Raw genomic sequence first — 72089 nt, 5'->3', positions numbered from 1 at the left:
AATTATTTATTTGAAAGAAGTGCATCAACATTTGGACTTGAATAGTATTAAGGTATAAATAAAACCCACACTCGTGTGTTTTAGCAAGCCAGGTGCTGCCATTCATTTCACTTTTTTCAATAACAGATTTTGAACAGAAAATAACATGCAAAACAATACACATTTACTTGACAAGGCATACTAATGCAAAATCTAATAATAATAATACAGCTTTGTCAATGAAAACATTTCCTTCTTTTCCCTTCTCTTTCATTTGATCTAGTGAAATAATCTATTTTTTTAAGTAATGCCATTTTCTCCGAGGAATATCATTTGATATCTCAGTAGATTTTGAGGGCAGAAAATCCTCCTTACCTGGTCACAAATGCCACTGAGAGAAGGCAGTCAGGCATTGCAAGATTCTCTCCAGAATATGCGAAAAACTGGTACCAGCAGATCCAGTAAATATTTTATCATAATTTCAAGACTATAGTAAAGGAATGCAAATATTTCATTATTGTGTCCTTAAATGGTTCTCTCCTCTATAGGAAAAACCAAATACTTTTCTCATTGTATATTCAAATGTGGGTATCTTGAACAATTCCAGATGATATTTTGTTGTGCGTTTCCTGCACAAAACGACAATCCTTATACAGTAAACACATCTTTCACATATTCTTGATGATATAAAATTGGAACACTTGGGAATTTTTCAATACTGAGAGAAAATTGTGCAAAGGTGTTGCAGGTTTATTATTCTCCATACAGGGTTCTCTGGCTGTTGAAAAATCTGTTTTATGATCAGTAGTTATAGCAGTTTGACACAACTTTAACTGCCATGGCTCCATCCTATGAAGTCTTGAGATTTGTAGTTCAGTAATTTCAGTGCACTTTGACAGAGAAGGGTAAATAGTTCACAAAACTACAAATCCCAGAATTTGATAGCATTGATCCATGGCAGTTAATGTGATAACAAACTGTGATAGTTCTTTAGTGTGGATGCAAACTGGGAAACAAATGATAAATAACGTTTTTGCAATCCTACTTCAGTTGCCTATGGTGTAAAAATATGCCTCTCTATGGTATAAAAATATACTCCCAGTGCTGTTTTTCACTTATCATTGCTAGTTTGCTCTCAATATTTCCCTAGAATGCCATTCGAGCAGCTTAACATCTGGAATATGTTTTTAACATATTTTAGAAGGGAACTCCAACTATAAAGTTCTTTCTTTTGTTTCTCCAACCTGCTACTTTTGCTCCTTAATTAAGATTCCTGAGACAAATTTGCTACAATTCACATCATTACCCATCTGACAGCAAATTTTGTGGGCAGTAAAGCAGCCTTTCTGAAGCACCTCTGCTTTAAAATGCCTAGTAGAGTTTCTAAAGAGTTTCACAATGCATCTTGATTCAAAGCAGAAGCACTTTGGGAAAGCGTTATTTTGCCAAAATGTTATAATGTTTGTAGCAGTCCGTTGGTAAATTTAGAGCAAAGGACATGATTTCCATCTTTCTGGATCATATTACATTCTAACCCATTAACTTTGGCCACATAATGAGAAGATAGGAAAGCTTGGAAAAGATAATGATGTTGGGGAAAATGAAAGGAAAAAGGAAGAGGGGCCGACCAAGGGCAAGATGGATGGATGGTGTCCTTAAAAGTGACTGACTTGACCTTGAAGGAGCTGAGGGTGGCAACGGCCGACAGGGAGCTCTGGCATGGGCTGGTCCATGAGGTCACAAAGAGTCGGAAGTGACTGAATGAATAAACCACAAAAAAAATGGTGTGTGTGTGTGTGTGTGTGTGTGTGTGTATACATACTTGAGACTTCAATATCACTCTATGCCTCTCCATTCTTTCTGCTTTTCCTCTCTTTTCCCCTTTTTTATGCAGCACAATTTATGTTTCTGAAAGTTCTTACTTCAGAGAACTCAAACCTCCAAATACTGCCCGTGACACTAAAATTAATGGAAATGCAGGTTCTGGGTTTGGGTTTTTTTCCTGCAACCACAATGCTCCATTGAATTTTTGTGGTGCATCACCTGCAGAGATAAAGTGTAAAGTCTTGGGAACCTTAGAGGAACAAAAATAAGGAGGAAGATGCTTGCAACTAAAAACTTGGCTTTTTCGTTGCGCATTTGAATAATTCAGCCACATGAGCAAAATTTAAATTAATACACTTTCTTCTGCACTGGTCCCTTTCCCTATAATTAATTGGACATCTGTCTCCCACCCCAACAGTTGAGAAATGCTTACACTTTGTCCTTCTGTCCCAGAGGACTTTATAACTATACTTTAGCACTTTAGTACAAATGGCCCCTCCACACTATCCCCCTCCACCAACCTGGTGGTCCATCTTATTTTATTTCATTTTTACTCATTATATGTTTTAATTGAGTTTTTATGGTTAATGTACTGTTTTGCAAATTGTCGATTTTACTGTGTTTTTATTCATTGTAATATGGCTTAATTGTTGTACTTTGTCTATTGTTTTCGGGCCTTTGTCCCATGTTAGCCACCCCGAATCCCTGCTGGGAGATGGTGGCGGGATAGAAAAATAAAGTTACTTACTTACGTACTTACTTGCAACTAACATATTGGTCAGTGAGGTCTAACTAGAATGAAGTTTCCTTAGAATAGTCATATGACACACTTGCTATCTAGAGTGTTCTGAACATACTTAGCAAAAATGTTGATTACTAGTCTTGATGGTCATCGATGTCAAGCAAACCAGATCTCATTCCAGATGAGAGTGCATCTGAGGACTCTGTCCCACAATTGGGGTGGCGAGGGGCATGTCATATTACCTTGGTATTATGTCCCATAGTGTTATAAAGGACATCCTTCTGTTTCTCATCCCTCTGCACACGTTGTCTTTTCTTGCCAGTTTTATCTAAATTATCAGTTTTCAGGTTTATCCCACAAGCCAATGTAGTCCCCATTTGCTCCATCTTTAAAAGAAAAAAAAAACCTTGAGAAAAAAGCTTTTGGGATACTTGACTTTCCCCTTGTATCCTTCTACACTAGAGTACATCCAAGCACCTGATCTTCAATATGACACCACTTGAGGGAAAAGCTGACTTTCTTGTCGGATCCAGCAACTCTACAGTACACCCAGACAGCTGATCTTACACCAGAAACCACTTCAGCGGAAAACTGACTTTAAAAAATTACAATGCCAGGCTCATGAAGCAACATTTTGGGAGATAAATGTCAATGCTTGGTAGCAAACCGCCCAGAGGAATGCCTCTTACTCAACATCACTGAAGCAATTCAACCTATTCGGCCCAATGGCAGGGTGGTCCTGTTTTAACCTCAACTCCTTTTAGATAAACATTCAGCCCTGAAACCAACTTTTAGTAGAAAGAAAAAAGTCAACACTTTGCAGCTGTTTAATCACATATATGCTTTTATGTCCACTGCATAGAATTATTTATGACCTGCAAACAATCATGAATCATATAGCATAACTTTATTTTTATTGTCTCGAACTCTCCTGTTCCAGTGGGTAGCTTCCGCTGATGCTGGATGATCTCCAAGTTTCTGTCTGGAGAGAAAATATGTATACTAACCACCAATCGGCAGGGTTGTTAATCTGTAGGCAGGCACCAAGGCTCAGCTGCAGTTCAACATCGAGCCCTTTCTGCGGTGCAAGGCCTTCAAACATTGAAACAAAACCTTCATCTGGGAACGGCCACACCGCTGTGCTTCCTCCATGAATGCATACCTTTCTCTACCCTATTGTGTCTAAAACCATATGCACAAAAGGCAATTCAAATTGTCACATTGATAATGTTTGTTCCGATAATTACATGTTTCAAATGAAAAACAGTAGTTGTCATCTCAAAAACAGAAAGAATAACAAGAGATCACCAGGCCACATCTATATCCATACATCAAATAGCATGCTTATCATGTATGTCGATTGCATGTAAATCAGTTTGATAGAAAAGGAGCCATTAAAAGAGAAAGGTTTTGCTTCTCTCCAGGAATGTATTTATTACATTTATACATAATACACACACAGAGATGTGTCTCTATACCGCAACTGTACATTTTCCTTTTCCCTCCCTCATTTTACCCTCAGAGGAAGCTGGTGAAATGATTAAGTCTTTTCCACTACAATCCTGACCATGCATTTAAGTCAGATTCACTCCTGACATTCCAGTCACCTTCACCATTTGCAATGAGGTGGGTGGTTATGTAAGAAGGAAAAGCCCTTATCTAAACTGTTTTTCTGTGGGCAGTGTACCTGCTGTTTACTTTGATGCTTTTTGAATGCCTTCATTTTTTGTGATTTTTTTTTAATCTGGAATTTCTAGGTGGGACGGGAGTTAATCTGTCAGAACAGAAACAACACAGAGCATTGTTCTAGTTTTAAATTTAGGTTCTGAGTGATATAAATTAAATAAATAATAGTATAGACCCATTGACACTGAGATTTAGTGTTATAGATCATTGTTCCACAATTGGTTCAGTGGCTATATGTCAATAGGGAATAACAAGCAGGACTGAGGCCATAGTTTCATCTTGCACATTTGTGTAGGCTGGGCCAAGACATATTACTTCCTGAAAGAAAAGATAAGATAGTATCTCTTCCTTTTCAATGTACAGATACTGCTGGGATTGGAAGTGAAACATCAATTGGCACTGGTGATAGGGTCATCCATCACACCATAGGTCAGCAGGCAGGTTTAGGGAGTGTAGGACAGACTTTGAGATATAGACAGTTCTGTCCATCAAAAGTAGGGAGCTCAGAAGGAATTACTGGTGTCCGTCATCTATTGTGCCACCACCCACAGGGCTGAACTGATGCTTATGTGTTGAGCTGGTCTGGGGAGGCAGCGACATTAACTGTATTAACAATATTAATTATTTGTGTAAACTCTAAAGATTACATTAGTATAACAATACACAAACTCCAATTAGCACTGATCATATTTGCTCACATAGAAATATATATTTTTGGGGGAATTCCCAGTATTACTTTCTGAGTTGACTGCTTCTTCCTATGGCCTATTTACTTCATGACATTATCTCCACCCCACCTCCTTCATCCAAATTGTTAAGTCCAGACTTTCAGATAACTGACAGGTTTTGCAAGAAGTGTTTGAGCCACATGTTTGAGAACAGATGCTAACTGACATATCAGTGTGGGAATGTGCTTGGGCCACATATTTACACATTGCTTTAATGACCATCTCATGCATGTGGAAATCTTCCCTACTTCTGAATATACCATTTCAAGCCAGTAGCCAATTAAAAAAAACCCCACAAGTTATCTTAATAGCTCCCACACAGATCGGCATCCCCATGGGATATACCTGTTCCTCTTTGGTCTCTGTGTAAACATCCCAGGTGATTACATAATTAGTTTATGAGTCCTGAAAGCAATCTATATAAGCAAAGAAGGAATGCCTTTTCTTCATTGTGAAATGTCTAAAGTTCTTAACTTCTACTTGGCCTACATTGACATCTCACAGCACCTCATCATAGATAGTTAGATCATATTAGAAAAAAGTTTCTTTTATTTATTTACACTTGATTGAAAAGAAAGAGCATCTGTAGGACCATAACTAAGATGCAGTACAGACTCCAGAAATTATTCAGCTTCAGAGAGAAGCTCCTAAATCTTTGTCCTAATGTTATTTCTCCCACTCCCTTAAATCCCATGGCCAGTTTATTATGGCAATATGCTAAGACAATGTATTCTTTCTATAGTGTGTGTGCCCCTTTGGTAACTAGGGAATTTCTTATGCACAGAACTTTACAGTATATCCTAAATGGACATAAAGAGTTGTGCCACATTTATAACAGGCAAGATTGTAGTTAGGTTTCTGTTACATTTGCAGGCATTCTTTCTTGATGTCCCAATAAGTTATGGCAGCCTTGTTTTCCTGTTTCTAGGCAACCTTTCTTTACAATTTCAGCTTTTTGAAACAGGACACTCCAGATTGGATGACAACCAAAACACTCTGTCAGATTTTGAAGCATTTAGCACAATTCTCCTGACTACTGTTGCTGTCCAAGACAATGTCCTCACTGCGGTCAAGAATAGGTCTCTTCAGCCACCTACGGGCCCACCCCCAAGACCCCACAACTGGAAGACCATCGTCTTCGGCCTACGAGGGATTGCCTAAGTAAGTAAGTAAGTCCTGACTACTAGCTGGCCTCCCCTTTTCCTTCTAGTGAGTTCCTGTACATCTGAATATTTGGGGAAAAAATTGGAGGGACCCAATTATCACCATTGTTTTTGATGACTATAACATTGGGCTCATTTCCATATTACTTTCAAATCCAAGTAAACATCCTCATATTTTCATTTGCATTTTCCCAAATATGCACATTTTGGTACATACTTTTTATAAGCCACTTCTGCTTCATAGAATGCATATTTGTTCATACCTTCCTATAAGGTACACTTTTGTGAGGTTGTCTTAGACAAATGCATCACAGGGTATAATTCGGAACAGTGTAGCTTTAAATGCATTCTGACACCCAAGTCTATTCTGATTCATGCATATATTTAGGAGATGCTGATTGACAGATTGGGATGGAAATAATTTTATCTCCATCCCTTATCACAGGGATACTTTGCTTGTCCTTCCAGATCTAAGCATGTTGTCTAGCAAAGGATGAAAAGCTTTGTGTGTTTGCAAACTGAAGCCTTCTCATATTTATGATAATGTGACTTTGGCTGCTCAAGTGTCTCACATTAAATCTATTAGTATCCTTTATCCTTTGGACAGGCTTATGCATCAGGCTGGTGAATTTCTTGCTTCACTAAACCCCAGTGTTGAAAAATCAGGCAAGGTATTAATTACCCTTGGTTTTGTTTTTTTTTAAAGAATTTGTGTGTGTTGCCATAGATACAGCAGGTCCAGATTTTTGAAAGCAAATATACATTTCAAAAAATCAAGTAGTTCAGTGAAAGGGTTTGAGCCAGTTCTGTCATAAATCTCATTTTTCTATTAAACATATTGTAGAGGACCATCTGGAAATCTTTTATAATGATTCTCTTATAATGATTATTTTAATGCACCACAGAAAAGGTTAATGATCACAACAATCATAGGTGAAATACACACAATGGGTCACCTTGTGGCTTCCATGACAGTGGAGTGATTCTGTTTTCGGTTTTAGTCCAAACTTTAAAGAAGCTAGCCAAGTTGCTGAAAGTATCTTTAGGACAGGATTCAGCATTTCAGATAGGTAGATACATATGTAAAATAGTTATGCCTAAGTTACTGGTAACATGTATTAATTATAGATAATGAATTATTTGTGGCTAGTTACTTCCTGAATCTGATTATGGGCGCATCCACACAGCCCAAAAATCAGTGCAAAAGTGGGTTTTAAAAACCCACTTTGGCACAGATTTTTGTCCCTACTCCTGCAAAAAAAAAAAACTAGGTTGGGTGGTTACATGGCATCCCAATAACAATTGGGATGGAATGCAGCCACCCTGAAGCCCCCCAAATATACTCCTAAAAATAAATAAAACCTATCTGGCCACCATTTGTCCTCGTGCCAGGAGGGCAGCCTGACATACCAAATGACATACCAGGAGACCAGGTTTGTTCCAAATTAATTCGGTTTTACCAGAGGAGTCTAAACAATGCCTCCGGTAAAACCAAGACAGGTCCTGGTTTTTAGGCCTGCCTGGATGGGCCCTAGATCATCATACAGACTTATTTTCTGGAATATGTTTATAGTTTGTGGGAGGCCCAAAGGCTTCACATTTGGAGCATCTCTTATTATTAAGAAGCCTTTAAACATCAGTCTGGAATATAGTTGTCACTCAACTTTTGTAGAGGTTAGCGGTGTAGTATCTGTGCACAAATGGAAAAAATACAAATATAGACCAGCTTTCTTTTTTACCCTAGAGAACACTTCTATAGGCATTTCTAGGTCCTCCAGGGTGATTCTATACTCAACTTTGGTTGTGTATAGTGCAGCAGCTGAGTTGGCAAATACAGTAATCCACAAATAATCAAACATGCTGATGTTGAATCAAGGGATAGTTGTGCTTTCGGTGCCTTACACATAAATAAATCCCACTACAGAAATGAGCAAACAGTTTTGTCCAATGCACTTATTTAAATCTCATTTTTTTCATCCCATTCAGGTTTGCAGAAGCAGAGTTATACAAGTATTGCCACTGTCCTTAACATGCACATGACACACATAAGTTCACATGTGGAGATGTATGTTGTGCAGTCCTGATGCAGAAACTCTGACTAGAATCTAAAGGTGAATAGAAAGCCCTTGGGCTGTCTTTTATCACTGTAAATTTTCTCACTCCTTGTACTCATTCCAAAATCAAATGATGTTAAGCCATGGTTTTCCACATTCCTGCCCTTATTCTTCTCAATTGGAAAGAAAGGTTTAGCAAAGGAGAGACTTTCCTTAGCCCTAATAATAGTTAGTTATCTGTGTTGTCTTATTTATTCTCCTTATACCTTGTTGTCCCTATTGTCTTACTTTCTGTATGAAAATCTTTTCTTAAAAAGAATGGTTACCCCATTTAAAGCAGACATTGGAATCACATAGTCATCCAGACAATGTAGAACCAATTCTCATCAGCCCCATTGACTCCAGCCTACAGTGAGTAATGATCAGAGTTGTGATCCAACAACATCTGGAGGGCCACATATATTCCACTCATAGTCCAAAGGCTAGAAATAAGGACATTGGAATAAATTGAATTTGCATGAAACAGCTAATCGATAACCAACAAAGAGTCTTGTGATATCTTTAAGATTAACATATTCAGTATTTAGCACAAGCTTTCATGGAGTACAGCCAATTTCTTTAGATGTGAATTATCAGTTCTGACTGCTGGCAAAAGTGATCTGTAAAGAGAAAAGAGATGGAATGTTTGAGAGAGAATGAGGGAGGGAAGAGAAAGAAGAAAGTAATAGAAAGTGTGTACCAAAAAAGTTGTTTTTGTTGTGTAAGAACTGTATTTCTTCCTCTGAATCTAGTAGCAGCTCAACTACATCATAAGCTTCTTTTCCTGCAAATTTTAAGATCAAAGCTGTATTCCTAGTATCATCCCCAAGAGCCTAATATAAATTGTATAATCTCTGTGTCCACCTTCGCCCCCACTCCACATGGGTTCTGTGTGTGCTGGACCATGTGCGTGTGCTCCAAATTGTGACAAACACCCGCCAGTCTGTGACTGTGCTTTAAGAATTTGAAAAAAAACCCCTCACATTAAATAATATCCCTTCCCTCTATTGTAAAGCAAGGCAGCCTTTTTATTTAGAAATGTTTTTTCTCGCTTTTCTCCTCTGTTGCTGGAAAGCTTTCTCGCTTTGCATATCATCATTATATATACTGTTGTTTGTGAACAACAGCTCAAACACCTTGAACCACTTCAGAGACTGACACAACCTTGGTGAAATGAAGGCTTTACTCATCTATTTCATCTTCATTTCCTGTATGTGGGAGAACTTTCTTCTGTTAAAGTAATAGACACATTTCCTAGAACAATGCTTTCCTATACATGAAAGTATAACCTTTTAATGAACTTTTGGGGGCAAAAGCCCCAAATCTCTGCCCTGAATACTATCCATTACACTTCCTCAGAAAGTCCATGCTTTCCCCATAATGATATGTCATATTCTCTCCAATGTTTCATAGATGGAAATTGGAACATGCGTGGCCAAGCAACATATAAATGTGACCAACATAGCAAAAACTATTAATGATGAAGAACACATAAACTAGATGAGGCTGTAACTGTTTGTTTTGCCTGAACTTACAGGGAAAAGCAAGATTCCATCCTCTCTCCTTCCATTGCTGGATAACCTCCCCAATTTAGTTTGCAGTTATGCAAGTAAGCTGAGGACAAAGAGGGAGAGAAATAAACTAGGACATTTTAAAAGTAGGTGAAAAAGTTGAATAGCAGAGGATTAATTGGACTATCCCTGCCAAATGAGGAAAAATTGGGGAGGGCTTTTACCATACCAGATGAAGCTAAGACTAGAGATGCATCTACACTGCAGAATTAATGCAGTTTGACACCATTTAACGGTTATGGCCAATGCTATAGAATCATGGGAATTGCAGCTTGAAGAGGCACCAGCACTATTTGTCAGAGAAGGCTAAAAACCTTATAAAATTACAACTCGCATGATTCCACAGCATTGAGCCATGATAGTCAGTGCTCCAAACTGCAAATAGAGGACTGTATTCTGTAAAATGAGATGCTTGCATGCCTTAAAAGACCTATTGGCATTGTGTCCTGCTTTGGGGCTACACATAAGCATCGGGCTGACCATTGTAGGATACAAACTGCAGATTAGATAGGCTTTTGATATGATCCCAGAGAATTCTTATACACTGTATTACAAGCAAACTGACTTCTGGGGGCACCTTTGTAATGAAGCAGAGTATTCTAAAGACATTGTTATCCATTGAAAATATTCATAAGCTTCTCCACTATATACAATAATGACTTTTGGTTGTGTCTAAAGGGATTTTTTAAAAGGAGAAGGAAAAGGATGCCAATAACCAGCTGCAAATGCATCTCAATATTCCAGCAATATTTATTATTCCCTTTGCCACCAGAAATTACCCAGATTAAAAAAAGTTAAATCCCTAACATTTTTATCGATGTTGAGAAAAATCATTAAAAAACCCAACTGACTGGGGATTGCAAAAGCTATAAAATTTCAATTTATTTCTGGTTTTGATTTGAAGGGACTTGGAGAAGGTGTTAAAATAGAAATAGAAATCATGCAGTGAATTCAGTTGCATGTGTCCATTTACATCCACTCACTGACCAGAAGCCAGAATTGGAAGACCATTTGGAATTACAAGTGTTAAATGTAAAACAGTCTTCTGATAAAAGACATGCAAGAGTGGAATGGACAGCTGACCACATCCCATGCCAGGAAGTGAAACTTCAGCCAGGTCTGCTGGTTGATGTGTTCTTATAATTAACTAACTATTAACTTTATAAAATCCCATGAGAAATATTTACTGTTGCTGTGTAACTAAAGCTTTGGCATCTGCTTTGACCCAATAGGATTGCAAAAAGAAAACATTGACCAATCAGGTATCCCATGGAAGGGTCATCAAAAGCCAAAAAAGTGCCTCCTGCTTGGATGGAAAGCAAAATCTAAGGTAGGCGTGATCAAAATGTGACCAGTGAGCCATATACAGCCCTTCCTCCACAGTTCAAGGTAGTGAATAAAATCCCAAAACTAAAAGAAGCCACTGCATACAATGTACTTTAGAGGTAGTAGGGCTTAACCGTGAATTCCTGCTTGAATATGACTAGAGCAGGGCGTGGGTGAGGAGTTTATTTATATCCCATAAAAGCTTATTCATATCTCAAAAGGACTAACACATAGTTAAAGATCTTTGCAAAGAACGTATCAGTGTCTTCATCATTTGAAATAGAGGGGGTGGAACTAATGAGGACAAGTCTTTTCTTTCCTTGCATTTATCTCATACGCAAAAACCTTTTAAGAAATACATGTTCATTAATAAAGACATTTACACCTTACTTTTTTTGTTAAAAAGACACTTGAAACATACTCAAACGGCAGCCATTTCCTCATCATATACATACACAAAAAGAGGGACCACATTCTTTCCAAGCAGAGTTTGGAATTGCATGGTCCATGGACTAGATGTGGTGTTGACCGTACGAGCTGTTCAACAGCGGAACTCTCTGCCTTGGAGTGTGGTGGAAGCTCCTTCCTTGGAAACTTTTAAACACAGGCTGGATGGCCATCTGTTAGGCATACTTTTATTGTGCTTTTCCTGCATGGCAGGGGGTTGAGCTAAATGGCCCAACTCTATTATTTTATGATTCTATGAAATATGCTATTTTCTGCACAGAAAATCTCCCTTTCTCTACAAAACTACCACATATGAAATGTGAACAGTAGAAGTCCCCAAGTATATAATTTTAAGGCTTTCTTGCAGCAGGAATCAAAATGTTCAAGTTACTCATTGATTCTTGCAAGAAAAAAATCAGGAAGGAAATATATGTCCATTAAATGAGCATTCCTTGCCTATGAAAATGGTAAGAAATTCATGGGCTTGCCATAACTTGACTGGCATCTTGAATCCACATCCACATGTAAGGATTACCACAGACAGGGTACTTTTTACTTATTGCAAAAGCTATTGGAACAAATTACTTTTGAAAAGTAGCTTTGCAAGGTCTGTATCCTGGGAGTTCTATTTCAAAAAGCAGCTTTTCCTAGATGTGCCCTCAGCATGGTTTATATGGAAAATGGTACTCTGGGATATTCAGGGTCCAGACCACTTAGGACCTCGGGGAGTTAAACTGGCATTTTAGGTTCTCGAGAGAAGAAAACTCCAAAATATGTAGTTAAAATAAAACCAGATCAATAAGAAATACATGCCTTCCCAGCTTGGCTTCTTCATTCTGCACTTGGAAACTTTGAACAGTGAACACCCCTCAAAATGCACTGTGCTTTGAGCATAATATAGTGGCCCAAGAATATCACAAGAACATAGATTTTCATGGGCATGAGGAAGTGGAACTGTCTTAGATTGTATCTTTATTGTAGTATTAATGTAGTTTAACAATACATTGATTGCCATGACTCAAGGTTATGGAGTTATGGAGTTGTAGTTTGTACTATTTGGCAGAGAAGAGTATAGACTTTGCAGAACTATAACCCCCATTATTTTATAGCATTGAACCATAGTGTCAAACTGCATTAATTCCACAGCGCAAATGAAGCTACAGTTAATGAGGAATCTATAAGGAGTGACTGGATAGATATCTCATTGGGGAAGTTAGTTGTTCTCCTGTGTTGCTGCATTATAGCAGTAGACCACTATAGTTTTTACTCAGAATGTTCTGACAGTTCTTTAATTTGTGAGGATTGAGTTTCTGGTTATGTCACTTCTACTCCCCCCCCCTTTGTTATTTATCTTCCATTTTGTTAGTTTCTGATTGAAAATGTGTGCATTCCTGATTAATGAAGCAATATTTATTTATTTGTCATATTTATTCAGTACCACATCACAAGTAAAGTGGAAGCTGTTTTCAAAGCACTTGGAAGAAATAAATCACCAGGAACAGATGGCATACCAATAGAGCTGTTTCAAGTTCAAGGGATGGAATCCATCCAATTCCTAACAAAAATCTGTCCAGCAATATGGAAAGCAAAACAATGGACTACAAATTTGAAATACTCCATATACATTCCAGTTCCCAAGAAAGGGGACATCAGGGACTGTAGAGACCATCAGACCTTTGCATTAATCTCCCACACAAGCAAATGATGCTCAAGATTTCACAACAAAGAATTTGGAACAAGAAATGACTGACGCCTGAGTTGGATCCATATAAAGTAGAGGGATATAATCATATTGCAAACATACAGTGTCCAGAGTGCGCAAAATAATTTCAGGAAAAATGCTTTATAGAATAAAACAAAGATTTTGACTGCATAGATCCTGAAAAACAATGGATTGCTCTAAAAAGAGATGGGAGTGCCACAGCATTTGATTGTCTTGATGTGTAATCTATACTCTAGACAAGAGCCAACTGTCAGGAAAGAATAAGAAGAAATGGAATTGTTTCCAGTTGGCAAAGAGTACAAGAGAAGAGTGCATGTCATCATCCAATCTCTTTTGTTTATGCACACAATATTTTATACATAAAGTGGGATGACTTGAAGGGAAATGGGCAAGAAAATGGAAAAAAAGAAAGACCAGTAATGCATATGACATTGTTTTATTAGCAAAAAATAGGAAACATTTAAAATGATGTCTGATGAAAGTAAAGGAAGAAAATACAAAAGCAGTGCTACAGCTTTTTTTCTCGTTTCAGGAGCGACTTGAGAAATTGCAAGTCACTTCTGGTGTGAATTGGCTGTCTGTAAGGACGGACATTTCATAGAAGATGCCTGGATGTTTGCTGCTTTACCATCCTGTGGGAGACTTCTCTCATGTGCCCGCATGGGAAGCTGGAGCTGACAGACAGGAGCTCACCCCACTCCCCATATTCGAACTGCCAACCTTTTGATCAGCAGGCCTGTCGGCAAAAGGGTTTAATCCATTGCCCCACTGGGGGTCCAGCATTACAACTGACTATTAAGAAAACAAAAACCATGATCACAAACAACACATGTAACTTTAAAGCAGATGTTAATAAAAAAATTCAATATTTTGGGGTTGTTGTATGTCTTTCGGGCTGTGTGGCCATGTTCCAGAAGTATTCTCTCCTGATGTTTCGCCCACATCTATGGCAGGCATCCTCAGAGGTTGTGAGGTATGGATATTTTCAATATTTTGGTTTAGTCAGAAATCAAAATGGAGACTATACTCAAGAAATCAGAAAAAGATTAAGACTTGCAAGGGCAGCTAGCTATGAAAAAACTATATAACATCCACAAGTTTAAAATGATGTCCTTAAATAGTCACTCATTCATGCCATTGTATTTCCAATTTCTGTGGAAGCTGGATGATAAAGATGACAAGGGGAAAAAATCAACTAATATGAAATATGGTTCTGGCGTGGGGTTCTATGGATACTGTGATACCAAAAAACCCCAAAAAACCCCAAGTAAATGCATTTAAGATCAAATCAAGCTTGAATTTTCCCTAGAAGGCAAAATGACTAAACTAAAGCCATTGTACTTTGAATGTAAAATGAGGTGACAGGAGTCCCTATAAAAGACAATAATGTTTAGTCAAGTTGAGCATGTTCTGAAAAGAGGAAGACTGCCTTACAGGTGCATCAAAATGTTATGATCCTGAGTTTTTAAGTCCTGAGCAGGACTGTCTGGAAACAAAATGTTATATTCCAGGACCTAGAGTAATGTTTTAACCCCACTAACACTAGGAAAACACTGTCTAAAACCTCAAAGTCACCACCAATATTGAACAAGGTGGGTCAGTGGTCTGACTCTGTAGAAAGAAACATCCTTGGGGTCCTCCTAAAGTCCTGCTTGTGTTCACACATAATTATCATATGAAATTATTCTCTGTATGATCATTTCACTATTCAATGAAACCTTATTCAAGAATCACATAAAACTTAGATTCAGGATTTCAAAATTGCCAACAGAGAAAATTATCTTCCCAAAAGCATAGAAGATGATGGGAACATGTAAGTCATGTCCAACACATTTTGCTGTGCAGCAGCAAATTGCTTCCCCTACACACATGAAGGAACATAGTAGCCAAAATCCAGCAAATTATTTTGGCACAGGAGACACTTCTTCCCATCCCTGATAGTAAAAATGCAGTAATAATACATATAATAACCAGGAATTTTCTCCTCTTTGATGATGCCTGAACAATACATAGGCTGCTTGGCAGGTCTGCCTGCAAATCCTGGAAGTGGAAATGTTTGAGAAGGTGGGTGGGACTAACTTGCTTCTTTAATTTGTGCTTTTATAATGTTCAGTTATAGGAATCCGAATAGGGTTGTTATTTTGCCTTGCAGAGCTGATTTTTCTCTCTGCAAGGCTTTCCCTCCCACATCTTTGCACTGTAATCTCTAAAGCAAAAGCAAGTGCAGAGCTGTTTAATATAGTTTCTTTTTAGTTGTGGCTAAGATAATTATTTTTGTCCAAATCCTGTGTCATCTCTTGGATGTGGCAGATACTAATCCCCATTCCCATTTCATCTTTGAGACTTTGATATTCAGGCCCTGGAGATACAGACCCATTTTCTAGTTCTACTATTTTTTACTTTCTGCTATTTTCTTTTTTGCTGTATGTGGCAAGGCAGGGAGATCATCCACAGTTTCCTTTTTGCCTGCTAGTCAGCCAAGGCAAAACTGAAGCTTAATAACATTAAATGTCATTAAGATATTGTTTTAAGAATGGGATTCAAGAAGTCTGGATGAAGAAGAGTAGAAAGGAAGATATCATGGGATGAAAGAAAGTAGGAACTGTCATGGATTTTAAGGGTTTAAAGAGAAGTAATGTGGTGCTTAGGATCAGTTTTAGTGATAGCCTATGAGTATCCTGGTGCTTAGATGTGTACCAATCTGATGTGACTACCCTTTGCCCAGTGGTGCTAGAGATGTGGCATTCAATACAGACAAAGTTTGCATATATGTATACAAAGAATATTGATGCAGCAAAGTCATATTCAGATGTTTCTGAAGTGTATATTTTAAACATGTAGGACAACGAGTGGTTTCTGCACTCCACCTCAGTCATCCCTTGCTCATGCAAAAGTGAGCCTCTTGAAAAGGATTCCTCTTTCTATTCATGGAGGCTCCCCATGGATACAACAAAGATTTTCCCATGTTTGTTCTTCCATGGAGAGACTTCACTTGGTAGAAGAAGTTCTCCATTTCAGACAAATTGCTTTCGTGTAAACAAAGCAGTAATGGAGATGCCAGGGCTAGCACAGTCCCCACCATATGTGTTTAAACCACTCACTGCAAAGAGGTCTCAATATGGTTTCATCATTCAGAAATGTTCAATATGTACACATTTCACAGGGTTGCTGATTTATACATTCTTACAGTCAACAGATTTTACTCATATTTTTTGGACATTCATTTAGATGTTTGTGAAAATCTCCCATCAGCATCCTGGATTCTATTTGCTTTGTGACAAATGGAAAGCGTTTTCTGAAAGAGGTCCTCTCACAAAATGCCTATTTAGATTACCTCCAAACTCTTAGTGGGGGGGTTAAAACATGACCTTAAGACATGATGTTTTGCTATTAGACACGGAGAAGAAAATGATGCCACATACACAATAAAGTTAGTCTGGCACCCGAAGCAGAAATTACACAAGCAGATTTCCCCTTCTCCAGTAGAAAAATGCAGCCACAACAAAATAAATTTATTTGTTGTCTTTTCACAGAACTTATATGTTGCTAGATAGCCTGATCATTCTAACTAATGCTAGTGTAGATCTTGCTCTATGACCTTATTTTTTGGATTAACAATTATTTTCCTTTTATCTTGTGATCCTCCAGAAGGCTATAAGAACACACGGAGCCACCTTTTTTGTTAAGCTATTCAAGGCTGGAACTGTCTGTCTGCCTGTTGTGTTGCATCTCTCTAGTGTCTGAGACAGAGGCCTTTCCAAACTCTTCTAGCCATCATTCTTTTTATTTGTAATACCAGGGTTGAGCATAGAATTCTAAACATGCAATGCATCAGTTCAAATCCTGGCTCCATACCCATCATCCACAGATCCTAAATGCTCAGAGTCACTCTGAATGACCAGTCCATGACTCACATAGAACATGGAGTATTTGAGAAATATCTATGTTTACCAGTGGATCTCAGCATGCTGCTATAGTTTAGCCCTGAGAAAGACAGAAAAACTGTAATAAACTCTTTGAAAACAGCAGTTTTGAAGGCTCTTTGCAGTTTGGTTGTTTTGTGCAGAAAATAGCATTTCCTACAGAGGAAACATCACAAAAAAAATCCTTCCTGCACAAAAAAATGCTGAATTTTACTCACATGCACACACACACACATGCACAAAAGGGAGAGATACAGTTTTTTCACAGAATAAGTCTGAAACTCTAACAATTTGTATCAGTTCAGAATTATCCTTGTTAGAGTTTCCCAGTACATGTTGATAATGCCTTATCTGAAATGCTTGGAACCAGAACTGTTCCATATTTTGGATTTCCATATTTTGGATATATCTAATGAGAGGTTTTGGAGACATGACCCAAGTCTAAACATGAAATTCCTGTTTTTTGTTTTGTTTATATATATATATATATATATATATATATATATATATATATATATATATATATATATACACACACACACACACACACACACATACACACACACACACACACACACACATACACATACACACACACACACACACACATACATATAGCCTGAAAGAAATGTAATACATAATATTTCAAATTCCAGATAAGTGATCTTCAGTCTATGTTCCAGCAACATGTTTTTGAACCATTTAAAACATATTTTCAAATATTTGTTCCACCCTTACTAAAAAAATCTTGCCATTATTGCTGTACCTCTTCAGATCTGATACTGGGTCAGTGGATTTTGTCTGGCTATTGGAATATTTATCTCTGTTCCACCTGTACATTTGTAAATATACATGAGAACATGCAATGATCTTTTGCTTTGCGCTCTAGAAACCAACTGATCAACCAATAAATTAAAGAATTTGACTACTTTTTCCAAAGTTCAGCAAATATTATGCTGAATATATAGCAGTAATATCCAGGCTGATGTGAGAAGGGATTTTTTTTATATTAAAATTGTCTGGAATGGAAACTGCAGTTCACATCTTTTCAGTATACAGGCAAAGTTAAAAGTACAGTAATGCAATGGCACTGCAAGGTTCCACTTATCAGAAATAACCCACCCTCCTGCCTCCTTTGAATAAAAATAAATAAGATCTAAAACAGGAGGGGGGCAACTTTGCAGCCTGAATTCTTGTAACACATCTGCGTGGGTTTCCATAGCAATGGGGCTATTTGAGACACACTAAAGCACACATACCACATCAAGAGACAACGGAGGAAGGAAGGCAGAAAAAAGAAGAGTGAGAAATTAGTAACAGGCAGCAAGTAGAGAAAATTCACTGCTTTGTTTAAGTAGAGTTCAGTGTGAAAAAAATCTGATAAATTCAGTGCTTTTTCACTCAATGGCATGGCATGACAGAATATTCTGGAATGATAAGTATTTGTGGGTTTTTTTTTTTTTTGCTGTGTATGGGTTGGGATTTGACTAAAAAACATTCAAGGTTCCTTAGTGACAGCAGTATTTTGCCTCTTACATTATTTGCAATGAGGACATTGGCCAAAATCCTATTGGTTATATCAGCATAAGCCATAAGGTACCGTTTACCTGGGAGAAAACTGGGATATACATTGAATTAAATTGAATTGAGTTAGGAGAAATGCATAGCATTTAGAATGAGATAGGCAGAAAAAGCCATCTGTTATCCAGAAACAGCTGTCATACTTCAACAGCTGTGGCTTGATAGCAGACGGTTTCTTCTGCCCATCTCACTCCAAATGCTATGCACCCAAATGCTCAAAACAGGACCTGGAAACTTTTACTGCCATTTTTTCACTGTTGCCGCATCTGCATGCGTTTTACCCCTGGCATAATTGGGTGAGTTTTGTGCACCCCCAGTGATGAACTGCAGACCCGGTGAGGAAGGAAATCAACAAAACAGTCATCATACCTCTTTAGGAATTTTCTAGGTCTTCCAGGGCAACTTTATGATAACTTCCGGTGGAATTCATTTGTTTCAAATAGCATTTACTATTTTCCATGGTTTCAAAGGATTGTCAAAGTGCATTAATTCTCTGTGTTGATTTGCATCTTGTTTGCAGCTGTTTAGTTTAGGGGGGGGGCAGGTAATGGAGAAACATGATACGGGTATATAAAATTATACACAGTGTGGAGAAAGTAAATAAGCTTTTCTTTTCTCACTAAAACTACGTGAGGCAGATTCAGGAGAGATAAAAAGAAATACTTCATACAGTGTACAGGCAATGCTCGAGTTACAAACACCCGACTTACAAATGACTCCTAGTTAAGAACAAGGGTGAGACAATAGTAGGTAAGAGAAATCTACTCCTAGGATGGGAAATTAACTCCTGAAAGAGATAAGGTGTCTCCACTGAAGCTTGATCACCAAGCCAAATTTTTCAAATTCATTATCACAGGGACAGAAAGTGAGGCGAAATTTTTTGAACACAGACAGCAAAACAAATATCACAGGAGTGTTAACCCTTCTCTCTGCTACCCAAAATTAAAGTTAAATACATATATGGCTGAGTTACACTTAAAATGTACATGTTCTGACTTACAAACAAATTCAACTATGTAATATGTAATTATGGCTGCAAACTCAGATGGCCATAAAAGAGAACTTTATAAATTCATGAATGTTGGGTGAATCATTGGCTATTCAAGATGTATCAGTATCAAAGGCATTGTACATTTATATATCAGTTGCCAGGAAGCACCAAAATAAGCTGATGTCTTTTTTGTCTTCGAGGTGGGCTTCCCATAAACCACTATGTGGACAGAACATTGAATTAAATTGCATTTGATATGACCCTGTGTGGTATTTCATGTAATCTTATGCAGGACCAATAACCTCTTTTCGTGTGGCAGAACACAAAACAACCTCAAAAAGAGAGTCCTACCAGTAGTATCATAGCATGGCTTTGGCTGCCCTTTGCCCAGTGGTTTGTTAAACAACTCCACCAAGCTTCCTCTGCGTCATGCTTGAAGTCTGTTTCCTGATCACTGTGGCCTCTCTGTTGTAATTTGGCAAAGTTCTCATTTGTGGCATTTGCTCAGGTCTCACAAGCACTTCCTCTCATCATCCGCACTCGTACTTTCACTTAAATGTGCTTCTGTGACCTCTGTTTTACCCCCTTGACGAAAGAATAGTGTTCTAGTATATCTCCCACCCCACCCCTTACCTAGATGGATATGTTCTTAACTCCACTTAATCCTTTGGTATTCTGTAGTAAAATATATTCTATGTACATCTACAATTTATCAGTTTTCTGCAGAAGCACAAATGGTACAGCTATCTCACCAATGGTACAGTTTTCTCACCAATTCTTGTTTCCACAAGAAATCATTTATTTCAAAATCCTATTATCACAGGGACAAAAAGTGATGTGAAATTTTCAGAACAGGGAACTCTAATATGTACAATGTATTTCAACAAGGAAATGGGCTGGATTGTTGATCTAATGAAATATGTGGAACACATCAAAGGATTCAGTATAATGAGTGAGTTAGAATTTTATGATGAAGAAATGCTGCACAACATATTGAAACGAGAGCCTCTTTTTCATTGGATCAGCAAATGGTACCCTAAAGCAGCAATAGTAATCCTATGTACACATTTCTGACTTATGAGAACCAATCAAAAGGTTTTCTAGGGATGAGAATATTTCAGTTATTTAAGTTTACTCAGTGGGTTTCAATGCACGAGCAGGGAATCGAATAAGGTTTCCAGAGTCATAGTCCATTGCTCAAACCACTATATGACACTGGAGTAAAGCACAGTGGAACTTCTTTCTCAGTGAGCAAGCATATAATTGCACTGATTTTTTCCTCCTTATTGTAGGTAAAAAAAATCTAGTTTGTAAGTATCTATACCATATTTCTTAATACAAATTTATTAGTTTTAAGTACCTTCATTGGACATTAGCTGGTTTGCAGTGCAATAGATCATTAATGTAGTCTATGCCATTTTTAGAATGGATTTATTATTTATTGTATCAGAAGTGAAACCGAGAGTACAGTTGTAATGTATTTAGAAACACGAACAAAATTATACTAAATGCCCTTTGACCAAAACCTGACCACTTGAAGTGCCTCTGGTGTTGCTTTAGAATGGATGAAAGATATTTAATTTTCACTCCACATAGGCAAAGCAGTGACAACCCAAGATATTTTGCTGTTGGAGATAAAAAACAAAAGTTTGATTCAAGTATAGAAGAGAATATCTATTCATTGAAAGCTATTTTATCAGTGCCATAGGCAGTGTTGTACACTATACCAGAAAAGAGCAGGATTTAAAGACAAACCTGTACTTAATGATTTAGATAGTAATGTTTTGAGTGTAGGGCAAGGACTCTGGAACATGGATCTGGCGGATTACCAAGTGCGCACTTGAGAACTGAAATTATAACAGAGTTTTTTCTGACTCTCTCAGAAGGTAATGCATTATGAGCTACTATTTATGTAAATTTTTTTTTTATCAGACTGATATTCCTTCAAACAGCTCAGGACTGTCAATACTGTTCTCTTTGCATATAATCCTCTCAATCCCATGACATAGTGACATACTGATGTTTTTGCTGATGTGGACAAATGTGACTTATCCCTCTTCCTTGGAAATGATCTTACATGATTTTTGTGAAAATAATGTCATGGACATGGCAGTGTCAGAGGAACAAAATGCATAAATCAATATGTTTGTAAATACTGAGAGACCTGGGCAGGTAGAATGAATATTCAACAGCAGTCAGCCACATTATTAGGAAATGTTTGAACTAGTTCATTTTGTTTGAAAAATTTGAATCAATGATTTCTGTACCTTAGAACTCAGCAAGCTGAATGTTGCCCACTGAACAAGTGTGGCTGCAGAGGGAAATGTCTCAGAAAATGCAGGCTTTTTGTTTGTTCTAAAAGGTGACAACGGCAGCTGTCAAACGCTTGTAGTGGGCAGGAATATGCAACCTGTCCTGTGGGCTGCATTTGGCTATTGAGTCACGTGCAATGCACACCTGATCCAGGCCCTGTTTGAAGAGAAACCGATTTGATGGGCTCATTGGAATTGGGATCCTATTAAGATCAGGGCACTGTATAAGCTGTTTATATTTTATTTATCTTATGAGGGATGCTCTGTGCCAATTTTATCTTTTCCAGGAAAGCGGTTGTGGTGCTGTTAATTGAAATCACATTTAAACAACCACATCCAAGTCCAAATCCTCTGCAAAGGAACCAGATGGACGATCTGTTTTGGCTTCAGTCTGGGAAGCTACTGGTTCCAGCAGAAAGGAGAAATGTGTTAGAAATAGTTCTTCAAATTCTATTAGGATCTAAAGAGTGAGTGTGAGGGAGTGAGAAGGGAAAGAGTCATGCTGTTAAGAGCCTGAGAACACATTTGTTTAGTGCATGTGTGAAAGTACATTCTAGGCATGAAATTCTTCCTGTACAGAGAAAGGAGGGGGAGGAAATTAAATATATGTAAATGGAGTAATAAACCTGCTACTGAGCATCATCCTATTTAATGCACATCCTGGAACAGGGTAGTGCAGCTTTCAATGTAGAACATTTGTAGTCAAAGCATTAAATCTCCAAAGAGATAATTTCTGTAAATGCAAGAAATCAACCAAGAAACTAGCAAAGGCAACATGGTTAATGAGTCTAAATAAACAAATTAATTCATAGATATAATTCCTGGTGAATGTTCATCTGAGATTCATATGTTTTCAGAGCTTTAGACAGGATAGGGAACCAAGCTTGGAAATCAAACTGGAGAGTGATTTCATATGTTATGACCATATTGAAAAGGTATTGCTCTGTTAGCTTAAATGGAACCTTCCATGGAATAGCATCTCACTGACGTGCTAATGTTCTGTAATTACACAGGCAATTGGAAACATAGGCAGAAATGCACATTTGGTCCTACGCACACTGAATCAACTATCAAATGCAGCAAAAGATTAGCTTTCTCTTTAGTTTTTGAAATATTTCTATCTCACCATTTATCACAAAATCTGAGGTGGTACTAATATGACCAATTTTAACAGTTTAGAGAACTACAACATTAAGACAAAAACTAACTTGAACAGACTGAAAACATATTAGATGTTGTTAACAATATGAAACCTATCAGAATAGTTGAAAATAGTGAACATGCACATTTGGAAAAAATCAGTTAGGCTCAAAGGCTTTAATGAAAAGTCATGCTTATACCCAGTAACATAGTTAACCCCATGTTGGCATTTACTGGATCTTTGTGGAGAGGGTATTCTAGAAACATGGTGACACAGCAGAGGAGGCTTTCTTCCTCATGTCCTCACAGTGTATTGCTCTTACAGGTGGCAGACAAAGGATGGTCCGTCCTTCCAGCAGACCTCAGTCCTCAAAGAGACATGCATCGGTTCTCCTTCAAGTAGTGACGGTTCAGACAGATCTAGCATCCATTATTTTGTTCTGAATACCAAATGCTGGGGATAAAAACAGAAAGACTTGTAGGCTTACTACTTTGATGTTCTATGAAGTATTTGGCTTGATATATTTGGCTCTTTTCGTTCTTTGGGTGTGTCATTTCCCTGTTTGGGATGAAGAGGTGAGTAAACTCGTTTCTAGGTTTTGCATCACTTCATCCCACTTGCGCCCTTTAATATCCTCACAGAAGGCTAGAGTTTAACTAAAGTAATTTTGTTTATGGGCAGTAACCACATTGAATGCACAGTAGAAACAATGTATCTGGAAGTGGTGCATCTAATGTATTGCAGGCCTTAGAAGACTGTCCAGAATTATATATGTAATAACTATTGGAATTAGTTAAAAAAATTAAATTTGCTGAAATATATATCTGATATATAAGAACGCTCATGGAGAAATAGCTCCACAAAGATAAAAAGTAGGGTTCTGACTTACATAGATGCATTTTATCCAGTTTAGGAACTGGTATCATGAAGAGGAATGGGATATATGGCTAGCATTATGCATTGCAATTACAGATTCAGAACCTCCAAAATGGCTGCATTCAATAGGGACCTCATCATATGGAGGCCCTTAAGCCAGGGAACAGTGGGGGCATTCATGGGGCAGTGGGGCAAATAGTTGGGCAGTGCCCTGCATCACTCTCTTGCCATCCCATGCTGTTATCCATCTGGCCCTGGCTTGGTCCTACACCATCCCTGGCTTGTCCTATGAGAGCACGAGTAGTCACCTGTTTTCTTGGGATTGGTATTTAGCAAGGGGCCAAGATGCAGCATGTACAGAGCCAGCACAGAGCCCCACTCGAAGTAGTCCTGCATTTTGTGATGGGTTCTGGCAGGCTCCGTCCTGGCTGCGTTTTTGACAATGTCCTAGGAAGGGGCTGAAAGTTCATGTGATGAGGTTGTACGACTATGTAATCTCACTGTATAACTATGTAAATATCCCTACAAGTCTACTTTAACAGCCAGCTGCGACAGTGTGTGGTCTGTTCAATTGTTACTTGGGGCATAAAGTGGGAGTAGGACCCTGGTGGGAGGAGGTTGGAAAAATCCTCCTTGCACCCTAATTGGCAGCTGAGCAGAATTCCTTTGTCTGATATGACGGCTGGCTGTTAAGATGGGGTCAGGCCAGGAGACATTACTTAATTATACTACAAATATATTAAATATTTTTGAATACATCATCATCCCAAAACATGTTGCATCCCTTAAATATTGCCCCTCAGAAATCATACTCCATAAACACTAAAACATAGTCCCCTGCAATTTTGTCATATTTAGCATGACCTACATAGATTAAAAGTAACGTATTAATCAATTGATATATGTATAAATTTATAGATACCGGAAAAAAGCAAAAAAGCAAAACTACTTCACAATACTTTATTTTCAATATGTTTCAATTATGGCTGCAATGCTATATATATATTTACTTTTGCATAAGCCTCATTAAACTCAATGGAACATACTGAGTCAAGCAGTTTCACTTTACTGAATATTATACTATAATGCAGCCAGGCAATTGGTACAGAAAAAAATGGATTTCGCTAACCAGGAATCTGGAAGTGAAACCAGTAGAGATAAGCATCTTAAAAAGCATTTTTATGGTTTCGTCACACCCGATAAGCCTTTGGCTGTCTGTAATATTCTGTCCTGACTGCTAGAGAACAGCACAAAAATAAACTAAGCACTTTCTCAGTGAATATCATTTCTGCATATTGAAGAAGTCATCAATCCTAATTCCTAAGCAATATGCAAACCAGTAAGATAAATAGTTCATGAAATTCTTGGCTGAATTATTGCAGTTTCCTTCAATAGAAGTTCGGAGATTATAAAGAACAGGAAGGACTAAATATATGCATCTTGATTTGATATCTTTACACTGGATTCTAGTGAGCCATTTGGCTCAATTCAATATGCAACTGTTAGTGTATGGAGACCTCAGTCATTCAGGACACAGGTACCTAAAAGACCACTGCTCCAGTATCAATTCACTGGGGATGTAAGATTAGCCAGGAAAGTTCTGCTTATGATACTTTGGAGCAGAGTGGCCTCAAGGCTTACTATATGTGGCAGAGTTTTCTCAGCAGTGGCACTCCAGATTCTCTCCTACCACAGTTCCCTATACTTGTTTCATTTAATTACAATTTAAAATACATATATTTGTACAAATTTGGGGAGAATAAACATGTGTAAATTTGTCCTTTACCGCTGTTTGTTAGTATTGCATTTCTTGTATTTTATCAGCTATTTGTAATTTATAGTTTAAATTACCATCTGAAATATATCTGTGGGGGAATACATTCCTGGCTGAACCATAGTTATGTGAAAGTGCGGATAAGATCAAACACTGTCGAATTACCTCACTTCTGCTACCACCATACTATAGAGCTGTGTTGGAGGATCTAGAGATCCTTGGAAATGTATCCTCTAGGGATTTACTAGGTCCTCCAATGCAATTTAATGGTAACATATGGGGAAAGTATACTATAGAATAGCCTGGAGGACCTAGCGCATTCCTAGAGAGACCATTTCCCCCTGGGGTAAGAAAGTGAAACATGAGTTTTGCAGTTACGAGTCTCTTACTATATTAAAATTCTAACTGTGATTTTTAGGTATTTGTAATCTGTAGTTTTAGCTATGTATTTTTATGTAAGATTGGGAGCCAATATGAGTTCTTTTGGGGAAAGGTGGTGTGTAAATTAATTCAGCAATTAAATTAAAAATAATTCAGTTGAAACTGGAAATATAGTAATGACATAAAAAATCTGCTACATCTACTGTCAAAAAAGTCAATCTTAACTGTCAATCATGTTTCTATTTCCATCACTCTTGTCTTGCTGCCAGTTAACAGAAATTTAGTATTTTGATTTCAAATTTTCAGTATGGGAGACATCAAATCAGTAAGCAAGCTCTATAAGGAATTAATTCTTGGATCTTTTTAAAACTGGTCAGGGTTCAGAAATAAATGTTACTGGTCTTCAATCACAAATATAACAATGTAGAATGTATGGAGATCCCAGATGCTGTTGGGACTGCAAGTTCCATTGGTTCTAGTGAGCTTAGGTAAATGTGAGATATGATAGGAGTTGCAGTCAACAACACTCAAAGAGCCACATGTCTCCCATTCTTGGTATTAGGTTTTCCCTGCATTGTGTCTGTCATTGTGATCTGAAGTTTGCATCTGTAGAATTTGCAACAACATCAAGGGATATTTGGAAAGAAGAGAGAGAGAGATAATTTTAATCATCCAGTCCTACAAACTATGTCTGATTTATGATACCACAAAGCCACCATCATTTGTATATTTTATATTGCATTTTGGATAGTGTACATATTTTATATGTATTTTTGAACTGTGGTGTTGGAGGAAAATTCTGAGAGTGCCTTAGACCACAAGAAGATCCAACCAATCCATACAAGCCTGACTGCTCACTGGGGGGAAGGAGATTGGAGGCAAAGCTGAAGTAGTTTGGCCACATAATGAGAAGACAGAAAAGCTTGGATAAGATAATGTTGCTGGGGAAAATGGAAGGAAAAAGGAAGAGGGACCAACCAGGGGCAAGATGAATAGATGGTATCCTTGAAGTGAGTGGCTTGACCCTGAAGGACCTGGGGGTGGCGACGGTTGACAGGGAGCTCTTACGTGGGCTGGTCCATGAGGTCACGAAGAGTCGGAAGCTACTGAACGAATAAACAAAAATATGTGTTTTATTCTGTGCTTGGATTCAGTTTTTGCTACCACGGAATCAGTGCATTCACTATACAGGCGTGAGCCTGTGGGAGGTATATAACTGCCACAATTACTAACTCTGTCGTCACAGCAACCTATGTAGGCAGAAGTCTTCTCTTACTGATGTAGGCGCAGGAACTGGAGAAACAGAAACCAAACTAATAACAGGATCACTGACAGCAGGGGGTCCAGAGACCTAAGCCAGAGATAGAATCAAGAGGGGGTGGGGATGGAAAAGGAATACCCAAACTAGGAGAGGCTCTAGCAGTTCTTTTTACTGAACATACTGGAAATAATAAGACACTGCCACCTTCTATTTTCTCCTTGCTGCAGAGTTAATTGAGCACAATCTACTTTTGCACTTTGAACTCAGCAGTGGAGAAAGGTGGAAAATGTAGGAGAAGAGACAAACTAGGACATTTTACAAGCTGTTGAAAAAATGAGACAACAGAAGATTAAGCAGGACTGTTCCAGCCAAATCAGGAAAATGGAGGGTATGCATTCCAACACTGTAAAGATAACCACAGACTGAGTAAAAAGCTGGACTTCACTGTTGACAGTTTAATAGAATATAAAACACAGTTAGTATACTGTTGTGGTTTGAGTATTTGACTATGGCTCTGGAGACCAGGATTCAGTTCTGCATTGAAAACCCATTGGGTGACTTTAGATGAGTCACATAAAAGGTACATATGTGTATGTAATACATATGTGTATGTGAAAGTTTGGGTCTTGTGGCTCGTCATAGGGTCATGGGGACTCTTTGGATGGTGGGGAATGAATGTGTGTACTTGGTGTACTTGATGTGCTATAAATCCCAATGGGGGGTGTCATGTTCAACAACAGGTTAGGTTTATATGCTATATGCTTAAGAGGTTTCTTAAGGATCCTACTAATACTGAAAGAGTTGTTATGGGGAAAAGTGTCTCCACTGAAGCTTTCTCACCAATAATTGTTTCCATAATAAGCCATATTTTTCAAAATCCAAATATCATACGGATTGAAAGTGCAATGAAATCTTCTGAACAGGAGCATAGGCACCAAAACGAATACCACAGGGGTGTTACCGTTCCTTATGCTATCCAAAGCTCTCCCCCCCTCTATATATATATGGCTGGAGGTACACTTAAAAATGTACCTGTTCCAACTTACATACAAATTTAATGTAAGAACAGACATACAGAACCTATCTTGTTCATAACTTGGGGACTACCTGTATATGAAGAATCTGAAAAGACAAGGCAGAGTACAGTATCCTGCAGTTGTTCCAAACAATCAGGTTCTCCTGAAGCTCTTTTTTACAGCATTTCATTCCATTTTCCCCACCACTTTATTCCTTCCAACTGACCCGATTTAGCAAGGACAGTCCTAAGTAATCCTCTGCACCTCATTTTTTTTCAGTTTCTTTTAAATGTCCACTTTCTATCACTTTACTCCTTTGCTCCTGGTTTACTTCTGTTCTTGAAAACTTTGCATGCAATTAATTCAGAATGGGTGACAGGAGAAAAGGAAGGGCCCTTTCTAGTCTACTCAGGCACATGCATCCTGCTTCAGCCTCTCCTAGCTTGTGTCTTCCTGCCCATTAATACCTTCTGCCATCTTCTTGACCACACTCTGATGTTGCCTGGCCACATATGTCCCAGTTTTCCTCTTTGAAATATTGGATCTTATGCAATCTCTTTCTTCACATCCATTTCTATTTCCTCCAGCTCCCACCTCACCATATTTAGGAGTTGTGACAAACACCAGAAGAAACTATAAATAGCCTGGTTCAACAAGAATTTAGAGTCAAAAACAGATACTCAACTGAAAGAGGTCCAAGTAAAAAGAGCTCAGGGAATATGAAACATGTTCAACAATGACATGGAAAAAATTCCTCACATATGGATGACCTCCCTGCCCCCCTCCCCCAAACACACAGCATAGGGAGAGTGGGTGACATGCATCCTTCATCAGCCAAAGAATGCTTGGCTCAGGTATCTTCAGGCCTACTCTCAGCCTGCCTACATCTTGTATGACAAGCTGGTCCCTATTTTTATATGAGCATTTGCCTAAAATATCTATTTTGTATGTATATTTAGTTTGTAGAATGGCATCACATAATCCTTAGTGTGGATATGAGAAGAAATCCACAATTGGCAAGTTCTTGTTAAAATCTAGAGAAATTCTTGCCAACCCCAATGCTGTTTTTGAGCTCATTAGAGAAAGAGGAAGGAATAACCAGCCACTCTTTCTTATTCCAAGAATGGCTCAGCAAAGAGGTACCATGTACACTCACATACAAGTCAACATGTATAAGTTGAGGACACAATTTGGTGCCCAAATTATGGGTTTTTTTACAATTCTGTTTTTATTTTCAATTTACATATTCATAAAAACAATGAAGCAGATATATACGTATATACATGAACCAATACAATACTAACCAACATATATACAATATTCCTATTCGGTTATACCTTCCCCTTCTCCCACCCCTCCCAATTTGGTGACTTCCCATCCCTTGGGTTGGCGACATTCATATCTCATTCCATTCTTTCTTCCTATTACATTATTTTCCTATTCTTCCTTCTGGCCTGATAGTTATTATTTATAAATTCCCTACACAGATTCTAACAGATTAAATTATGAAGCTTTCTATAAAAGCCTTTCCCTCTTTCTACAAAGTTTAGAAATGGCTCCCAGTCCCTACTAAAGTTTTTTTGTGTGTTTTTTCTTTGTTCATCATTGCTAATTTGTCTATTTCTGCTATTTTAAAAACTTAAACCATCCATTCTTCTATTGTTGGGAGGCAAACCAAAAATATGGATTTCCTCTCTCTTTTTTACAATATTTTTTATTTTTTCAACTTTACAATATCTTGCTTACACTTAGTTTCTATTGGTGCTCATATTTACACACATCCTATATTAATGTAATGTTGATTTTATCTGCACTCTCTCTTTTTATACAGCCTTCTCTTTAAAAGGGGGGGGGAGAAAAAATAAAAATTGGGGGGGGTAAAAAAAAAGGGGGGACAGGTGACCTCTGGTCTATCCCAATCTAGTCACAAAGAAAGCTAATATCATATGCTTCACCCTCTAGACCTCTCTATACTAACCCTTTTCTCATGTTATAACATCAACAAAAAAGCTTTAATTTATTCTTCAAAACTCAGAAATGGCAAGCCTTTCTCTTTATCATGCAAAAAGTAAATGAAAGGATTCCAGTCTTTTAAAAAAGTTTTCAATGCCCCTTCTTTTAATAGACATGTTAATTTGTCCACTTTGGACAAGTCCATCTTTTTTTATCCCTTCCTTCATTGTCGTTATTGTTGTATTCCATTTCTGCACATATAGTAGTCTGGCTGCTGTGGTCATATATTGCCATAGTCTGTCCTGGTTGTTTTTATCAATCAGATTTTTTCAACTGATAAACGTATGGATTTTGATATGACTCATGAATAAGTTGCTGGTTATTCTTCAGAGAGGGAATAGCACCAATGCTGCCACAGGGTTCAGCCAGCCCTGACCACTGCTGTCATTTCTTAACACAGGCTTTTAAAAAGGCCAGAAGTGGTGCTTCAACAGAAAGAGTAGAGGGGATTGGTGCTTCTTTAAGGTTCTCCTGGGAGGCATTAGGCTCTTGCCTTTTGCCTTTCTACTCAGAGAAGAGGATGAGTCCTAAGTGTTTAAGTACAGTACTCACATTGACTCGTGGATAAGTTGACTCTTTTTAACTAAAATTTCTAGACTTATACATGAGCAAGGTAAAGTTAAAGGTTTCCCCCTGACATTAGTCATGTCCGACTCGGGGTGTTGGTGCTCATCTCAATTTCTAAGCTGAAGAGCCAGTGTTGTTCGTAGATACCTCCTAGGTCATGTGGCCAGCATTACTGCATGGAAAGCCATTACCTTACCACAGAAGCAGTACCTATTGATCTACTCACATTTGCATATTTTTGAACTCCTAGGTTGGCAGAAGCTGGGGCTAATAGTGGTAGCTCACTCCACCTCCCGGATTCGAACCACCAACCTTTTGGTCAGCAAATTCGGCAGCTTAGCGGTTTAACATACATGAGCATGTAGGGTAAATTCCATTACTTAAAGTAAGTTTGGAAGTGTTACATTTAGAAATACTAATCCCATAATCTCTCGGTGTACATGGTCACTAGCTATGCTGCCTGGTGGATTCTTGGAATCTTTTCTGAGGTCTGTCACTGCTGAGGACATCAGAAGGAAGCTACAGCTCTACTGCAGTGCTCAGATTCAGCTCTATGGAGGCAAAATTCTGTAACTAAAATTAGTTTGCATGATTCTCTTTCCCCTCCTCACTCCTAATCCCATTTCCCTTTGTGCTGTGTTTTTAAAATTGTAAATCTGAAGATGGGAACTGTCTTATTTTTTATCTTTGTAGAAAACAGGAGGTCTATTTTCATCAGAAGAGCAGGATAAAAAGCTTTGAATAAAATAAACTTAAACCTCTGCACAGTTTATACTTGAGATGCAAAACTAAACAACAGCATCCCACACACTCTTCCCCAAACATACTGAGTGAGATCTTTGTAAATGCTATGTGCAGAGCATTTTAGTGTGTATATTTGCATGTAGAGAGGGCTTTTCCAGCTTAATTCCAGGAAACCAGTGCAAGAATTCTGCACATTCTGTTGTTGCAAGATCCTGTTTTTTCATGGCTGAACATGATAAGTTGATTTGTACTTGGCACACACAGAACTTTTGTATGCAAGGATTCTCATTATTATTTTTATTATTTAAGGCAGGACAGTGCTGGAAATGCAAACCAAAATAAATGTAAACTTAATTTCTGGCAGCCTTGCAAGATTTGAAAGAAGCCCTTTAGCAGTTTTCTGCCATGAACATCTGTCCAGAGCTAGTGCTGAGATGGCTAAGATTATTGTCACCCTTCCTAGCGGAATTCCTGTTTCCCTTCCTTTCACACACAAATACAAGGCTACTTATCAGGCCAATCTAGAAGAAGACAGAGCGCTGTGCTGTTGTTGGGAGGGGAGCGGGGAAGCCTTGTCATTCAGCACATCCTTCGGCCCAAGCAGAGAGGAAATTCATTTCCATGTGCTTTGAAAAAGCATTGAAACTGAACAATGGCTGCTACACAGCTGGCTTTTAGAAATCTGATGTCAACAAGACCCTGGGAGAGCATTTTATCTTGGGCAGAATTTAACCAAATAGGTCATGCTCAGTTAAAAATGCTTGATGAAGTCAGAAACAGCCACTAATGTGAAGAACAGGAGGCAACAGATATCACAGCTTATATGGTCTGTTTAAACAGGAGACTAACAAAATCTCCACCTTCAACCATTCTCCAAAAAACAACTTTACCTTCAGCAGTGCCCCCAACATGGGGGCATTTACTGGCTTGTGGAGACTGGCATGGCAGCAGCAGAGCATCCAGCTATGTTCCTATAGCTGGAAATACATCTTTTGGAGCCCACTCTCCAAAGCTCCTGGAGAAAGATATAATTTTTGTACATTCAAAATAAAAATAGCACTTTTCCACTGCCCTGATGCTTCTCATTGACTGTGTTGCTGGGAGACTATAGATGTTAAAAGGTGTGTTGGGATGAATGTTTGGACACTGGAATTATTTAGTAAAGAATTCTGACTTTTGTGACCACCAAAAATAGGACTTACACAAACATAGGTTGGACTTACACCTTCCTATATCGTTAACAATATGCCATTCACTGTTGTAAAGGAAGAGAACTAAAATCCATTAAAAGTGAAAACAAAAAATAGACATCTGAATCTTTCAGCATATTAGGTCATCTATTTCACTATTCTCCACTCTGTCTGGCAAAATGTCTGAAAAAAGCCTTTCCACGGCTTTTGCCTCAGTGGGCAATGTATGGTCTGTGGACTGTATAAACTTCTCAAGGTTTTCAAGAGTTCCTTCTTACTATTGCCACTGCTGCCCATTTTTCTGACAAAATTAGTATGCTTACAACACAAAAGGCATTATTTCCCCTTTCAAAATATCATTTGGCCTACCAGCAAAGATGTACAAACCCCGTCCACCTAATGTATCAATAGATTTTTGTTTCTGAAAGTTTTCCAGAAGCCTATGGTCATTAGTAAACATCCATCCCTACCAAGAGAAAAATGCTCCGAAGGTAACCCTAGCTAATTTAATGTACCATTCTTATTCTGTGCAGCACATATTAAGACACAATGAATGGCTCAAATTTTAATTTGCCCAGAGCAGCCTGGGGCTGGTCTAGTCCTCGTTTAGTCTTCCATCTACATTTGTGCTCTTGTATTATTCAGCAACATCTGCTCATGAACAAATAACTGATACCTTATATACACTGTTGATGGTGTCTGCCTTTGTGCCCTTCAACAAGAATTATGAGCATAATGGATTTCTCAAAAGCCTCTTTTATCTTGTTCTCCCAGTGTACGTTTCCATTTATAGCTTAACTACCTCAAAACTTTACTTCCTTTAGCAACATAAACAATTGTTGATCTTGATGTTTTTCTCCAGACTAATACATCAAGCTATATGTCTTCCTTATGCTACTCTAATGTTCTTTCCGGAAATCAATTGCCTTTCAAATACTTTAGAGTTGCTCTGTGATATGTGTGAGTATCAATCAAGGGACAAAAAGCCAGGGTTGTGGATGGGTGGAGGGAAGATATGCTTTGTAGCAGTCAATATGATCAAAAATCAGGATTTCCATGAGATTGAGATGGGACCTTCCTGTTTTCTTTAGCTCCCTCCTTGCATTTCCTCGTCTTGCGTCAGTTGTCCAGATGGTTGGAGGTAAGCACCGCCCATGTCGCTCATGTTCAAAAATAGAAAATGTCACACTCTTGAAGGAGAATGAGGAGGTTATAGGCAATTAGGGTTTACTTCAGATAAATGACATTAAGAAGTGAGAACTCCACTGGCAATGTGGATGGGTTTCTTCTTCCTTTGGATGACAGAGAACACAGATGGCATTTTCATAGCAAGGTATTTTACTGCTGAGGAACAGCAGTAAATGGTGTTTCTCCACCCACAACTCAAAGTGCCTAGTATCCAATATCACCCAAGTCATTCTGGCATATGAGGCAGAAAATTCCACAAACATTTCTCTCCACCTTGGCAGTTAAAATAATGAAGACGTAAGTACTGATATGGCTCTTCCACAAAGGGCAAATATTTCAGGAGGTTGGGTATTTGCTGTGGTGGTTCTTTCTTCTTTAAAATATCCAAATACTCAGGTACCAAATGCCAATGCTGCATTCCAAGACTATCTGTGCATCATGGCCAAAGAAAGAGAGGAATTCAAAACACAGTTCTCCTTTTCCAAACCTAATCCTGAAGCATGAGGTTAACTTACTTTTCTTTTGTATAAGCTAATCATTCATGGTGAGGGTTTTTTTTTTATAAGAAACAAGATTCCCACATGAATTGATAAGTTCAGAGGTTGACGTGTGGGTTTCTCTATATGTCCATTATAGACAAACCAGCTTTTCAGAATCTTCTTGCAAGAAATGCAGAACAAATACAAAACCTCTATTTATCTTTTTTCATGCGTGTACACACATAAGTTATTATCAGGGTGTAAAACAAAATGATAAAACAGTAGATCAGATTATGCTCTCAGGTCAACCTCCTCTCCCAAAAATAATAAGATGATGAAAAAGAGAGAAATGTAATGATGCATTCTTAGAAAGCCCAATTAGAAGAAAAAGCAAGCAAGTTCAATGTTGGATTAATGGGGTGGGGAACTTAAAGGCTACTGTGATATTTCTTCCCCAATATTGGTATCTCCAGATATTTTAGACAACCATCTCTATTGGTTCTCACCATTGCATATGTTTGGCTTTGTGTGTATCTCCATTGTAAAATTAATGCAGTTGGACCTTACCTTAACTGCCATGGCTCCATGCTATGGAAATATGGGAGTTGTAGTTTGGTGAGACACCAGCACTCTCCAGCAGAGGAAGCTAAAGCTAAAACTACAACTGCTATAATTCCATAGCCTTTAACCATGGTAGTTAAAATAAAGTGAGATTCTATAATATTAATGCAGCCTGTATCTAATGAAACATTCAGTATAAAACAGGGGTCCCCAAACTACAGCCCGGGGGCCACATGCGGCCAATCGAAGCCATTTATCCGGCCCCCACAGAGGAAGCTCCCTCCTCCACCAAGGAAGGCGTGTGCGGCATGAGGGAGGAGGGAAAGGTGCATGCCTTTTCTGTCTCCTCCCTCACCTGGTGCGTGCCTTCCAAAGCTTTGCTTGTTTATAATGCTATTTTAATTATTATTTAATTAATTATTAATTCTTAAGGGGTGCTTTGCTAGTTCTTTTGGTGCACAAAGGCAGAAGGGGGTTGGACTAAATAGCACAAGGGGTCTGTTCCAACCCTCTTTGTTATTATTATATCATTATTATTTTTGACACAAGACACAGTATAACACAGCAAATGAGATATATGTTATGGATTTCGAATCACAAAATCACAAGTCAAACACTTCTCAAGCATTTAGGACTGTGTGATGTATTATTATTATTATTATTATTATTATTATTATTATTTACAGTATTTATATTCTGCCCTTGTCCACCCGAAGGGGACTCAGGACGGATCACATTATATACATATAGGGCAAACATTCAATGCCCACATACACATAGAACCGAGACAGAGACAGACGCAGAGGCAATTTAACCTTCTCCTGAGGGGATGTTCGATTCTGGCCACAAGGGGGAGCAGCTACTTCATCATCCACTCTGATGGCACTTCCTCATTCCAATGTCGTAAATTGGTTATATTTGCCTCCCCACTTTATAAGTGGTACCTTATTTCCTACTTGATAGATGCAACTATCTTTCAGGTTGCTAGGTCAGCAACGAGCAGGGGCTATTTTTTATTTTTTAATTGATGGGTGCTCACCCCGCCACGGGCTGGCCTCGAACTCATGACCTCATGGTCAGAGTGATTCATTGCAGCAGGCTGCTCACCAGCCTGCGCCACAGCCCGGCCCCTATTATTATTATTTATTATTATTAAAAACATTGTGGCTGAGTGGCTGTCAGGGTGCTTTGTTTGTGCTTTTGGTGCATAAAGGCAGAAGGGGGTTGAACTAAATGGCCCAAGGGGTCTCTTCCCACCCCCTTTATTATTTTTATGACGATGATGATGATGATGGTTATTATTATTATTAACATTGAGGCTGTATTTGTTCCCATTTTGTTTTTTTACTTCAAAATAAGATATGTGAAGTGTGCATAGGAATTTGTTCATAGTTTTTTTTTTAATTATAGTCCGGCCATCCAATGGTCTGAGGGACAGTGAACAGGCCCCCTGTTTAAAAAGTTTGGGGACCCCTGGTCTAAAACATATGACAGGCTATAGAAGAGTGCAATAGTGTAATTTTTCCTTTTTAAAGTTGAGTTGGAAACCTTGCTGTGATTTCCTCATCTCCCCATCATTGTACTAGTACAACAGGATGAAGTTATATTAAACATACCAGTATTTAATTTAAAGGATAAAGTATAAGTGAAAGAAAATTGATAGCAGTGTCTGCTAATCACTTTCCCTCTATGGGAGTTAATAAGAGTCTCTCCATTGGGGTCTTGTTGAAATTTTATTCTCTAGTGATAAGCTTTTAACATGTTCTTCATGGAAGTTTAATTCTAGCTGAAGACAAAATGTTTCCAAACAAGCCCATGCACACTTCAGAAGCTGCCCACAGTGTTTTAGTTCTGTACTTTAGCAGATTAATTAGTTTATACTTAAAATACAGCAAATTCTGTTCCTCCACCTTTACTGCCATCCACCATTGTGATCTGATTTTGCAAGTTGCTTTCTTTTTCAAGGATTATCTACTTTCTGCATCTTGCTATCCCATTGGATTTACTGTTGAGAAATCTAATTTTAGAATTAAACACATCCTTGCAAAGTGAGACAGAAAGTGAATGAGACCTTTCCACCATTGGCCAATTATTTCCAAGCTAATGATGGGATGGATTGCAATGCCTCTGAATGTGAATCAGTAACCAAACAAGCATTTGAAAGGTACAAAGGAAACACATTTATAGATGGAATGCATCCAGATAGCCTATCAACCCATAGAACATCAACAAATAATATCGATTCAACAGAGAGCTCCCAAGAGCTGCTGCATTCCTGAGAAAACTGTGATGTTGTGGAAGGATTACCTCATCATGACGAAGCACATTCCTGCCTCCAAGCACTCAGGTGTCTTCTGCCTGGATTGGTCTAGCTTGACGCTCAAAGATGTCAAACCCAGACTATGTGGAATGCAAAACCTCCCACCTAGTAAAAGCCCAGGGCCTCTCAGCATTTCCAGTTAATCGCACCTGAATTTGAAACCAGCATTTCCACTTCACTGCAGTAAGGTACTAACTTTTTTGAAAGTTAGTACCTTGCTGCACAAATTGCCTATTTTTTGACATTTCTGGTGTCCAGGGCTGGCCCTGCTATTAGTTAGGGTGTGACAGCCATCTCAGGTGGCTGATACTGGTATGTTTGGTATAGCAGTTTCAATGCCCTCTGGCATAACTCCTTTGTTGGAAGACAGAACTATGTGTACTATACAAATTGCTTTGATTCCAAAGATAGTCTACTGTCTTCAAATACAGTAACAGATTTTACCCTAGAATCGTAGAATCATATAGTTGGAAGAGACCCCCAGTCCAACCCCCTGCCATCCAGCAACACAGAATCAAAGCCCACCCCCATCAGGTATCCATCCAGCCTCTGCTTGAAAACCTCAAGAGAAGGAGACTCCTATTATCTGTGTGATGGATTCAAACACAGATTCAACCAGGGCTATTAAGATAGCGAGGGTCAGCTCAGGAAATCAGATCTTGGAGGTAGTGATGGCACCTGTGCACACCACACAACCTGTCCTTATTCCCTACTCTAGCCTGCTATTTTAGGAATTATAAGGGATATTGTCCTATCCGCTGGAATGAGGAGGGAACAAAGTATTTTCAGGCAAGATTGGATTCAACTCATAGCACAGTTGGCTTATAGATATGCAATACAGGTGGGGGCAACACTTTAATTATTCCCTTCATTCTGTAGAATGTCTTAGAACAGAGTTGCTGGCATGAAGAGTAGGCCTTATTTAACATGAAATCTGGAGTGTGATTTTGGAATTCACCAAAACTCCACTGTCCTAGTACTCTTCCATGTACTACTCCTTCCATAGCAATGTATGCTAAACATTGTATGCTAAATGAACATCTCAACACTGACTTCAAAAAGAACAGTTGCCACATCCTGACCATGGATCCCTGTGATATTTGGGATGGCCTGTTCTCATGCCAGATTTGGAGTCCTCTTCCATGATTCAGTAACAGCCTAGGAATTGGAAAGTGGGCTAGTGATCTTGAGTAAGATCATATAAAATCTAAAACTTACTTAAGCCCTGGTATATTCTGCTTTGGGTTTGCTATTACTGAAACCTCACAGGGAAATCTGATGAGACAGGACACAACATTAAAGGCAGCAGAGTTTTCTACTGAGATTAAAGCAGAAAGTATTCTTCAGACTTATACTTTTCTCAGTCATGATATTTTTACAGAGATAAAATAACGTGTATTGTAATTTTCAAGGCTTACTGAAAGACAGCAAAGTCCAGAAATGAGGAAAACCGCATTAAATCAGTTTCGTTAAAATCTGAGAGTTTCATAAAACCATTATCCACACTTGAGTATTACCTTTATTAGGAGCAAATGAGATGCAACAAAAGTATGTGAGCTTTTGAGTTGCCAAGAATTTAGGACAAGTGATTTAAAAAATAAGGAATGAAGGACTGAAAAAAAACTGATGAAGAGTTTTGTCAAACTCAGTTTTTTTCCTGCTTTTGTTGCATTTTAGTAAAAGTATTACCCAACTGTGTGGCCCCGCTGCCACACACAAACACATTAGAATCTAGAGTGTCTTTCTGCTTCTTGATCACATTAACTTGCCAAAGAAGGCTTAAATCTGGAAAACTAGACTTTGATCTTTATTATCACAGTTGGATTTTTCTGCCTGCAGCCTAAGTAGACATAGGAATCTCAAGGGCTCCCTGTTTATTGCTATTCTGTGATAGCATGCATTATTTCAAAATGTACTAACAAATGCTTCAACAATCAACACATAAAAAACTCCTGCTGTATATATAAAAGCTTTCTCTGCGTCTTCTGCCATTCATTCCAAATAATTGGTTTCCAGATGAAAGAAAAGGAATATTGAAGAATTGTGACACATCTGTACCTTATAGGTAAAATGGCTTTTTAAAAACATGCCTTAAAGGTAAAATGGCTTTTTTTTAAAAAGAGAGAGAGAGAGAAAATCCAAAGTAGATCGGATTCATCTAGCAATATGAGGAATCAGAATAGCATTTTTAGATTGAACAAGGCAATTCTGGGTGGTTTAATCTGCATATATTTCCTGGAGCAGAGGTGCACATCCTTTTTCCACTTCCATGCCACAACCAGTGACATCCTTCTGGGGATTAGGAGCCACAAATGAACATACAGTGTTCCCTCACTTATTGTGGGCGTTACGTTCCAGGACTACCCGCAATAAGTGAAAATCGGCGAAGTAGGGATACTATATTTAGTTTAATATTTATACATTATTTTAGTAGTTATACACTATTTTAAGTCTTTATCAACCAATTGTGTGTTGATAAATTGCCTCCTTCTCTTCCTGTTGCTGCATGGGCTCCTTTTCTTTCCCTTCGACTTCTCTTTCCTCCCTTCCTTAGGCGAAAATTGTAATTTTTTAATGGTTTATAATATTATTTTAGAGTTTATTGAAAAAACGCGAAATAGCGAATCCGCAAAAAGTGAACCGTGAAGTAATGAGGGAACACTGTATTTGTGTCTACACACACACAAATGTTGGAAATGGCCAAGGAAGCATTAAAGCCTCTTCTTGTTGTGCCCAATGGTGTCAATAGTGGGGTCTGAATTCCATTGAGTGACACTGTCAGAGGGGGTGATACTGAAATGGCTGCCTGTTAAAAAATTGTGCAACATTTCAGATGATTTTTTTTAATTTTAAAAAAATGCCTGTAGTGATATATAACCACAAACATTTTCTTGTAAGCCCAGCTCACATGTACTGTATCAATATATCTTAGAGATAAAAGCTCTATGCTAACTTATTTTTGAACTTTCTAATGCACACATACTCCTGTCAGGGGAATTACCCAATTACAACACTTAGGATGACACTATAATGACATCTGCACACACTACAAGCAGGTGCTGTTGGTTTTGTTATTACTGCTTTTTAAAAGAATGGCTTATTTTGTTACATTTTCTGGAATTTTAGTGAATGTATTGTTGTATGTTCTAGTATGGGAGGAGGCCCATGGGGGTAATACCATGCGTTACTGCACATCAGTGTTAGTTCTGATTTTTGAGTTTCATAAAAATGAACAAAATCTGGCTACCAGTATTAAAAAACTCAAAAATCAGAACAGTAAATAAGAAGCAACACTCTGAGACATGGGAACTAGGGTCAGTTAACAAAGAATGCCCCCAGGCAGAAAGTAGCTAGTAGATGTAGCCATTCAATGCAAATTAGGGTGATTAACTGGAACATTTACACTGGCCTCCAACTGACAAGAGATCTTCCATCACTCTGGACTTCCCACAGATATATATAAACATTCCTTGCTTAGTTTCTCCATACCTCACAACCTCTGAGGATGCCTGTCATAGATGTGGGCAAAACGTCAGGAGAGAATACTTCTAGAACATGGCCATACAGCCTGGAAAACATACAACAACCCTAGCAAGAGTCTTTATTAGTAGGATTCGAGAGATCTATATAGCTGGTGGCAAATCTCCCATTTTAGGACAAGTAGGCCACATTGTCTTGTAAAACAAAGAAATAACATTATATGTGTGAGAGAAAGTACATGTCTTTTCACTTCAGCCCTCCAGGGCAAGATGGAGGAAACATATTGATTTTTTAACTTTTCATTTTCTCCTTTGCTGTCCTTTTGTCCTTATTGATTTTGTCTTATATTGATTCAGCCCTTCCACTTCATACTTCCCTTGCTTACAACTAGAGTTGTTGAATCCTGTCATTATAGCTGAAGTACACTTGTAACTACAATAAACTCTATATTTAATAAATTTTTGGAGTTGTATAATGATTATTTCTTCCAATAATAATAATAATAATTGTATATTTTTGCCGCTTCTGTGACTGTTCATTTGGGTTTTGATGATTCCGTAGCCCACTTGTCGATGGATGTCCAGAATCAGCAGCATCCACCGCGGTCCTTTTTATCTTGGGCGATGACCGAGCCAGTATAGACTTCGTTTTGGTTTGATTTTCCATAATGCTAATGGGTTAGGTGCTCTTAGTTCCACTCCTCAGCTGAGGCCTCTCTGGCTTGGTTAGACCTGCCGGTAGTTACACTACCACCAGCACAGCCCTCAGCGTCCTCGGAATGGTTAAGCCCCCCCACCACGTCAAGGTGGCACCGAATCCAGACTGACAAAGTTCTGGAACACAACACACCAGACATCACAGTTGTGGAAAAGAAAAAGGTTTGGATCATTGATGTTGCCATCCCAGGTGACAGTCGCATTGACGAAAAACAACAGGAAAAACTCAGCCGCTATCAGGACCTCAAGATTGAACTTCAAAGACTCTGGCAGAAACCAGTGCAGGTGGTCCTGGTGGTGATGGGCACACTGGGTGCCATGCCAAAAGATCTCAGCCGGCATTTGGCAACAATAGACATTGACAAAATTACGATCTGCCAACTGCAAAAGGCTACCCTACTGGGATCTGCACGCATCATCCGAAAATACATCACACAGTCTTAGACACTTGGGAAGTGTTCGACTTGTGATTTTGTGATATGAAATCCAGCATATCTATCTTGTTTGCTGTGTCATAATAAAATAATAATAATTTATTTATATTCCACCCTATCTCCCCAGAGGGACTCAGGATGGATTCCAAATATAAAAGGCAAACATTCAATGCCCAAACACAACAATAATACACCTATAATAACAAAAATTGACAACCCAACATATAAAAACAAATTATGACTTCACAACTAAAATTAAATTAAAAACACATATTATATCAGACAAAAAACAAAACATCATTATAGAACATTCCTGCTTCCTGGTCATTAAATTAAGTCTAAATATAAACTACTGAGTCTGTATTATCAATTATATCTTTTCAGTACACTGGTGCAATGCCATGTTAGTACCAACATGTTAGGTTTACTAGCTTTCACTGGCATGGCATGCTCCATAACTATATGCTAAAAGAAACTCAAGATACATGTCTTTTCTCTCCTGACATCTCAAGCTACCAGGAACTTGCAGCAAACTTTTTGGGAATCTCAGGCAGACTATCATCCAGAAGTTCTCAGTAAGGCCAAGATCTTGTAATTTCAGTGTTCGTTTGATTGTTATTGCTTATGTTAAAGTTTACTGTGTCATTTTTAATTTATGTTATGTCTTGTTTATTGGTTGGCTGTAATATACAACATTGAATATTGCCATTATATTTTGTTAACCGTCCTGAGTCTCCATTGGGGAGACAGGGCAGGATACAAATAAAGTTTATTATTATTTATTGTTATTATCTGTTTAATTTCAACGGCTGTGAAGTGCCAAAGAAGGCTGCAACAGATTGAAAAGCCATCATCGTTGTGTTAACCACGCCAATGGTTGGGACCCTCACTATTTGAAGACCGTGTGTTGATTGGCTGTGCACATTAAAAAAACTCACGCACAGGTGCCTTCTAAGAACTTGGAAGGCCATCATACTTGGACAACCTACATAAGTTATCTGTTTGGAGTTAACAGAAAAAGCCATAGTAGATAACATAATATAATTTCTTCAGCTTTTCATTTGTTGCCACTCATTTAACTTCCTTGTCCATATGACATCTATTGCTCCATGCTTCAGTCGGCTGAAAGATCATCTAATCGGACTTTACTGACAGAGCTAGAACAAAATTCTAGATGACAAGGAACATATGCAGATAACAAAAGCAAGTTCTATCTAGTCCAGAATTTAGTCCAAACTTTAAAGAAGTGATTCAAGGCGTTGAATCTATTTTGGGATGAGGACTCAACACTCTGCTAGTAGGTTGAACTTCAGACTAAATCTTGGAGTGGATTCATCATTGACATTGAAGTCCTAAGTTGCTACTGCACAGAACATGAATGCAAGAGTAATGCCACATCTTTAGGTACCCAACAGATTGCCTACTGGGTATAAAGATCAGGGAGATAATAGCATCCTCATCTTAAGTTTTGCCCTTGTATAAAAGGTAAAGGTTTCCCCTGATGTTAAGTCCAGTCATGTCTGACTCTGGGGGTTGGTGCTCATCTCCATTTCTAAGCCCTTGTATGCCACCACTTAAAAATAGAACATGCAATGACATTCCTTATGATCAGAGTGCTTTGACTTCCCAAGTTCCAGAGAGGACCTCCTAAAAATGCAACTGGAGAAGAAGGATCCAGATAGAACGTCAGAGCAACCAACAAGTCTCGCTGGACTGTCCTTGTACTACATGCTTGCTGTAAATACAATGATTCTAGAAACAATCCTAGAGAGTCATTCCAGCCCATCTTCTTGAGCCCCAAAGCACATGTCCTATTTGACCAACACATACTCTTCACTATTAGTGATATTTTATTTCCTGGAACTGATACCAAAGCTCTACAGATACAAATAAGGCATGAAATTGGATTCTTTGTCTTCTTAGACATTTCTAAGTGAATATTGAAAGCACTGTTTCAGATGGGAACAGATCCCATTAGCACTATGATCACTGACCCGAGGGGCCTCAAAAAGAAAAATGCAGGTCAGCAGTCTGATGCACTGAGACAGCAGTCAAATGAAGTTGTATCTCAAATATTCTAAAATCAATAGTATATAGCTGATCAGAGAATATAATATTGAATTGTCCTGTCTGTTTATTGCAAATCATGGAGCCAGACAACTTTGTAGAGCAGTGAGATTTACACTTAGAATTCATGATTAATTCTGGGTGTGTATGCGGGAAGTGAGTTAAAATGTAATTACCATTAATTTTGCTTTGATTTTGGCATAGGGTTAAACAGAGCAGAACGGCTGGTAGATGCAACTAATTGATGCAGATTTATAGTTGATGGGTATAGAAGAGTTGTACTCAGTAAATAGATTTTTTAAAGTACATGCTAAAGAATATATTACTACTGATTTTAGTCTGGACTTATTGGCATCTGAGCTTTATAGTGGTTTATAGTAGCAATTTTTCTCTTTGCCTTTCCACCCACCCTCCTGTTCAAATAGATTTGTTTTTAAAGGCCAGAGGAAGATGAAAGAACAGGAAAGTTAGCAATATGCAGAGTCTGGAAATGGGAGATATAATGGCAAATGCATTCCACTAACTCAGGGGTGTCAAACTCATTTTCACCAACGGCCACATCAGCCTTATAATTGCCCTCAAAGGGCTCTTTGTAAGATTCTAGAAATGTAACAATGTTGCTTTGTCACTGAAAGCCTCGCAGGCCACATAAAATGATGTGGTGAGCTGGATTCGGCCTATGAGCCCTGTATTGGTCACAAGATTAACCCTATTCTAAAAGCAAATGATAAAGAGAAATCTCAGTAACAATGAAGTTCAGGTTTACCTTCCAGTTGAGGCTGCTGATATTTGAGGAAGATTCAACTGTTCTTTCAAGGAGTACACAAGTGAGGGATTTACTTTTATTTGACTATTGGTCCTTTTAAAACACATCCCTTCCTGTGATGTCTTCCTAAATGGCAGGGATTCTGTCATTGCTGCACCTGTATGCCTCAGTTCTGATCCCCACCACTCCTCTGGCTCCTTTCACCCCTGACTTTATGGGCTGCTCTCCCTTTATTGCCACAATGCTCTCCATACGATCTTCCTCCTTGTTGCCTTTGGCTGGAGGCAGTGTCAAAATAGGGACCTAGCAGAACAGCCGTTGCCTTGGCAATGATATTGCTATATCCATGGCTAAGATTCTTTATGGGGAGATGTGGAGCACATGCAAAAAGATAAATACATCATCCACTCCCAACTCTCTCTTTCTCTGCTGTATTCCCCACAGCATGACCTGGCTGGTGAGAGTGAGGAGGGGGCCATAGTAAAGCATCCAGCTGTCTTCCTATAGTTGGATGCACAATGACAGATGTCTTCTAAGACCACGCTGATGATTTTGCTGTTATGCCCAATAATAAGGAAACAGCCAGAAGCTTCTCATATGCTTCCTTCCTCCACAAAATATTATTATCAATGTGGCAAGGTGCTGTAACAGAGAAAAGGTGGGTTTAGAGACAGATTTTGTTGCTAAGTGATCACAGAAACAGATTTGGAAAACATTACAATGTCCAACACCATGCCATGTAGGAATTCACAATCAAACCACTCTTGGCAGATTTCCATACAGTCCCTGTCTAGAACCCTCCAAAGAATGAGACTCCACCACACTCTTAGGCAGTATATTCCACTGTTGAACAGCACTGACCTTCAAGATATTCTTCTTAATGCTTAAGTGGAATTTCTGGATACAGTGTTTCAGGTGAGGTCTGACCAAAGCAAAATAGAGTGATACTATTAAGCACAATAAAGTGGTACTATTATGAAACTTCATGTATATCCAGAAGGCTCTTATTTTAAGAATTTTTCTAACAATATGTATAGGGTGTCAAACAGTACACCTGGAAAATGATCTAGACCATTTCTTCTTAATCTGTGGGTACTGGTCCCAAATGGTATCTTAGCTCAATGTTGGGGTCACAAAAAAAAAACCTGACAATAGCAAAAGGTTTTTGAATGTGACCCATTTACACATGCAATGACAACATGCAGTGTCTACAGTAGACTGCAAAAAATTCTGTACTCCACAAAAAGAATATCAGCCTGTTCAACAAGCCTTGCAAATGCTAATTTATTATCAGTGAATGTTTGATTTTGGATCTATTTTATATATCTATATACCGGGGGTCACATAAAAATTTCTCCAGCAGAAAGGTGTCGCAAGTGGAAAATGTTTAAGAAACTCTGATTTAGACACTATACTCCCAATTGATGCATCTTAGAATTGCATTGGTTTGCTTAGCTATCTCCACACTGTTGACTCATGTTCAATATGTGCTCTGTGAAGGCTCAGAGATCCCTTTCACATGTACTGTTGTCAATCAAGGTTTAACTCATCCTACATCTATGCATTTCATTTTTTCCTACCTATAGTACCTTACATTTTCCCATGTTGAAATTGATTATGTTATTTTTGGCTGAGCTCTCCAATATGTTAAGGCCATCTTGAATTCTGATCTTATCCTTTCGTTTCATCTGCACATTTAATGTGCATGTCTTTTAGTCCATAATCCATGTCATTGGTAAAGAAGTGGAGTCTATATAGAATTCCATTTTGCACAACAGTCAAAAAGGTTATTGTAACTCATTAAGAGGATGCTAGACCACGTTTATTTCCAAATCCCACTTGCAATTGCCTTTTAGAAAAAAGGAATGACATATAGGGCTGCTATCAAACTGAGAAGAGTCAAAATAGGCCTGAGATAACTTTGGGAGCACTGGAAGCAGACTTAAGGCATTGCTCCCAGAAGAATTCTACACTGACCAAATGATTTTTTCCCCTTCCAAACTTCTTGTATTGCAGAGAGTAAGACACTGAAAACCATTCATAAATAGAGTTCATGTTCTTGACACTCTTGGTAACTGGGCCTGTTTCTTTGGTTTGAATACCTAAATAATGTAATATTTCTAAAACTTGACTTAAGTTTTAAGTTACTGCAATATAAAACATTTAGAGACGGAAAGAAAATTTCATATGGAGAAAGCAGTATTCCTTTTCTGAAGGCAATGTGCTCATTTTACCTGCCCCTCAGTAGTTATACTCTATATCACCTAATGGGTTCTCCTAGATCCCAGTGCAAAACTTCCAACACTCTACCCACATCATGCTCCAGGTCTATTGTTTGATATCCTACAAACGTTGTTAGAAAGAGTTGAATTCTAAAAATAAGAGCCTTCTGGATATGCATGAAGACTCATTGTGGTACTCATAATGGTAGCTGCAGTCAATAACAACCTATAGAACACACACACCCATACTATAGTGCTTCTGGGGGGGGGGACCCAAATTTTTGTGTATTCTGAGCCATGAACAAGATGGCAACCTCCTCTGTTCATGTATAGAAGACATTGGGGCTGGCAAAGGAATCAAAGAGTTCTTCACTTCATCAGTTTAGAGGCTGCAAGCCAGGCTATATGGCCCACACAGCTCTATTTTGCATTTACATCAGGAGAGTTTTACTCTTACTGTGGGACATGGTGATTGGGACTAATAGGGGAGACATCCAAAATATCTGGCAAACCAAAGGTTTATTGGTCTTGGATTGAATTGACAAGATTTCACAACCTATTCCTGCTGAGGAGACTTAAGGCAACCTCACAAAGGAGGAGAAGAAAAGAAAAGACGGAAGGAGAAAGTGGTTTCTGAACTTGAGGACTAACACACCCAGGAACTCAACAAACTAGTATGGTCATTGAACAAACTGAACGGAAGATTGTGGTTGTTATTGTTTTAAAATATATTCTTTTCTAAACTTCGCCTCTTTCTCATCTGAGTTGGCAATTGTGGAATAATTAAAATGCCAATTAAGATACATCTGCATATTGGTTAGATTTGTTTATCTAAATGTCAATCCATTGGTCTAGCCACCCCTTCTGCAATTAGAAGATCCTGTTATTGCTGGACTTTGTTATTAGGTCAATGGTAAAAACTGTACAAGAATTTGGAATTTATGAGGAGAGAATTAAGCAGATTGATGAGGATTAGCCCAGTTCTGAGGGAACAGGTCAACTGTGTTTGCTTTGCCCATTTGAGCCCATGCGATGAAGGCTGCCACAGAAGATTAAGCCCATTTCATAATTAAAGGCATTATTAATAGTGCCCGAGAAGTCAAAGAAATCAGTAGGAAAAAGAACTCAAACACATTTAGGAGCTTCTTGTTTCAGAAAAGTGTACACACAGCTCCTATGTGTATGACAACATTGTTATTGTTGGGTAGCTGAAGAAGATTCCTTTATTTCTTCCTTTTAACATTCCAAATAATATTCAACACAGTGTTTCTAAGATCCAAAGTGTATCCATTTCTGATAATGTTAGGATTGTAGAGGTTGACACACACACACACACACACACAATATAATTTCACATGACATTATTTCATCTCTCCCTATGTACCGGTGCAGACTCTTAGATCTTTTGGCGAGGCCCTCCTCTCCCTCCCACCTCCACCCCAAATGAAGTTGGTGGGGACGAGGAAAAGGGCCTTCTCGGTGGTGGCCCCCCACCTTCGAAACACCCTTCCCAAAGAGATAAGACAAGCCCAGTCACTATCCTCCTTCTGCAGTGACCTGAAAACCAGGTGGTTCCAGGTTAAATGATTAATCCCAGACCCTACTCTGGCCTCCAGATAGGGCCATGCCTTGCACTTTACCCACTTCTCTGGCCCTATGATACCTTATTGCATCAGCCTTATCATCTTATAGCTGTTCAGCAGACCTTGAGATTGAGTAACCCAGGCCCTATTCTGGCCATCAGTTTGCACTTTACTTATCCCCAGGCTCTATGCTACTTCGCTGCATTAGCCCTGGCCCAGCCTCTCACAGTTGTCTAGTCCCATCCTGGAATTCTGACCATTGGTAGCTGAATTCACCCAGTGGAATAGTTTTGAAACTTATTTTAATTCTTCAATTTTAAATGAGTATATGTGTTTTAATAGTAACCATGTTTATGTTTTTATTATGTTGTGATGTATGTTCTTCTGTGTTGATATTCATTGCTTTACCTATATTGGAATCCGCCCTGAGTCCCTTCCAGGGAGATAGAGCAGTATACAAATAAAGTTTTGTTGTTATATCTGACAGATTGCAATTTCATAACAAGGTCTTTTCAATTCAGAGATCAGGTTCTTAGCCAAATCTATAAACATGCTAAGTAAATTGTTTTGGCCACTAAATTTTGGCCACTAAATTATGAAGGATCTCTCAATGACCCTTTATCCACAATTTTTTTTGGAATAAAACATTTTTGGGAAACATCTTATATTTGACATAGACTAAATATCCTAAGAGCATCAGACCCTACCTCATCTAGGAAGCTAAAAAGACTCAGCTCTTACATGGGAAACCACCAATGAATACTAGGTGCTATGGTCTATATTACAAAGGAAGGAACTGATAACACCATCTTTGAGTATTCTTTGCTTAAGAAAACCCTATATATAAATAAATAAAATAACTTTATTTATAACCCACCCTATCTCCCCTAAGAGACTCAACCCTATGAAATTAATGGGCTGACAGGGCACTTGAAAGGATATAAACACAGTTAAATTTGACACATTTTAGGAGCAAATTGTGTCTTGATCCAGTCCTGGCTATATCCCCTCTTTTCAGATTGTTGAAAGTGTTGATCTGAACTTTGGAGCTACTCATATCTGTAGCTATGAAGGCCACTAGATCCCTCTGCAAAGATAAGATACCTTAAATTGGGCCAAGTCAGCTCTTTAATCCCCATTGTCATTTTGGCTCCAACTATGCATTATCTCAAGCTGACATTTTAAAAATTCCTGTAGAATTAGCTGCTTTCCTCTTAGCAAAAAAAGGAATGGCACAAGATTTCAACAAATTTTAGGAAACTCTCATGTAGGAAAGAGACAGTCTCTTACCGAGCAGCTTTTACAAGCTAGCAAAAGGTAGTTCCTAATGTTTACTTGGGATTTCAGATTCCAAGAAAGGACATTCTAAAGAACAGCTTAATGATAAGAACTGCAAAAGTAGAATCTCAGAAGGTGGGCTTTCCTACATTGGAAGGTTTTACGTAGGGATTGCATGGCCATGTCTCAAGGGATGTTTTAGCTCTGGATTCCTGTATAGGCAGGGTGATGGACTAGATGAACCTAGCAGCACATCCAATTCTGCAATTCTATGATAAAACCATTTTATTTCCAAACTCAGCTTCCATTGGCCACCACAAGTGTGATTGAAGTAAATTACACTTCCTGAGGTAAGAACAATTATAGAGGTTGTAAGAAAAAGTCTAAGCCTCTTTTGTGCATGCTTGTGATCCAATCTAAAGCAAAGCTCTGCATGGCTGTTGTGGGTACCACTGCTAGTGTCTGAATCGGATGTCCACATGACCAGCAAGAACGAGAGAAGATCACCTTTTCATCCTTGCTGGTTGTAATAGTGTCCCTTTTTGACATCAGCAGAGGAGCCCACAATGGCCAAGAGTTTGGATGAAGCCCCTTGGACAGCTAGCAGCAGCAACAGTACAGTAAAAGTGAGATTCAGGCCACTTCAGGGAAACAGATTTCCTCCCAAGTGATCTAGATACAGTCCTGTGGCTGTTCCATGTTAAACTGCCCAGTGTAGATGAGCCCCAAAACCATTTGTTATACTGGCCGAGATCCTGCATCAAAGAGATGGAGTATAACTTTGTGCAATAGTTATTTTAATCCCCCTTGTATGTGGATTGAATCTCATAGCACATGTAGTTCAGTATGTGTAAAGAACATCACATCAATACACAAAATGCATTACCATTTGAAACTAGCACATTTGTCAGTGAAATTGCTCCAAATGTACAATTCCACACCTGCAACCTTGAACTGAATTGAATCCAGTTGTTCTAACAGAAAACAAAAATGCTCAACAGCTTCTGTAGAAGAACTTACATACCTGTAAAATATCAACAGGATTCCAAACAATGTGTAGCCTGACTCTTGATTATGTTGTGTAGTTGTTTGAATGACAGACTATGTCTCCATTGATACTTACCATTTAATGCAATTTCAAACTGGTTTTGGAGAAAGTGATTTTGCTGTGCAGATTATTATAAAAGAAATCTTGGAATCAGTTTGAGGCCTGGATTGTGACTAGACAAAATACTTTGATGCACATAAAGGGCTTTCTTTCACGTGCTTTTGTGAGGGTTTGTTGCTTGGGCAGCATAGTCTGAAGCTGTAGATGGGGCCTAGGATTCTGGGAGACCAGGATTTGAATCCCCACTTAGCCATGAAAGCCCACTTTGTGAACCTGAACAAGTTACTATCTTTCAGTCTCAAAGAAAGGCAATGGCAAACCTCTCCTGAATATTTTTTTCCAAGAAAACCCTTTGAGAATCACTGAAAATCAGAGTCACCTTGAAGACACATAACAACAACAACAACAACCTGTACATTCTGTATTGATAGGGATCTATGGTCGAGTCAAGTGGGTACCACTAGGGATTCAAAATCTGAAAGGCACAACCATGGGTTAGGATTTTAAAAAGCTGTCAAATCAGATAGCACATATTTTCAGAAAGCTGTTCCATACTTTAGATGAATCATCATAAGAATCCAAAAACAAAGTATGTGCTGGAAGAAGACAACATATGAATCACATATGTGTAACTTGCATGGCCTATGCAGGCACCCGTGATAACATTTTCTTGATCAGGTGTTTCCTTTGGAAAGCCAGTCACTCGACATTTTCAGCAACCAAAAGCTACAGAAGGAAGGAAGCCCTTTGCACTGAGGAAAGTATGCGTTGGGAGTTTCCCAAACAGTATTTTTAAGGCTATAAGAACATGTTGCTACAGGGGCACATTGTTAATATTTTCAAAGAGAATTGGCACAGAAATATACTTTAAAGTGATGGGTGGCTGAAGATGCTTTTGTTTGCAGAAAAGCAAACTGAACATCTGGATATACTTCTGTACTTTCAAAAAGGATTCATAAGTTAACAAAACTGGTCCAAATATAACTAAAGTAAGAAGAAGGCGGCGGCGGCAGCACCATACAGCTAACAAACCTTTAATCTCTACTGTCAATAGACCACACATATTTTTCCCATTTATAGGCATGGAGGGATGTGTAGGTTTAAGAAAAGAGATTAATAATGGTCATGTAATCTTTCTTCTGTATATAAAAATAGTTTGGATTTCTGGGACCTTTACATGGGTAAGGAATGAAACACACTGATGAAGAATAAATCCATCAGATATACAAAATCATAATTGAACCTAGGCTGAATCGACACAGGCTAAATAATGCATCCTTCTCTTGATCCCAGTGCTGTTGGAACTCACCACGTTCCTCTCTCTCCCATATGAAAACACTTCTTTCTAATGTCTGAGGGCTTTAAGGTGATTTTTAAAAACCTCTAGTTTACTCTGCTGTTTTTGGGAAGAATTGCATTATTAGAATTTGTAGTTTAGTCCTAAAATTGGAATTGTGGTAGAACAAAAATTTGGAATGGAACCTAGTTGGTGGGTGGTCACTTAGGTGGTTATGTAAATCATTTTATGGAAGAATAGTACACCTGTATTGGCATCTGTCTTTGTTATTAGGTTTTTTTTCTTGAAAGGAGTGACTTGAGAAACTGCAAGTCGCTTCTGGTGTGAGAGAATTGATTATCTGCAAGGATGTCGCTTGGGAGACGCCTGGATATTTTGATGTTTTTACCATACTAGTAGGAGGCTTCTCTCATGTCCCTGCATGGAGAGGGAGCTGATAGAAGGAGCTCATCTACTCTCTCCCCGGATTGGATTCGAACTGGCAACCTTCAGGTCAGCAACCCAACCTTCAAGTCATCAACCCGGCATAAGGGTTTAACCCACTGCGCCACCGGGGGCTCTTTGTTATTAGCAACAGTGTTATTATGGTGTTTGTATGTACTTTCACAGGATGACATTTCATCAATTCCTCCAGTACTGACTTTACAGAAGTACTGGAGGATAATCACATCAAAGGGAAAACAAATTCTATTTGATTGCACAAATATGGCCAGCATTGCAGGAATAATAATAATAATAATAATAATAATAATAATAATAATAATAATAAGAAGAAGAAGCCCTGGCAGAATATGTAAAGCAAAGTGAAGAACCTGCTTTGATTGAAGTCAAAAATCAGAAACTCCTCAAAGCACAGCAGACAAAAAAACAGTACAAGAAAACCACACTACAAACTAGAGCTGACAGCTGGCACAACAAAACATTGCATGGAAAGTTCCTTGACAAAATTGAAGGAAAAGCTGATAAGGAGAAGACCTGGCTCTGGCTCACGAATGGGACCCTGAAGAAGGAGACAGAAGGCCTGATCCTTGCAGCCCAGCAGCAAGCCATCAGAACAAATGCAATTAAGGCCAAGATCGAAAAATCAGCTGATGACCCAAAATGCAGACTCTGCAAAGAAACTGACAAAACCATTGATCATATCCTCAGCTGCTGTAAGAAAATCGCACAGACAGACTACAAACAGAGGCACAACTATGTGGCCCAAATGATTCATTGGAACTTATGCCTCAAGTACCACCTCCCAGCAGCAAAGAACTGGTGGGATCACAAACCTGCAAAAGTATTGGAAAATGAGCACACAAAGATACTGTGGGACTTCCAAATTCAGACTGACAAAGTTCTGGAACACAACACACCAGATATCACAGTTGTGGAAAAGAAAAAGGTTTGGATCATTGATGTTGCCATCCCAGGTGCCAGTCGCATTGACGAAAAACAACAGGAAAAACTCAAGATTGAACTTCAAAGACTCTGGCAGAAACCAGTGCAGGTGGTCCCAGTGGTGATGGGCACACTGGGTGCCGTGCCAAAAGATCTCAGCCGGCATTTGGAAACAATAGACATTGACAAAATTACAATCTGTCAACTGCAAAAGGCCACGCTACTGGGATCTGCACGCATCATCCGAAAATACATCACACAGTCCTAGACACTTGGGAAGTGTTCGACTTGTGATTTTGTGAAACGATATCCAGGATATCTATCTTGTTTGCTGTGTCATACAATAAATAATAATAATAATAATAATAATAATAATAATAATAATAATAATAATAATAATTGGGACTGTAGTGCTATGACTGTATAGTGTAAAAGAGCTCCATACAGCAAGGGCAAATGTGAAGGGATTTTTTTCTTTCTTAGTATCCTGCTTTTTCAGAGGTAGGTAAATCATATAAAATAGGAAGACCTTAGGGGAATTAACATGGGGATTTTAAAGGCTTTAGGTTAGGACCAAAACATTCTTCTGGAAAGGAAGAGGTGCAACCGAATATGAAGGATGGCAACCAAACAGCCTGCGGGTGGCATTCCTCTCCTATATGGATTTGACAAGAACAACAAAAGAAGCTCTGATGTGTACAATCCAGTGCTGAGAAAAGGCAGGATGGGGGGACGAGGAGATAGATTATTGTGCTGTTAGGCCTTAGGGATATATTATCTCTCTGACAGGAATGACTGAACTGCTTCCAGAGATGAAGGGATGCCACTGAAAGCAGGGAAATCCCCTCATCCTCCCTCCCTTCTGTTGGAAGAATGTTAATAAAGGGTTTCTTGGTTTACCTTGTCTTCCTTCTCAGGAGCATATAAGAGAGATCACTCTGGATTGCAAATTAGGGCTCCTCAGAAGATCTTTTTCCATAACTTGGGAAAAGTTGTTTTTTGGACTACAACTCATAGAATCCCTCCAACCAGCATGCTGGTTTTCAAGGATTTGTGAAATGTGACCAAAAGGTATGAGGTAGCAGAAGATGTCCTTGGAGATATTCCATAATGTCTGTTATAAGGAGATTAGGAATTATGCCATCCATTGAGCACATATAATTTAAATATCCAGTTACTCTCATGGGAGTTTTGAACAGGGATTTTCAGCCCTTCTGTGAGTTGTCAATGCAAAATATCCAACCTTTACCAATATGAGTTCTGTCTGAAAACTCTGCTTTTCTGGACTTTTCTCTAAAACAGAGTCAAGTGAAAAATTCCCAGTCTCATTCATATTGTGCTCCTTGGAATCCCAACTGCATTCTTATCCCATCCTTGCCCTACATCCAGTTGCTCAATTTCCTTTTCTTTTTTCCTTCTGCACAGAAAATGTAAATGTATATACCAGTTTTCAGTATATTTTATTTTTCTGACATCCACATAGTTTCCAAAGTGATGTGTACTTTGTCTGGGAAGACTTCCCTGTAGGAATAAAATTGATGTTTTCCTCAAGCATCTCAGCTTCAATTGAATTATCTCCTTTCTCTAAAACAAGAATTAGGTTTAGTCTACAAATAATATGGTGAAATCATTTTGGGCAAGCAATAAGTAAGAAAACAACCTAGTATAACATGTATGTAAACAATGTATGTTTAAAGTTGAATGGGAACATGTAGTTCACCTTCCATTCCTCTCTCTCTCTGAAGAGTCCACCTTTACTGACATCCCCCTTTCTTCTTCTCTTTGGAATTAACACCCAACCAATTCAGCAAGGAGAGGAGGAATAACACAACTCCACATTTCCCTTTCACCTTCCATCCAGGTCCAATTAAATCATCCTGAAGCTTAGGATAGATAATGCTTTAAAATTACCATAGCATTATCCCTGAATGCATCTAATTCTAAAAACTATGAGAAAGATGAAATCTAGCTTTAGAAAGCTGTATTTAGGGGCCTTTCATCATCAGTAGCCCTCAACTGTAGTTTACTTAGCTTGTGCCCTTCCATGCAAGATTCATGCAAGAAAAGCATGTGCTGCTCCCCTGAGCTGCAGCCTTCCTCACAGTCCAACATTTTGCAGATGAAAACTGAGACAAGTATGTCCAAGCGACAAACATTATTAATGAAGAATAGGGCAGGCTGCAGCAGTTTGCTATTGCCTGGGCAAACTGAGAAATGTAAGATTCCACCCACTCCTGTTCTCTTCTTGCTGGGTTAGTTGGATACAAATCACTTTGAAGTCAGTTTTCAGCAATGGAAATAATATGGAGGAAACTGGGAGAAGGAAAGAGAATATGGGAACTGTCTCTGTCTACTTGGGATATTTGGAGGGGATGTCTTTTTCATGTAGTCTATAGATTACAGTTGGCAGAGTTCTGATCATTTTGAAAGGCACTAATGAGTGTGCTTGACTTTATTGGACTTGCATATTGATGTGTCACCTGGTAAAATTACCCCAGGAGAGAATGTGCAGATCAAATATGGTTTCCCTTAGGAACTGATTGCCTTATGAAGGTTGACAAAGAATGTGAATTTAGGAAAGATATCCAATTTTATTGCCAGCACCTTACCTTCTATGTAGCATGTGTGCGGCTCATTTGCTTGAGCCATTTGGTGCCCCTTGTTCTGCACGCAGACGAGTGTAATTCCATCTCTTTTTCCTGCTCTTTGGCTTCCTTTTCCTGCTGAAGCTAAATAGATGGGTCCTTGGAGAAGGATGCTTTCGGTGCGGGCAATGGGAGCTTGCCTTGGAGCGAAGCATGCCTTTCTGACCTTCTCCAGTTCTATGAAACAATGAGGTAATGATAACAATCTAAGTGAAACATCCTAAGAACTTTAGAAAAGACAAATAATTGCAGTTACGTGCAAGGTAATACTTGGCAGAAAAGACAATGCTTTGCATTACCCTATGCTTATGGCCTTTCACGAAGTCTGGATCTATCCATACCCACATATTCCAAGGTAAGTTGATCCAGAGATGCTCCAATGCAGCCTGGGAGTATTACACAGAGCACTTTGGCATTGGGGCTGCCACTGTGTCACAGGCCACCTGCAGTCCCTTTGCAGAGGCTTGCTGGCAATGCTGCTTCTTCTGGTCACATGGCTGGGTACCCTGTTGTGATCTTACCAGAAGCAACACAACAGTAGTCAGCAACACAGCAGTGGGTTTGTTGGGACATATGACACTGAATCAGGATGGATCCAGCTGTTCATACGTCCAAAAAACCACGGTCAAACTAGGGATCCCTGCAGTTTCCAAAGAAAATTCCTTTTCCCCTTCTGATGTGAATCCAGTCATAGCTTGCATAGACTCTCCACAGAAGCTAAAAGACCAGTCCACTTTATTTGATCTGTGACAACTCATAGATTTCAGTAGGCAGTTTAGATCAGCCTGTAACCATTGCGCCAAGCTTAACTTAACAACTATGCACAATAGATACTTTTCAGTTTTGACCCTTAACTGGATAAACAAAAATGTTGCTGGGAAGGTACCTGAGAGGCTGGAAAGGTTTCTTTGGGAACCTACAGTTTGTATTCTATATCTTAATTTCAACTACAGTAAACTAATAGAATCAACCACTGAATGTTAAGTCCAGACATAGGTAAATCCCATGTATTCAATAAGTCTACTTTAGTTGGACCTATCAGTAGGATTTAGAGTAGAAAAACTTTCTGAAATCTTCCAGATAGCTTAGTCAATGGCCACTCTAACTTGGGAACTGTGGGAGCTGTAGACTCCAAAGTAGCTTTTTCTAAATCATGTCTCTGTACCAAAATGAATAAATAGGTCAAACAGAAAGTTATCTAGTTGTACCTAGTGTCAAGACATACCTTGTATTTTTGAGAAAATGATCCTGAACAGGAAGGGCATCCACCCAATCGGGGTCTATACCCAGCAGATATAACTGATAAGTGTTCAATGATTGTCCCATCTTCTAGAAGTGTCAGCTCACTGTTGCCCAGTACTATTATTCCATGAGGGTAAGCACCTGACAACAGAAGAAGTTAAAATGTTAGATTGGAACCTACCTTTATGACGCTTCTTTGTTTATCATTAAAAAATAGAATATACCCTTTGACAATATTAGTTCAAGAAGAATACAAAAACAGAGAACCAGGAGACTTAGAGCCTTTTCACACACACAGAATAACCCAGAATATTAAGGCAGATAATCCACAATATCTGCTTTGAACTGGATTATCTGAGTCCACAATGCCATATAATCCAATTCGATGTGGATTTTAAATAGTTGTGCGGAAGGGGCCAATATGATGATGATGATGATGATGATGATGATGATGATGATGATAACAACTTTATTTACAGTATATCCTGCCACCATCTCCCGAGAGGGACTCGGGGCAGCTTACAAAATTGCAATATCTCTACAAGTCTGACACTTGGAAAAGTTCTTTTGGCTTTTTTTTTAGTAACTCATTCAAAACCGAATGCAACATGACCGAGGACCATGCTGTTTTGGGGATTCTGGGAATTATCATCCAAAGTTATATATAAGGCTGCACAGTTGTCCTTCCATATCCATGGATTCTGGATCCACAGATTCAATCATCAATGCATTGGTTTTTTTTAAAAAAATCCCTTTTATATAAGGGATGCCATTTTATGTGATTTAAGCATCCACAGATTTGGTATCCATGGGGGACTTGGAATCAAACCTGAGCAGATACCAAGGGCCCATGGTATACAGTATACAGATTTTACAATCTAAGGAAGTGGTTCTCAACTTGTGGGTCCCCAGGTGTTTTGGCCTACAATTCCCAAAAATCCCAGCCAGTTTACCAGTTGTTAGGATTTCTGGGAGTTGAAGGCCAAAACATCTGGGGAACAACAGGTTGAGAACAACTGATCTAAGGCTACATCTATATCACTCTAGGATTGTATTAGGGATGAGAGATTTCTCCTATGATTTCTACTAGATTCCACTATTCTCTGGGAATTTGTCCATAGTGTTCTCCAGTTTGCATACAGTTTCCTTACAATGATTGTTGCTGTTGTTATGTAGCTCCAGGTCTGACTTACAGAAACTCTAACACAGAGTTTTCCTGGCAAGGTGTCTTGAGAGGAGACTTGCCATTACTTTCCTCTATGGCTAAGAGAGTCCGATTTGTCAAAAGTCACTTAGTGGGTATTCAAATCCTGGTGCCTTAGAATCTTAATCCAACACTCAAACTACTATAGTACAATTTGGCTCCATTTTTCAGTAAATACTCAGTAACAACTGAGGGGCACTGCCAACTGCCAACAAATACGTAAAACTGGCAATGGCATCAGAAACAGAATGTGTCAAATGCTTGATTTCCTGGCACAGTAGACAGGTTGGTATGTTCTTAAGTAATGAATGTTGAGACGCCTTCCCTAATTTCTCTTGGTGATTTTATCACTCTCCAAATGGAAAAAATGTGTTTCTCTCCTTGTGTCTGAAGGTAATGGAAAATAGTATGACACACTGGGATTAGTCAAAACAATGAGAAACATGAAATCCCCCTCAGAGTAGAATGTCGACTTCAGAATTTGACTCACAACTTTTAACGGGAATCTCAGGGCCCTAACAGACTATGCTATCATAGCACTATTATTCTACTTTAATTGCCATGACAAAACTCCACGGAATTTGGGGATTGTAGTTTTCGTAACTTTTCATCAAGCAATTAATTGTGCCAATTGGAAATTTCAGGTGTACCTTTCTCTCTTATTGTTAGAGCTATTAGCATGAAACTTTCTACAATTATAGAACACATTTACCACTGTTAGCCCATCAAATTTCAGAACATTTCACTCATCCACTGATTTTTGGGAAATTTTCAAGGTTTTTACAAACAACATTTTGTAAAAGAAAACTACATGAGCTATCTCCTTGAATTTTCTATACAATGATACAAGATAACAGGGGATCATTCCCCCAAGTTTCAGAAATATTTATACATCTATTGATTTTTGAGAATTTTTAAATTTTTGACAAAAAACATTATTTTTAAAGCCACAATAGCTATCTCATTGAATATTTCTCATATTAACCAATAGAACTGCAATTTAGGGATTTCTTCCCAACCCAGCACTAACTTACTTACTTGTATTGAAGTATCAGTCAGCCCTCCTCTTTGCAGAGTCAACAATTTATTCGAACTCTGGCTGGCTACTGCTAGGAGGGACAAATCTCTCCCCTATCCTAATTGGAGCTTTCTGATGCTGAGCAGAAGTCTGGGAAATGTAGTTTAGGGCAGAGCTTTTAAAATTCTCTGCCATAGGGCTCCTCGCGTTCCCATACTACATTTTCCAGAATTCTGTGCTGTCGCAGTCTTTTTCACTCAGCTTCTCCTACCCTGCTGCTTTCCTTTCGTCATGGCGAGAGGCTATTAATTTAAAGAGGAATGACAGCCTTTTTGACTTCCCTTGCTTATGCTGAAAATGAAATTAAGCATTACAGATTTCAAACAAAAAAGTATTGGATGAGTTTTGATTCTTAAGGTTTTGCATGGCCCGTGTTTCTTAATAACTGTTGATATATACAAGCCCCCGATGGTGCAGCGGGTTAAACCGCTGAGCTGTTGAACTTGCTGACTGAAAGGTCAGCAGTTCAAATCAGAGGAGAGGGGTGAGTTCCTGCTGTTAGCCCCAGCTTCTGCCAACCTAATAGTTCTAAAACATGCAAATATGAGTAGATCAATAGGTACTGCTCCAGCGAGAAGGTAACAGTGCTCTATGTAGTCATGCCAGCCACATGACCTTGGAGGTGTCTATGGACAACGTTGGCTCTTCGGCTTAGAAATGGAGATGAGCACCAACCCCCAGAGTCGGACACAACTAGACTTAATGTCAGGGGAAAACCTTTACCTTTACCTATATACAAAACTTACAAATTAGATATGATTTGCTAAATAAAAATGAAGATTTACACACCCCTACTACCTAGTGGTTGTTTTAGACATTTACATTAATTTGTTAGCAACCATATGCAGTGATTCCAGTGGACTCTGTAGAAAATACTTCAGCTGTACTTCATAAAAAAGAAAATCAGCCTGTTTAGCAAGCCATTAACATACTGATTTATTATCAGCAAATGTTTGATTTTATATATCTATATGCCCAGACTCATATAATAATTTCTTGGTTGGAAAAGGGTCATGAGGGGGGGAAAAAAAATCTTTAAGAAGCCCTGGCTTAGAAGATAAAATATTCTTCCGTATCTTGCTGGGAATTATTGTAGAGTCTAAAACAGTAGTGGACAAATTTTACCTTGCAGTTTGCATGAGATCGTCTGGATCCTTTTTGCCATGTGCTAGATTCCTCATCCTCCCCCCCAAAAAAATTGAAAGGAAGATTAGGTAAAACTGGCCAAAAGGAGTTGTACACACCTTCTAAAAACTGGTTTCATCCAGTTTCATTTTTGACCACTTTGTCAATTTTAGGGGAGACAGCCTAGTAAGTGGGTGAAAATGGCATCTATTCCCTCTCTAGTTGAGTAATTGCAAGAAACTTTTCATTTGTAATTAGTTATTTTCGAACTCTCATAGGAAGGGTTGTTGTGTGTTTTCTGGGCTATAAGGCAGGCTGAAGCCAGGACATGAATCTGGCAAGGACATTAATGCTAAACAATGTGACTAATTACAACATTCACACTGGCGTCCAACTGACAAGAGTTCCTTCTCCCACCCTGAACCTTCCACAGATATATAAACCTTCCTTGCTTAGTTTTTTCCAATATACCTCACAACCTCTGAGGATGCCTGCCATAGATGTGGGCAAAATGTCAGGAGAGAATGCTTCTGGAACATGCCCATACAGCCTGGAAACCACACAACAACCCTGTGATTCTGGCCATGAAAGCCTTCAACAACACATCTCATAGGAAAGGACAGAAGGAGGCTCTGATGTGTTCAAGGTGAAAATTGAAACACTGTTTTATAAAATATCCACTGATAATTTGTAAGCAATCATTAACAGCTCCCAAATAACAACTTTGCAACACATTTGTTTAAACAAGAGTATCAGAGCTTCACTGAAATAGTTATCCATTGGTTCTTCCTTAGGCCCCTTCCACACAACTGTATAAAACCCACATTGAACTGGATTATATGGTGGTGTGGACTTAGATAACCCAGTTCAAACATATTGTGGGATTTTCTGCTTTGGTATTCTTGTTATATGGCTGTGTGAAAGGGCCCTGAGTCCACACTGCCCTATAATCCAGTTCGATGTGGATTTTATACAGTTGTGTGGAAGGGCCTAATGAACAAAGCAGAGTATGAGTCTGCATAGCATCCTAATCTTACTCAACCTGGCCTCCAAGTGAGTTTTCATAAATGTTCCCAAACACCCTGACTTTTTATTACCTTACACAAAGCCTTGCAATAATTTAAAAGGTCTGTTTAGTGGTTTTACCCTTTAACAACGCAAAAAATGAAATCTAAAGTTGTTACAATAACTTAAAAGGCCTTGCTTATTGAAGAAAAGCCTTTAGCATGAGTAGAGTTCAAAGCTGCTATACTTGTATCAGACAAGACTTCAAAGAACTGACAGCCTAAAGACATATTTTCCTCTTTTTTCAGCTTTGTTAAAAATAACATCATAAAAGCAAAGCTAGTTGCTTACCTCAGAAAACAGGCTTGAAGTCAGTACCTAGTAGATGGTAAGTGTAATGGAAGAGCATCTACATCTGCAACAAGGTTTAAACTGCGAGGCACGTATAGCCCTTGTAAAATGCTTATCTTTGCTAGAGAAAGACTGCTTCTTCTGCTACAATCATATGCTCCTATTGTCCCAGCAGTGTAAACATTTTACTATTCATGTTAAGAAGGGCTAAAAAGACAAAGTGTCCTAGAACAAATCAGGCCCATTTCATGAGAAGAGATAACTCACTAGGACAGACAATAATGATTAAGCCAAAGGATGATCTAGCGCAGGGATCCTCAAATCTTTAAAGCCAAGGCCTGGTTCATGGTCTTTCAGACTATAGGGGTGCTGAACTATAGTTTTTAAAAAATCATGAACAAATTCCTATGCACATTGCACACACACACACACACACACACACACATATATATATAGTAAAGGTAAAGGTTTCCCCTGACATTAAGTCCAGTCGTGACCAACTCTGGGGATTGGTGCTCATCTCCATTTATAAGCCGAAGAGCCGGCGTTGTCCATAGACATCTCCAAGGTCATGTGGCTGGCATGACTGCATGGAGCGCCATTACCTTCCCGCCGCAGCGGTACCTATTAATCTACTCACATTTGCATGTTTTCGAACTACTAGGTTGGCAGGAAGAACAATACAATGTTTAAAATGAAAAACAATTTTAACCAACATAAATTTATCACTATTTCAATGGGAAGTGTGGGCCTGCTTTTGGCGGATGAAATAGTCAAGTTAGTTAGGATTGTTGTTGTTGCGTGCCTTCAAGTTCTTTCAGACTTAAGGTGGCCCTAAGTCTAAAGTTTAGGGCAGGAGTCAGGTAAATGGCCTTGGAGGACCACATTTGGCCCATGGGCCTTAGTTTGGGGACCCTTGATCTAGTGCAACAACCACTTGACTAAATGAGTACATATTTATATTACACAAATTTATTTATTTATTTCCATCATTTCTATGCTTCCTTTCTCACCCGAAGGGACTGAGGGCGGCTCACAATCTGGCAAGATTTAATGCCAGTATACAGTACAAAAAAGATAAAACATAAGCAATTAAAACAATTTAACTGAGTACAATAAATAAATTTAAAACAATACAATATAAAATACTTGGCAGAATAAAATAAATTGCAGAATTTTGCCATTTCTCTTGACCTTAGAATATGGATTCTTGTGAAACTGGATTGCAGGATTCTGTAAATGTTTTAATTGTGCAAGCCTCTATTCTGGGTGAAATACTTCAGGCAAAAATTCCTCACTTCCTTGACCTGTGTGTTACCTCAATCATGTAGATATCACATAACAGCCAGGTGCCTTCCTCCGTCCCACCAAAAGCCACTATAAGTATGTCTTTATGTAAAGGAGATCTTTGCGTGCTCAGGGCTTGTCGTTGCCCAACCTTTATCATCGGCAACACTAACATGCAAAGGAAGCATGTGCTATCTTTTTCCAATAAATTTCAAGATATCAAGTTGATTTTTCTCCGAGCCTTATTATTCCACATAGCTCATGCCATAATGATCTTCAACATAATGGGTTTTTTTTCTTAACTGCAAACAGCACAACCAGAAAAGCAATTGGCATCAAGGGAGGAAATGGTTAAACTCCTCTCCCTTCTTACTGCTATTTGATTATTTTTGATCAGTTGCTGTTTGTATTTAGAAACCATCACCAACAAGAAGAATATTGTGCATGCTAACAGCAAACACCACATTTAACAGGACATCTAGCTTGGCCTTAGATGTTTATTTCTCTCTGCAAAATCCCTGATGCATGCCCGGGCTTCAATGTGAGGCTTTTTCTTTTTCTCTTCTTGTTTTATCAATGTATTTGAAGAATCCTGCAAAGACTGACTTTGTTTCACAGCGGAGGGTGAATTCCACAAGGGAGCCAAGTTCTCTGCAAAACTTGAAACGTTCCCCGTTGTCCCTTATTATATGTCACTTCTGTGAGGCTGTCCTTGTCTGTCTGCACACTGAGAAATAGGAAGGAATGTAAAATATATAATGTCCAATATAAAAGAGAGAGAGATCAGACAGTGGTAGGGCTTTACTCCCTGAATACTAGCATCTTTGTGTATATGAACATCTGTGTAGATTCCCCATTAAACCCCCAGACAAGAAGACTTTTGTGACCTATTATGAAAATGGATCTTATGCTGCCCGCAGGCCTGAGCTGAACTCACAAAAATGAAGCTAGGAATCCAAAGATGCCTTTGTTTCTCTTAGAAAGGTGGCATATTTTGAGTTGTGCCCATACAATTAAGAAAGGGCTTCTGTATGCAAGTGTTTCATTATTAGCATGGTTTGAAAGGTAATGACTGAAAGAGAAGCTACTTAGCCTGAGGGGTGTAATACATGAACTGACGATGGCACTAAATGAAGGCAGAGACAAAACGCAGGCTGTGTTTTGCAAGCATTTTAAGTGCCCATGTTTTTGAACAGGAACAAATGAATGTGCAGAATTTCAGCCCCAAATAGAGTATATAACAGTAATCCAAGCAGGAATTAAAGTATGTGTAGCTAAACCAAGTGTGATGTCTCCAGGAATGGGTACAGATGGCTCATTCATTTTAGTTATGCAAATACATATCATCATTTAGTTATGCAAATACATACCATTAAAACCTGGACATCTAAGGTCAGGATTGAGTCCAGGAGCACATCCTAGCTGCCAGGCTGGGATTTCAGGTGGAGTGCGAACCCATCCAGCAGAAGCTGAGTTCATATTCCCTGATCTGTCTTTGAGTTCATCCGGAGCAGAGTTGGAAGGAATAATCTTAATTATTCATTTTCAGGTCAAAATATGAGTTTCCTATCTGTTGGGAAAAACAAAAGAACAGAATATGAGAATTTTCCATACCATTTGAACATCCAGAACTATTGTCGAGGATTTACTTTGTGGAGAAAAACATGTGAGCTTTGGGTACTAAATACAGTAGAGTCTCACTTATCCAACATAAACGGGCCAGCAGAATGTTGAATAAGCGAATATGTTGGATAATAAGGAGGAATTAAGGAAAAGCCTATTAAACATCAAATTAGGTTATGATTTTACAAATTAAGCACCAAAACATTGTGTTATACAAAAAATTTGACAGAAAAAGTAGTTCAATACGCAGTAATGCTATGTAGTAATTACTGTATTTATGAATTTAGCACCAAAATATCATGATGTATTGAAAACATTGACTACAAAAATGCATTGGATAATCCAGAACGTTGGATAAGCGAGTGTTGGATAAGTGAGACTCTACTGTACATGTCTTCTGCACAGAAAATAGAGTTCCTGTGCAGAAAACAGTCTTCATTTTTAGGCCTGTTTCTGGGGTTATTTGGGGTGCTGATTCAGAATATGGCATTGGCTAGACCACATCAGCTCTCGATTATTAAATATGGTTTTCTGTGGGCAAGCAGATGACATCTACTGGATAGCATATGTTCTGTATCAGACACTAGAGCTGATGTGGTCTATCCAATGCCATTTTCTGAATCAGCACTCCAGATAACCAAACCGAATCTAAAGTTGACCAAAAACCAATTTGTAAACTTTTTGATACTAATGTTGTAGAGTGGCCCCTGGTCAAAGTGGTCCCTAATTTTTTTTAAAAAAAACATTTAGAACCACTCAGCAGTCCCACCCATATCACCAATCGAATCAATTGTTAAAGAGTGAGTCAACACTTCTTTAAATCCTATTGATTAAATAGGTATACTCTAATTGGGACTAAGGATCAGATTCTGGCCTTATTATTTCTCCAATGAAACAGATACACTGATTCACAATGTTATCACACCAGGGCTTTAAATCAGGCAGTCCCACATTTCTGCCATCTGCAGAATTCTGGGAAATGTAGTTTTGGAAGACAAGGACCTCTGCAGTGAAGAATTCAAAAGGTCCAACCCTAAACTACATTTCCCAGAATTCTGAAGGCAGCAGAAATGTGGAGCTGGCTACTTTACAGTACTGGTATGATAACATGACAGCCAGGATTTGTCCAGCCTACAGCAGCTTTGTCTCCATTCATTGACATCAGGCAGAACTTTTTCACAAAGCAACTAAACATAACTAGGCAGTTGGCCACTACATGGTAGCAGAGGAATCGGTTAGCACATATGGCTTTATAACTGCCCTTCTCACAGTCCAGCAGACAGGCTGAGGTTTAACATCTCCTCCCAGGATATCCAGCCAACAAATCTTCTGCACCATTCTTGTGGGTTTTTTTTTACTTCCCCTCACTCAGTTCCTAGACTTATTTTGATTTGTTCTGTTTTGAAACATGCAGAAAACTCTGCCCGGCCTGTTTGCCCTCTGCTTTCTCCTTGATTCAGGTATGCAGCCAAAATCTCTGCATGACTCCATCAAGGAGTCTTATTAGGCCCCTGTTTGAGTTGGCAAGCAATGTGACAAGTCCTGCCTTCTTTTCTTTCTTCATCTCCCAGTCCTTGCAGGTAATCGCAAGGTCCCTCTGGCATTTTAGATTTCAACTTCTTGCGTATGTACATAATGGAATACTATCACTTGGTATTTGACCTATATTGGTGCCAGCTCATTCTTCAAACTGGTTTGTTGCTGCTGGTTTTAAGAATGGTGTTCTTTGGAGAAGGAGTTATTCAGCTGGAAGGAAGCAAACTGTAATAGTTTTGAAGAAGACTTGATTGAAAGAAAAAAGAACACAGAATATAATTCCTTTCTTGAATTATATTCTGTGTTCTTTGGCTCAAGCTGTTTGGTCTTTCATCAGAAAAGGTGATTTGTCAGCAAATCGTATATTTAAAAAATTGAGCTCAGATTTGGAAAGCTTAAATTTCAACTCAACACAAAGCAGCTGTAAATTGCTTTCTTTTAAAAAATTATCCCCAAAGGACTAGACTGTTTCCAGGCTGGGTGCAGAGTAGATAGGAAATAAATGAGCACTCACGTACTTCTTGGGAGGGTGAGAACAAATGTGTTACCTTGGTGAAGACAGCATGGAACAAAAATGATAGACTGCATTGCAGAGCTTCCAGGAAGATCTAGGGAAGATATGAAGCTACAGCTGCTTTTGAAAAAAAAAATCACTGTTATTTTTATGCTTAGCTTATGGAGTTCAGAGTCTTTGGAAGTATGTTCTTGAAAAGTACATATGATTTGAATGTTGTGACCATTTCCCATTCCAACCCTGTGGTCAAACACAGAGCACAAGAGTGGTTCTTAACTTCTCTCCTCGGTGGAGTGGAAACCCACTGAGGACCTCATCATAAAGCCCTGGAGAAGCATCCCACTTTGCTGGGCTTCTGGGGAGAAAATAATAATAATAATACTTTATTCATACCCCGTCACCATCTCCCCGTGGTGACTCGGGGCGGCTTACATGGACAGAGGCCCAAACAACGTAAGGACAAAATAAACGACAACATAATACAAATCACAATATAAAAAGATAAAACAGTAATACAATATGAAACAAGAGTATTATAACAGTTAAAACCAGTAAATTATAACAACAATACAAGGATAAAAAATTGCATTTAAAACACATAAATGGTAAGGACATAATAAATACAGGATAGCTTATTAAAAACCATCTGGGGCTGATTAGTTAATGACAGTCTCACTGAAGGCCTGCCGAAACATCCAAGTCTTCAGTTGTTTCCTGAAGGAGGGTAGAGAGGGAGATAACCTAATCTCCCTGGGGAGGGAGTTCCAGAGTCGGGGGGGCTATGGCCGAGAAGAGGGATGGTGGGGCAAATCTGTCAGCCCGTGGACATCTCCCTTTCAGTGAAGCTTTCCCCATCACATGGGGAAAGTGTCGCTATTGTGGGAAAGCCCCTTGCTGGCTCCATTGGAGTCAGCACAACAAAGGAAGCATCCAGTAATGTTTTCATCCTTGTTGGGTGTGTGGCCTATGCCGGAAGTCACACAATGTTGTGTGATGTCTGGCATCAGTTTCTGCCTCCCAGATGGGGTGAAAGCATCCTAGGACGCTAAAATCACCCTGTCTGATGAGGCTAGGTGACTTTGGGTAGGTCACAGAGTCCCGGTCTCAGAAAACCCAATTATGGAATCGTCTTAGGGTTACCATATGACTGTACAAGATTTTCCATATTTTCAAACATAACACAAAACAAACTAAACCTCTATTACTTTATATTGTTCTCTCCCCAGAAAGATGGGAAAGAACAATATTTGTACCTCTGAATCTCCAGATCTCTAAGTTCAGCTATATGAAACATGTCCAACCCAATAAAATTGGTGAGTATCTCGGTGTCCCTGCCCCTCAATTTCTGTAGCGCTTACAGAGAAAAGTATCAGCATTTTTGCAAAATAACAGAGAGCCTTCAATGCTGGAGATTTCAAGGCCTCATACAGAGATGCAAAGGCCTCCGTTGATTGAGCTGCTTAATAAAAACTGGCACAGTTCAGTTATTTTAATTTGTGTCTGGGCTTGTCTCGGCTAGAGGGAAAAAGTCCTTAATTGAGGCATGTGGGTACAGATTTTCCTTTGCAGTGATGAATGCTCTGTGCTGTGTGTTGCATACTTCAGCTGGCTCTCACCCTGACCTGAACCTTTAAGTAGGATCCAGAAAAGAGAAAAGGGGAAAAAATCAGCATCAAGTGTAACAGAATCTTCAGCACATGAATTTCACCAAGAAAGGCCACAAAACAAGGGCAGCAGTAAACTTGGCCAATGGCCCATTGCAGAAGCTCTCAGAATACTTTCATTGATAGATTCCCTAATCTGTGGTCACAAGTCCCCATTGATCTAGCTGCAGCCTCATGAATAGAAACCTATTCACAATGCCCAGAAGATAATGGATCCGTGTGTGTTTAACACACTGCCAAATGAACACACACATACATAAAAACCAAAGGGGAGAGAGAGTGCAAGCTCCATTTAAAGGTTCATAAAGAGCAATGTCTTGGGCATAAATGAAGTGCTCAGTGATGCCTTCTCTGCTGAGCTATCATGAAAGTGCCCCATTGTGATAATATGAACACCAGTATCCTTGTGGTACATACCACAAATATAACAATCCTTTATGTGTATGGTCGAATTTTCTCTGTGTTTAAGGAATGAAGTGGTAGGTCAGATGACATGAAGGATGCAAGCTCCAAACTACCTGCTTTTGCATGATGTCAGGGCATGTGTGTTCCCACAATGAAATTGTGTTCTGGGAAGAACTGGAAAGGAATGGCAGTTAACCAGGCTGCCGTTTCCAGAGCACCTTGCTTTCCTTGAAACCACGCTATGGAGTATCACGAATTCGTGTAATTCTTGCACACAAAAGCAAAAAATATCAAAAGTATTATTTCTGGACAAATTTAATTATACAGAATTAATATGAAAATTATTGAGTTGGGGAACAACAGTATTTTAAAATACAACATACATCATCAGTTGAAAACATATAAAACATGAACTAATTAAAACATCAGTATACAATCAATACACTTGGCCTCCACGTGTGCGGGTTTGAGTTTTGCAGATTTGATTATTCAAAGATTTGATTAAAATGTTCTCTCTAAGAATGTCAATGCTTTTCAGTATGATTCTATGGTCAGCTTCCTACATCTATACCTGGGTAGAATGCCTAAATTAAGTGTCTCTAAAACAGTGGTTCTCAACCTGGGGTCCCCAGATGTTTTGGCCTACAACTCCCAGAAATTCCAGCCAGTTTACCAGCTGTTAGGACTTCTGGGAGTTGAAGGACAAAACATCTGGGGACTCACAGGTTGAGAACCGCTGCTCTAAAAGGATGCACGATGCACCTTCACTGTAAACCCGGTAGTCCAATAAATATAATCATCATCATCATCATCTTTATTTATATACCATCCTATCTCCTCAAGAGGACTCAGGGCGGTTTCCAACATAAGGTAAAACATTCAGTTACCAAAAGGAGACCATACAACAAAGTTAAACATAATAAGAACATACAATTCTACTAAAACAACAACAAAAATTAAAATCAATTTCAATATGCTCCATCAATTGGTTCAAAATACCAATGGCCAAGGCTTCAGAATGGACATGGCCAATTATGAAGGGCTAGGCAAAGACTAGTGTTCTTTTGATTTTGTTTATTGTAGTGTATATTTTCTTTTATTGTATTGTTTAATGCGTTATGATTTGTTGTTTTATTTCTATTTTGTTATATTGTATTGTTCTGGGCATGGCCCCATGTAAGCCGCCCCGAGTCCCCGTTGGAGAGATGGTGGCAGGGTATAAATAAAGATTATTATTATTATTATTATTATTAGTGCGATTAGGGCCGGGAAGTGGATAAGGTGCAGTAGATTAAACCCTTGTGCTGGCAGACTGCTGACTTGAAGGTTGCTGGTTCGAATCCAACCCAGGGAGAGCACGGATGAGCTCCCTCTGTCAGCTCCAGCTCCATGCGGGAACATGAGAGAGCCTCCCACAAGGATGGTAAAACATGAAACATCCAGGCATCCCCTGGGCAACATCTTTGCAGACAGCCTATTCTCTCACACTTGCAGTTTCTCCTGACATGAAAAAAAAACCCCACCCAAATTATAGCTCGAGAGAAAACACAGTTGCAATGGTTCCTTTGACTCTTTACTGGACAATTCAACTGACAATAATTCAGAAATTCTCTTCCTTTGATCTAAATTTTCTTTGGTTCCCTTGACCTATGTTTGTTTTACAGAGGGAAGCCTCATGAAACCAGCAATGGATATATTATAGGATCAAGTAGCGGTGGATGAGCAGTATCCAGGTCTGCTCTGGCCTTGGGCAACACTTAAGGATCAAAGTTCAACTGGTGGTGCATTCCAGGAGAAAATGTATTAGAAATAAACTGTGAGTGAAGTTAGACTATGCAGGCTGACAGCTGGATAAGATAGGAAGAGTCCCATTAAACAGCAAAGTCAATGTCAGATATTCTAGTAAGCCTGCTTTAGATCCCGTAATTCCATCTCTCTCCCACCTCATGCCCTTCCTTTCAAAAAATGCCATGCTTTACTTGGATCTATTGTTTTTAACAGTTTCTCTGTGTTAGGAAGTCCTGTCTCCTGGGATTTATCTTTATCTTCCAGTTCAGAAACAGATATTTTAAAGGAAGTGTGTGTTACAACTACTGATCTGGGCCCAAACAGTTTGAAATACTCAAATACCTCTTTATTAAAAGCTCTTCTATGAAATCTATTTTATCTTACCAGGATTCCTTAGGTTGGAGCCATGAGAATTTAAGTAATAGGGAACTGATATAACTGGGTAGCTCAAGAGCACCTTTTGTCTGCATTCAACCCACTGTGAGGTTTCACATTCCAGGGCTTAGCTTTGTCATGCAGCAGTGAGACACTGAACTGGAAGATAAAGAAAGGAGGAACTGTTGAACTCAGCAAATAGTATTGACTTGTCAGCAAGACTTTGAAAAAGTGGGGAATGGTGACTTCACTCCAAGCAAGAAAAGGCCTTTGTTGGGGTCACCCTTTTGAAGCAAACTCAGCCATTCTTAGT

At 38.8% G+C, this 72089-nt stretch overlaps 2 long non-coding RNA genes across 4 annotated transcripts; one reads left to right on the top strand and one right to left on the bottom strand.

The window, feature by feature from the left end:
- Positions 1-5792: 5792 nt before the first annotated feature.
- On the top strand, positions 5793-14153 carry LOC134296743 (uncharacterized). 3 transcript variants are annotated; one of them, XR_010003587.1, is made up of 4 exons: positions 5793-6120; positions 8109-8233; positions 11019-11116; positions 12995-14153. It is a non-coding gene; the product is annotated as an uncharacterized LOC134296743 (long non-coding RNA). The 3 variants fall into 3 exon arrangements; XR_010003585.1 differs by having other exon boundaries at positions 5793-6124; XR_010003586.1 differs by having other exon boundaries at positions 5793-6128.
- Positions 14154-20635: 6482 nt separating this feature from the next.
- Positions 20636-60125, bottom strand: LOC103277598 (uncharacterized). Its single transcript, XR_505525.3, has 4 exons — positions 60064-60125; positions 57805-57962; positions 56544-56756; positions 20636-23683 (listed from the first exon to the last, which is right to left on the bottom strand). It is a non-coding gene; the product is annotated as an uncharacterized LOC103277598 (long non-coding RNA).
- Between the last annotated feature and the right edge of the window lie 11964 nt (positions 60126-72089).

Source organism: Anolis carolinensis, chromosome 2, assembly GCF_035594765.1.
Source record: "Anolis carolinensis isolate JA03-04 chromosome 2, rAnoCar3.1.pri, whole genome shotgun sequence".
NCBI classification, from domain to species: Eukaryota; Metazoa; Chordata; class Lepidosauria; order Squamata; family Dactyloidae; genus Anolis; species Anolis carolinensis.
Note: the sequence above shows the minus strand (reverse complement) of the source record. Positions and strands in the feature narration are given on the sequence as shown.